Raw genomic sequence first — 72,089 nt, 5'->3', positions numbered from 1 at the left:
TCTATCTCTTTGAGTCGGTACGGCCGGGGGTGCGAAATAAGGCCCGATGGAATGCGACGGTGGTGGCTCGGCCACCCGACGCAGATGTTGCTTGTTGCTCCGTCGCTCTGCTGCTTTCTTTTTTGCTCCACAAGTTTGGTGGCCCTCATCTCGACCAGAGCGTCGAGTTCTGAAAGCGCCACCATGTGTTGTCGTCCGCCTCGTCCATCGTTTCGTTCGGCTACGGTGAGTTCCCAGGCGCAATTTGATCTGTCCGAATCGAGTCAACGGACCTTGGGCACGTGGCGCTCCTGCTGGATCTCGAGTGCTCGTGAACACCTGCAACAGCTGGGCGGGAGGGTGTCCGTGCGGCCCTCGGCGCTCAAGTCGGCAAGCAAATAATGCAAGGTGGCTCGGAAATGATCTTTTTGGCGTACTGCAGTAAGAGGCTCTATATATAGGCGAGGAGAGAACTAATGCACGTTCATCGAGGTGCAGGCGTGTCAAGACCACACCTCGATGCGCACTTGTCGGAGAGCTTACGACACCATCGCTACAATCCGAACATGCCTTGATGGGACAACAGGACACCCGTTGCGGACTAGGAGTATGGCGTAGCCATCGACTTGACAGATGAAGTGTTCCTTCCTTACCACCGCTTGGCCGGGACGTCCGTCCGTGGCCAGAAAGGCGACGTCGTCCGGACGGCCTTAATTTCCTGCGTCGGCCGGGCGGCCAGTCCCTCCGCTTGGTCATTATGTACTGTTTCATTGAGCGTCGGAACCCTGGTCCCTACCAGGGTGCCTTTTACTACCAGCTGTCCCTTTCTTCTAAATCCGATCGGCTCGTCCTTCTCTGGTGGGCCGCTGGGCCCTTTGACCTCCCCGTGGTGTTGACCCGTCGTTATGGGGTCCCGGATTCTTACCACCGGATCAACAACTATTATAGATGATGCACACTCTACATGACTTTTGTTGGTGCAATATTCCCTAAGTCAAGGTTGACCTGGTTGACTGAGCTTAAATTGGGTCAAGCTCGAGTCTTGATGTTTGGGTTTCAATGTTTGACAATACATGAAGACAAGACATGGAGATTGCAGGTGCAATTGTTCATGTGGTGAGATTGTGAAGGAGAGTCAAGTAGGTCAAGGTTGATTGGATACTTGACTGGAAAATCCTGGTGAGTGAAGCCAGGTGAAAGTCCTAACTGGGAGGTTAGGCAAAAGGAAAATCCTAGTGAGGGAAACTAGGTGAAAGTCCCGGTGAGTGAAGTCAGGCAGAAGGAAAGACCTAGTGAGTGAAGCTATGTAGAAGGAAAATCCTAGTGAGTGAAGCTAGGTGAAAGTCCTGGTGAGTGAAGCCAGACACAGGAAATCCAGATGGATCAAGTTTGATCAAACATCTGGTGTTGGGAAGCCCAAGTAGGTTAAAGGGATTGACAGGATACTTGGAACGAGAAATCCAGGTGGATCAAGGTTGATCGGACACCTGGTGGAGATAAGTCCAAGTGGGTCAAGGATGATCGGACACTTGGCACGAGGAGAAAAGTCCAAGTGGGTCAAAGGGATTGACCGGACACTTGGTGAGGGAGTTCTAGCAGGTCAAGGGTGACCAGATGCTAGGAATGATGTACCAACAGGTCATGGTTGACCGGATGTTATTTTAGGGGACTTTGGACTTATTTTTGGGCAAAAACAAGGGCTGGATCGATCAGCCGATCGATTGGCTCATGCCAAATCGATCGGCCGAGGCTCATGCCAAATCGATCGGCCGATCGATTAGGAGAGTCCCCACGACAAGCCTTCTCCCAATCGATCGGTGGATTGATTGGGGAGAAGTGTCGCACGAACAGAAAGCCGCCCAATCAATCAACCGATCGATTGGGAGCCTCCGATCGATCGGGCGATCAATTGGGAGGTGCGATTTCACACGATAAGCCCTGGATCGATCAGCCGATCAATCCAGGCGATTCCCAAGAGCATAGAGGCGCTCTGGATCGATCGGTTGATCGATCCAAAGCCTCTCCGATCGATTGGAAGTAATCCGATCGATGAGATTTGACCATTAGCGCAGGATATAGCTGTTGGCGTGCATTCGTCTTCAGCAGAACTTCCATTTGCTCGCACTGTTCAGCTCCGATCTACACAGCAGCTTCTCCACAGTGTTTTCCACTCTCACAGCCAATTCTTGAAGGATCTTGGAGAGACATCCAAGTCAAGAGGCGTGACTACAACAAGAGGAAGAAGCTAGGGTTAGGGTTTTCACTACATATCTTGTAAGATATTTCTTGTGTTCGTCTTCTCTTGCTTTCTTGTTGTATTGAGAGTATTGTAGGGCTTCTCCGCCTTCGGTAGTTACCGTAAAGGAGTGTTTTATTAGTGGAGGATGCGTGAGTGTGTGGATCCTTGGACTAGTTACCTCTTCTTGAGGTGGATACTAAGTAAATCTATGAGTTAACGTTGTGTGGTTGTTTCTTTGTGTTTTCCGCTGCATTTCATCACAAGAAGCAAGCAATGACGAGCACGAGATTGTGCCGAGCTATTCACCCCCCCCCCCTCTAGCTACATATTTGGTCCCAACAAGTGGTATTAGAGCGAGGCCGTTCTTCACCGGAATTATCGCCGGAAGGGGCAAAGAGCTAGAGGGTGAAGAAGTTGGAGCAAAATTTTTTAATTTAAAGATTTCTTCAAGCTCAACTTCAACATGGAATTCCAAGACGGACTTGGATTCGACACAAGGGTGCTTCCACCATATGTATCTACAAGCTTCGATTCTTGGAGATCAAGAATCGAAAATTTCTTGATGATGGAGATAGGGCAATGGTTTGCTCTAATGGAAGGCTTCGAGGCTCCAAGAAATTCAAAGGGCAAAATCCTCAAGAAGAGCAAATGGAGCCAAGAACAAATTCAAAGGTGTGAGGCGAATAACAAGGTAACCAAATTATTGGTTAATTTATTGCCAAGCACCATTCTTTGCAAAATTGGAGAATTTGAAGATGCAAAGGAATTGTGGAGCAAGTTGGCCAAACTTCATGAAGAACCCTCCATTGTACCAAATCAAGATAAATCCAAAGAGGGCGACTCATTGGAGCAAGACCAAAAGAAGGAGGACTCCGAAGTTGAGAGATGCTCAACTTCCAAAGAAGAAAAAGTCCAAGAAGCCTTATCTTCAAAGGAATGCAACGAAAAGGGCAAAGAGGGTGCATACTCTTTGTTTCCTGTAGAAGATGAAGATGAAGAAGCCTCCACTTCTAGGATTGAGGGGGAGCAATTTTCGATAACACCGAATCAAGAAGAAAGAGAAGTCTCCACATCCGGGTCAAGAGAAGAAGAGGATGAAGAAGCTTCCACCTCCACAAGTCGAGTTGAATCTATTGGAGGAGCATCATTATCGGATCAAGAGGAAGCTTCTACTTTCGGATTAAAAGGAGAAGATGCCATCCCTACACATGAAGGTATAAATGTTTCAAATAAAAATAAAAATCATATCATATGTTTTGAGTGTAGGGAGCATGGGCATTATAAGAGCAAATGCCCTAAATTGGCCAAGAAAAAGAGCCAAGTGGTACAAAAGGGTAAGGAGAAGCCCAAAGAGACCGCTCCCTCAACAAAGAAGAGCAAGGAGCACATTGTGTGCTTTTTGTGCAACCAAAAGGGACATTATAGAAGTCAATGTCCCAAGGGGAAGAAAGCGGTCAAGGCTCAAGAAGGAAACACAAGTCAAGAGGGAGCCTCCAAGGTAAAACGAAAGGTATCATTTATTGAGCCTACCCCTTTAAATAATGGTAAAAAGCATGCTAGTTCTAATTTATATCATTTTAATGCTATTTACCATAAACATAGGAAGCATGATAGCATTAAAGGAAATCATATGGCTCTTCATGATAAAACTACCACACATAGGGTTAGGAAGGTAGATAAGAACTTAGGCAATAACTCTAAGGATTTTAGTTATAAGCCTAGAAATAGAAATGCTCATGGACTTAATGATAAATCAAAAACTAAGGATTTATGGAAAGAAAATCAAGTCTTGAGGTCAAGACTTGATAAAATGGAAAAAACCCTAAAAAGGATGGAAAATATCCTAAAAGGGCAAAATGAGCAAAACCTTGGTTTAGGACAACAAAAGTCATCCAATGGCCATAGAGGTTTGGGATACAAACTTAAGGCTAAGAAGGATGTAATTTCTTACCATAGGGTTCCATATAGCTATGAAACCGAGTCTAGGTCTAAGGGTCAAGTCAAAAGTACAAGGGAAGTTATCCCTAGGAGTATTTTTGCAACTAAGGTGACTAAGACTTCTAAGAAGTCTAACAAAGTCACTAAAAAGGTCACAAGGGAAGAAATCCCTAGGGTTGACTTAGAAAAGGTGACCAAGGCTTCTAAGAAGCCAAACAAAGTCACTCGGAAGGTATCTAGGGAGGTTATCCCTAGCGAGTACCTAGAGCATCCAAGGAGCGTCAATAGATTTTGGGTTCCTAGGAGCATTTTCTCTACCCCATAGATGGGTTAGAGAGTGTCAACTCAAATTGAAAGGGTAGTTAACCTAATCATGATGAAGTTGACACTCAAGGAGCATTTTCAAGGTTATTATTAACCTTTGAAAATGAAAAGGATTATCATTTACTCTTAATTGGAGTAATATGTGCTATGAGTTGAGAAGTTTTGATGTATTTTCAATGGCACAACAAAATATGAGTAAAAGAAATGTCAATTTAGGATTTTGGCATTTTCTTAGAAAAGTTAAGGGCAATTTAGGCCTTATTTTTAAATGGTTACTCTTGGAAGAGTAGATTGTGTCAAAATTTGAGGAATATAGTTAATTTCAATTGGCACAACAAATTAAGAGTAAAAGAAATGTCAAGTTGGAAGTTTGGCATTTTATTAGGGACTTAAGGGCAATCTAGGACTTAAATTTTAAGTTAGCCAAGGTTTTAGGATACTTAGATATGTAATCTAGGTATTTTATTTATGCTAAAACTTGTCATGATTGTCTGCCTTTTATATGTCATGACATCATATTTATTTGCTTTGACATTCATACCTTATTATGAAAAATATAAAAATATCATGTCATGTCATACATACATCATATAGTCATAGAAAATTTTCTTTTGAAAATTATTTTTCTTTGATGTATGTCATAACATTATCATGCATTAGTTTATTCCTTGCAATTAAGGACTAATGACATTTATTAACAAATAACATCCTTGGTGGATGTTCATAACCTCAAAAATGCTTTGGTAGATATGCATGATCCCTAGATTAGAGCAAAACCAAAAGTTTACATCTCACTAAGAACTATAAAGTGACTTGTATGTGGTTTTGTATACATTAAATACAAGTGAGATGTTAGGATGATGAACAAAACTCAAGATGTTGAGTTAGTGCATTCTTGTGAGTTTTAAGTTCATCAAAATACATAGTTGTGTGTTTTCAAATCATTGGGAAAGCTAATGGACAGGTCATGTGCATTGAGCCCAAGGAACATGGTTGGATATTGGTTTTAAAAATCATTTTAAAATGCTTTTGGAAAACCTTGGTGAAGGCTATCTTTTGATAGTAATCATCATTGAAGAGTTGAGCACAAACTTGAAGAAAACACTAAAGTGTTTACAAGTTTTCAAGTTTGTGTCAATCTTTGAAAATATGAAGTATTTTCTTAGAAAACTATTTTTCCATGATACTATATGCCATAAATAATGTCTACACGATTTTTATGATTTTTGGAATTTTGTAGATTTTCTAGGAGTTTCTGAAATTGACTGAAATGGAATTTCAGCTTTTTCAGAGCTTCAATCAATCACCCGATCGATTGAAGGGTCTCAATTGATCGGGCGATCGATTGAGAGCAAGCTTCTCGCGAACAGAAGCTTTCTAGATTGATCCACCAATCGATCCAGCCCTCCTGAATCGATCAGTGGATCGATTCAAGCAGGTTCAATCGATTGGGACCCAACTCCAATCGATTGGGAATGCTGATTTTGGCTAGTAAAGCCTGATTTCAGTATTTTGGACCATCTTTAGTCTAGGTAATCATTCCTAACCTCTCAAAACATATTTATACACATTTAAGGGAAGTTTTCATGATGAGAACAAGGATGGATTGGTTAATGAAGACTAAGTCAAAGTTTAGGTTGAGGTTTGGTTTCATTATTGAATTTATGAACCTCAAAACTTCTAATTTTGGGTTTCTTAAAGGTTTAGGGATTCCAAGTCATTGTTGGTGCAATGACAGAAGTTACGTGCATGTCTTTAGGGGGAGTTCCTCTTTAAGGACATGAAAATTTATTTTTCATACACCTTGGAAGGTGGTTAACCTTCTTTAGCGAAAATGCTCAAGGTTGGGCATTTGAATGTAATGAAGAGTGGATATCTTCGTTATTGATGTGGTGATTGCTCACGGATGAGCATTTGATGAAAATGAAGGATATGGGACCTTCATTTGAATCGTGTGTGAATATACCAAGTGGTATATGTTCAAGGATGAGCGTTTAGAATAATGAAGGGTATGAGACCTTCGTTATTGTATTGTAAACAATGAGTGAAGTTGTCAACAACGTTGGGTAACTCTTCAGGAGAAGTGTTTTTGATGTGTGCCAATAGGGGGAGAATGTGTGGTTAAGTTAGATCTTCATTACCTAAAGAGGGAGTTTGCCCTCTAGGTGTCCTCTAGGAAAGGAGAAGAACGAAGGAAACCATCATTCTCATATTGGCATGAAGGAAGTTGAGATTATGAGATTAGCCTAACTTACAAGTGGTATGGTTAAGTTAGGCCTTCATTACCTAAAGAGGGAGTTGCCCTCTAGGTGTCCTCCAGGAAAGGAGAAGAACGAAGGAAACCATCATTCTCATATTGACATGAAGGAAGTTGAGATTATGGGATTAGCCTAACTTACAAGTGGTATTGTCAAACATCAAAAAGAGGGAGATTGTTGGTGCAATATTCCCTAGGTCAAGGTTGACCTAGTTGACTGAGCTTGAATTGGGTCAAGCTCGAGTCTTGATGTTTGGGTTTCAATATTTGACAATACATGAAGACAAGACATGCAGATTGCAGGTGCAATTGTTCATGTGTTGAGATTGTGAAGGAGAGTCAAGTAGGTCAATGTTGACTGGATGCTTGACTGGAAAATCCTGGTGAGTAAAGCTAGGTGAAAGTCCTAACTGGGAGGTTAGGCAGAAGAAAAATCCTAGTGAGGGAAACTAGGTGAAAGTCCCGGTGAGTGAAGCCAGGCAGAAGGAAAGACCTAGTGAGTGAAGCTAGGCAGAAGGAAAATCCTAGTGAGTGAAGCTAGGTGAAAGTCCTGGTGAGTGAAGCTAGGCACAGGAAATCCATATGGATCAAGTTTGATCAGACATCTGGTGTTGGGAAGCCCAAGTAGGTTAAAGGGATTGACCAGATACTTGGAACGACAAATCCAGGTGGATCAAGGTTGATCGGACACCTGGTGGAGATAAGTCCAAGTGGGTCAAGGATGACCGGACACTTGGCACGAGGAGAAAAGTCCAAGTGGGTCAAAGAGATTGACCAAACACTTGGTGAGGGAGTTCTAGTAGGTCAAGGGTGACCAGATGCTAGGAATGATGTACCAACAGGTCATGGTTGACCGGATGTTGGTTTAGGGGACTTTGAACTTGTTTTTGGGCAAAAACAAGAGCTGGATCGATCAGCCGATCGATTGGCTCATGCCAAATCGATCGGCCGATCGATTGGGAGAGTCCCCGTGACAAGCCTTCTCCCAATCGATCGGTGGATCGATTGGGGAGAAGTGTCGTGCCAACAGAAAGCCTCCCAATCAATCAGTCGATCGATTTGGAGCCTACGATCGATCGGACGATCGATTGGGAGGTGCGATTTCGCACGATAAGCCCTGGATCGATCAGCCGATCGATCCAGGCGATTCCCAAGAGTACAGAGGCGCTCTGGATTGATCGGTCGATCGATCCAAAGCCTCCTCGATCAATTGAGATTTGACCGTTGGCGCAGGATATAGCTGTTGGCGTGCATTCGTCTTCAGCAGAACTTCCATTTGCTCGCACTGTTCAGCTCTGATCTACACAGCAGCTTCTCCACAGCATTTTCCACTCTCACCGCCAATTCTTGAAGGATCTTGGAGAGACATCCAAGTCAAGAGGCGTGACTACAACAAGAGGAAGAAGCTAGGGTTAGGGTTTTCACTACATATCTTGTAAGATATTTCTTGTATTTATCTTCTCTTATTTTCTTGTTGTATTGAGAGTATTGTAGGGCTTCTCTGCCTTCGGTAGTTACCGTAAAGGAGTGTTTTATTAGTGGAGGATGCGTGAGTGTGTGGATCCTTGGACTAGTCACCTCTTCTTGAGGTGGATATCAAGTAAATCTACGAGTTAGCGTTGTGTGGTTGTTTCTTTGTGTTTTCCGCTGCATTTCATCACAAGAAGCAAACAACGACGAGCACGAGATCGCGCCGAGCTATTCACCCCCCCCCCCCCTCTAGCTACATATTTGGTCCCAACAAGAACTTAGAATTTAAAAATGTAAAAAAATCTTTATTGATAATGTAAATTTAATTAACCTAACTAAAAATCCCGTGGATCATTCAAGAACCAAACATATTAAAATCAAATATTACTTCATTAGAGATCACGTTGCTAAAGGAGATATTTAACTTAACTATGTTGAGTCTAAGTCAAATCTGGCTGACATCTTCACTAAACCACTGCTAGAATCTAAATTTAGTAACTTAAGAAGAAAACAGGGAATGTGCACGATTGACTAGGACTCTTATTATCAAATAAATTTTTAAATAATTTGTAAATACTAGGCTACTCTTAACTGTATTTCCTTAAAAAAATTTCCATTTCTCTAGTGTTTCAAAATTTATTTTAGCCTTAGTCTAGGACAAACCCCTAGAAAACATGATCCTATATATCTAAATAATGAGCATCTCATAAGCACATTAGATCTACTTTAATTGTGTATTAAAAAACTTAGAATGACGTGAGATGCGTAGGCCTCTTGCTTGAATTTTAGATGCTTATATCAGTGTATCAACATAAGTTTAGGCAAAAAATATAAAAGTACATTGATCAAGTTAAGTAGTCCTTTTATAGTAAAACCTAACTGGATAATACACTTAACTTGACTAACCAAATAAACGCTGCTATCTTTTAGTAGTTAGTTAGTAACTAAAGGTTAGACATTTAAGGACAATATATAGATGAATATTATTTTTAAAGTAATATTAGATTAAGGGGAGGATATTTAAAAATTACTTTTAAAAGGATTTTTTTGCAAGTTATTTCAAACTGTTGATTTGTAAAATCTTTTGAAACTTTATTGAAACGTATTTTGCAAATATTTCTATAATTATTCTATAATTTTTTTTGAAGATATTTTGAAACATGTTTTGAAAATTACTTTATACTTTAAAAGTAATTATAGAGTTTCTTCAAAAACTTGCTTTAAATTTGCATTGAAGATCTCTTGAAAAATATTTTTTTCACAACCTTCCCTTGCCTAATTGCTTTGAAAATATTTTAGAAAAATAATTTGAAAAACTTTTTTCAAAAATTGCTTTGAAAAATTAAACTTTAAAAATTACTTTAAAAAACCACATTGAAAATTATTTTGAAAAGTTCTTTTGAAAAATGTTTTAAAATTTGTCTTGAAAAATAATTTACAAAAATTCTTGCAAGGTTTATCTTTGCAAAATGTTTTGTTTTTAAAAAAATTAATTTTCAAAATTTTGAAAATCTTTTGTAAAATTTTGAAAATTCCTTTCAAAATTTTCTTAAATATTTTGAAAAATTTTCTTATCATTAACTCTTCCTTGTAATAGACCTGCAAGTTTTTATGAAAAACTTTACCTTTGAAAAATTTATTGCTTGATATACCTACTTGTTTTAATTTTTCGACATCCTCCCTTCTATTTTCTTACACTTATGTGCATAATTTTTTATGAATGCCAAAGGAGGAGGGTTAGGGTTTAAGTAAGAAAAAGTAAGAAAACTAGAAAAATCTAAAAAACTTAACCATAAAAATTCTTAAGAGAATAAATTCAAAAATCAATTAATTTCTCATGAATCATTTTCATATTGCTATTTCTTGTTGCATTATTTTTTCTAACTCTAACCTACATTGTCATTACATCAAAAAGAGAGAGATTATTGGTTCAGTTGACACCAATAATTAAACTTAAGTTTTGATAAATGATAAATAAATTAAAGTTAGATGTGTTGTGATCTAACATTTCTACTAAGTCTGTAGGACTTAACTGGTGTAACACCAGGCTAAAATCTAGCTAGATTTGGAGGACCTGATAGCTAGTGGAGAAGTCAGATAGGTGAAGAAGTGATATGATATCTACTGAAAGTTTGGCTAGGTCTGCGGGACCTGAGAGCTGACCAAAGTCCAGTTGGGTTTACGGACCTGACAACTAGTAGGAAGACCTGGTGGACTAAGATAGAGTCAAGCGATTATGCAAGGTAAGTAAGGCAAGTCACTAGAGGAGAGTGTTCCAGTAAGGACGAGTCCCAATTTGAGACTTTAGGTACAGGTTCACTTTGGAAATCTAAATTGAGACCATAACTAGTTTCTGGTCTTAGAAGGACATGAACTAATTAATACTGCTATTTTATTACTATGCTAACTCTATTTTGCATATTACTCTTTGCTTTTGAACTAACATATTTTTGTAGGAGTTAGAAAGAAAAAATAGCCTTGATGAACAGTGCGCAAGGTGCCTTCCATGCGAAGGAAGGCGCCTTCAAGCTTGGCGTTGAAGGCGCCTTCAAGAGCTTGGAAGGCACCTTCGATCAGATAACATTGAAGATTTTGTTGACAATAAAAGGTGTTATTTGAGATAAAAGTTAGAGGGTTGAAGGTGCCTCTAGTGCCATGGAAGGTGCCTTCAATGCTCAATAAAAAAGAGCTTCGACCAATGCATTCAACACAACTCTTTTACATGTTTTTGTGCATCCGTTCGACAGGCTTCTCACTCCAACTTCATGCTGCTGCTCTGCTATGACACTACTATACTCGATTACTACTAAGGATCCATTCAACACTGAGCTAGATCTGACTACTTCAAAAGTATTGGGTAATGAAAGTTTAATTTTGTACTTAACTACTATTTAAAGGAAAGTGTAGCTTGTTACACTTATTCTCATTTTTATTGTACTCGATTCCCTCTTCCAGCGGTTCTGAAAGAGGTCATTAGTCGATTACCCATTGATAGGTCCGCGAGACTTGGGTCTTGGAGTAGGAGTCACCGAAGACTCCGAACCAAGTAACTGCTCGCATATTGTGCTTTTTCGATTTTAGTTTTACCTTATCTCCGTTGCATACTCATTTTTATAAAACCAAAAAAATAGAATATTTTAAAAACCACATGATTCACCCCCTCTCACGTGCATAACGATCCAATAAGTATAACTGTTTTATTACTTTTACTGATGATTATTCATAATTTGGGAATATGTATTTAATGAAATATAAGTCTGAGGCCTTTGAAAAGTTCAAAGATTTAGAAATGAAGTAGAGAAATAACTTGACAAAAGTATTAAGATACTTTAATCCAATTGAGGTGGTGAATACTTAAATCAAGAATTTCAAAATTATCTGAGGAATAATGAAATATTATCTTAGTGGACTCCGCTGTATACACCACAACTCAATGGTGTATCTGAGAGGCGAAACCGAACCTTGTTGGATATGGTTAGGTCAATGATGAATCATGCAAGTCTTCCCAAATCCTTTTGGGGTTAAGTACTTGAGATAGATGTTTACTTTTTAAACAAAGTCCTGACCAAAATAGTCTCTACTACTCCATATAAAATATGGGTTGGTAAGAAACCTCAACTATTTTATTTGAAGATATGGGGTTGTTCTACTTATGTGAAGAGGATAGTATTAGATAAGATGGATGCTAAGTTTGATAAGTGTTTATTTATTGGTTACCCTAAGGAAATAAAGGGTTACCGATTCTATCATCGCTTAGAATAAAAGATGTTTGTTTCAAGATATGTTGTATTCCTAGAGAAAGAGTTTCTCTTACAGGAAAATAGTGAGAGTATGGTTGAACTTAAGAAAGTTCAAGAGACTCCAATAAACACAAAAAAGACACCTAGTCAAGAACCACAATTGATTGTCATAATGATGAGCGATCAGATGAACCAATAGAGACACAACCTCTTCATAGATCAAGTAGGACACAATATTTTTGAGAGATACAGATTTCTCGTAAGTGAATTGAATGACATATTGCTCATTGAAGATGAAGAACTTACTCATTATGAAGAAGTTCTGAAAAGTTCAGAAAGGAATAAGTGGCTAATAGCTATGAATTCAGAAATAAATTTCATATATGAAAACCAAGTTTGAAACTTGGTGGACCCGCCTAAAGGCATCATGCCTATTGGGTGCAAATGAGGTTTCAAGAAAAAAACTAACATGGATGATAATGTAATTATCTATAAAGCTAGATTAGTAGAGAAAGGCTATCGTCAAAGACAAAACATTGACTATGATGAAACTTTCTCATTGGTAGTTATGCTTAAATTCATTAGGATACTCTTGGCCATAACAACTTATTTTGATTATGAGATATGGTAGATGGATGTGGAAATGACATTCCTTAATGGATAACTGTTTGAGGATGTGCATATGACACAACCCGAGGGTTTCATATCTGCTGAAAAAAATAAATTATACAAGCTTCAACGGTCGATTTATAGACTGAAGCAAGCATCCAAGAGTTGGAATATCCATTTTGATGAATTAATTAAAGAGTTTGATTTATCACAAAATTTTGATGAACCTTGTGTTTGTTGATGCAATCGACCTAGGTTTGATTGGTACGATCATTGTTTTGATGTGTGTGTCAAAGAGTTTAAGTTAGACTTTCATATGTGTTTGATATGCGTGTTTGAGTCTTGTAGGACTTGGTAAAACACACATGAGGAGCTTGGTGTAGTTAAGCTTGGGAAGCTCATCCTAGGGCTCGGATCCTTGAGTCGATGAAGGATGGTGTGGAAGACATCCGAGGGACCGTCGGACGAGGAGCAACGGAGTGGAGCCGAGGGAAGTGGACTTCAAGGCAACGTGAAGGATGACACAGAGAGGAGCCGTAGGCTCGGGTGCATCTGAGGGACGAAGGCCGAGATAGAGGACTTCAAGGGTGACTCCGGAGAGGAAGAGTGTGAGTGTGTAACAAGGTGCAGTCCAGTCGGTTGCAACTTTTAGCAGTTGACTGCACCAGTCGACTGCATGTTTTAGCAATCGACTGCACCAGTCGACTGGCAGCGAACAGAAGCATTCTTTTCGCTCAGTCGGCAGTGACCAGTCGACTGATAAAACATGCAGTCGACTGGTAAATGACCGTTGGCCAACCGTTGGTGCTGCAAAGTAGCCGTTGGATACCTCTAACAGTAACACCAGTCAACTGATGGTTTTATCAGTCGACTGGTGCTGAGATGAGTTGATATGATGATCAACTCTCTCCTCTTATTTAAGGGAAGCTTTGGGGCTTGAAGGAGGTTACTCATGTTTGTTGAATAACTCCTTTGCAATTGTCCAAAGCTTCTAAGCCATTCTCTTCCTCCTAAACCTAAGTTCATCTTGTAAGAGGAAGAGAGCCTTGTGAGAGGTTTGCTCCACCGAGAAGGAGTAAGAGCTAGTCGGAGATTGCCGGGGATTGATCCACCAAAGGATCAAGGGTTCGTCCACCTCAAGGACACGCCGTGGAGTAGGAGCAAGCAATCTCCGAACCACGTAAAGGATTTGTGTTAGGGTTTGCTCTTACTTGTTTATTTTCATTGCTTTAGTTTTCGTATTATGCTTGCGTAACTAACCTTGTAGAGAAGAATCAAAATTGGGGGTGACCTAGCTATCCAACCCCCCTTCTAGCCGGCCACCGATCCCTTACAGTGTTGACAAAAAGGTTAGTGGTAGTGCGGTCATGTTTCTAGTATTGTATGTCGATAACATATTGCTCATAGGAAACAATGTGTCAGTTCTATAGTTAATCAAAGTTTAGTTATCCAAAACATTCTCCATGAAAGATATGTGAGAAGCAACCTATATCCTCGAGATTAAGATCTATATGGATAAATCGAAATAACTGTTTGGTCTTTCATAGTCTACATATATAGATAGAGTGTTAAAGTGGTTTAGCATGTTTGAATCCAAGAAAGATTTTATACTCATCAGGCATGAGATTCACCTTTCAAAGTCTATGTGTCCACCCATAGAAGACAAGAGAATTTGTATGAGTAAGATTCCTTATGTGTCAGTAATAGGATCTATCATGTATGTTATATTATGTACGAGACTTGATGTATTGTTGGATCGAGAAATTCGCTAAAGAGGGGGGTGAATACCGATTTAAAAAAAATTATTGTATCGAGAGTAAGTAGCGGAAGAGAAAAAAAGCAACGCTAACACAATCCGATTTACTTGGTTTAGAGCCTTTGTCGACTCCTACTCCAAGGCCCGTACTTGTCGAGTGTTTTCATTGGGCAATCACTAGCAATTCATAAAAATGTTACAAGTGTAAGTACAGGAATTTTTTAAAAGGAATACCGACAATAGAATAAAGGAAAAAAAAGAAATTCTTAGCAGCACGCTGTCAGAGAAGCGTCGCAAGAGCACAGTGCAGTAGAGCAAGCGTTGAAAGATGGTGTTGTTGTTTTGAAGCTCTGGAGAATACCTCCTTATATAGGAGGCTCCAGCCGCCTGGATCCCTTCCGGACGCCTAGACTATGATGTAGCCCAGCCAACCAGAGCGCTCCATGTTGCGACATCGCTTCGGGATAAAACTTGCATTCTGGGTGCTCAGATCCCTTCCGGGCTCCCGGACCGTCCGGGCACTCGGATCCCTTTCGGGAGCCCGGACCTCTATTTTTCAGCTACCTGCAAGAAAATATTAGTCTGAGGTGAAATGCAAATTATACTACCCTGCAAAATAAAGTGTTAGCACAGTTATATAAAGAATGAGTAGTAATTAGATTCCGTCTCACCGAGACCGGAATCTAGTCAAGATCTTAACTTAGAGTTCCGAAATGGTTATAAGTTGGATCGGCGCCTAAGTTCCCTTCCCAGGAATGCGTCCTCACAGTCACTCCCCTCCAGTGACTTACTTTAACTTACCTGCCAGACATCTGGTCAGCCCTTCGACCCATCTGGACTTCGTGTCAACTATCAGGTCAGCCTGTCGACCTAACTGGACTTCGTGCTAGACATCCAGTCAGCCCGTCGACCTGTCTAGACTTCGTGCCAGCTATCCGGTCAGCTCGTCGACCTAGCTAGGCTTCGTGTCAGACATCCGATCAGCCCATCGACCTGTCTTGGCTTCGTGCTAGCTATTCGATCGGCCCGTCGACCTAGCTGGGCTTCTCTTGCATGCTTTATCACAGCGTTAGATCACAATGAAACTAACTTAACCTACTTTGTTATTCATCAAAACCTGAGTTAGATCGTTAGTGCTAACAGCACCAACAATCTCCCCCTTTTTGATGCAATGACAACCTGGTTAAGTTAGTGAAAAAAATATGCAATAAATAAGCACTTACAAGCAATGATATTAAGTTAGTCTTGTTTTATTTTTCAAAACTGAGTTTGTAAAATCCAATTTTCAAAGACAAGTCAATTTTCAAAACTAAGTTTTTTAAAGTCATTTTCAAGAATAAGTTTTAAAATCAATTTTCAAAAATAAGTTTGTAAAATTAAACCAATTTTTAGAAATAAGTTTATAAAAGTCCTTTTCAAAAATAAGTTTTTGAAATATGTTTTCAAAAAAATAAGTTTTTGAAAGTTATTTTCAGAAATTAAGTTTGCAAAACTAAAGCAAGTTTCAAAACAATTTTCAAAAATGAATATGCAAAAGTAAAGTAATTTTGCAAAAATATTTTCAAATAATAAGTATGAAAACAATTAATCCTCCCCCTGAACCTGACATTAATATTTAACATAAGATTTCAAAGTATTTTTTTAAAATTGAGGTAGGATTTTCAAAAGAGATTTTAAAGAGAAATTTGATAAGGGAAAAAAATTTAAGGAATTTTTAATAAAAATCTTAAGGAAATAATTTTTTAAGTAAGAAAAACTTTGATCTCTCCCTGAATTCGATACTCCTCCTAAATTTATCACTTTCCCTTAATTTATCTCTCCCCCTTAAGTTAACACTAAGGTTTGAGTATGTTAAATTTTAAAGCCTTAACACATTTTGTTAAGTGTTTTGGGGGATTTCGTAACACTTATGTTTATAAAGTTTATTATTCACATAATTATCTCAATATACTTGGTATAATTGTTCATTTAAGTTTCAAGTTCAATGTAATAATTTGTTACTAACTCAATTTAATTCTGACTAAAACAACTTAAATTTTTTATTAATTAATTGAGTTAATAGTTTGATCGTAATATGAGTTAACCAATAAGTTGTAATTATTTTCTGATTATTAGGAAATATTTATTGAAAGTACTCAAATTTAGTTGATAATCAGTATTAGATTGATTAATGGATCAAAATGATTAAATTCATGTTTCGGATTAAACACTTAAGGTTTGAGTTAATTTTAATTGATTTTTTTAAATGATTGATAAAAGAATTTTATTTAATGATTTTTCAAATACTTCAAATAATTTAACTTTATATTTGATTAAGTTTAAGTTTTAAGTTTTAGTTTTAAGTTTTGATTAATTTTAATTTAAATTAAATTTGGTTTAATTTAATTTTTAGGTTAAGTTTAATTTAAGTATTTTTTTAATTTTAGTTTTAATTTTAATTAAATTAGTTTAAACTAATTTTTAAGATAGTTTTTAAGTTAAATTAAAAATAATTAAAATGTATTTTTAAGTTAATTTTTGAAATAATATTTTAAACTAATTTTTATGTTAAAATTTTTAAGTCAAATTAATTTTTAAAATAATTTTTTTTAAGTTAAATTAATTTCTAAAATAATATTTAAGCTAAATTAATTTTTAAAATAAAATAATTTTTAAAATTAATTTTAAGTTAAAATAATTTTTAAGAAAATTTTAAGTTAAAATAATTTTTAAGAAAATTTTTCAGTTAAAATAATTTTAAGTTAAAATAAGTTATAATAAAATTTTTAAGTTAAAATAATTATTTTTTTATAATAATTTTTAAAATAAAAGTTTAAGTTAAAATAATTTTTAAGAAAAATTTTCAGTTAAAATAATTTTTAAAAATAATTTTGAGTTAAAATAATTTTTAAGAAATTTTTTAAGTTAAATAATTTTTAATAAAATAATTTTTTTAAAATAATTTTTTTAAAATAATTTTTAAAATAAAATTTTAAGTTAAAATAAATTTTAAGAAAATTTTTCAGTTAAAATAGTTTTTAAAAATAATTTTAATTTAAAATAAATTTTAAGAAAATTTTAAAATAATTTTTAAAATAATTTTTATGTTAAAATAAAATTTTAATATAATTTTTATGTTAAAATAATTTTTAAAATAGTTTTTTGAGTTAAAATAATTTTTTAAAGCTAAAATATTTTTTTTGGTTAAAATAATTTTTAAAGTAATTTTTTTAATAGTTTTAATAAAAACTTAAGATAATTGCTAAATTATATTTTAAGTTAAATTAATTTTAAGCGAAATCTGAAATTTAATTTCATTTAATTTAATTTAATTCATTTTATGACTATGGTCCTTAGTCATCTCACCCGATTTAAATTTTCAATCAGGAAATCCTATATTTTTGTGAGATGAGTTAAATTCGATTTTTAGGGTTTGATTTAACCTTGTGTTAGATTCAGATTTAGCTTTGGGCTCAACAAATATGCATTCTTTGGATAAACTTCTGGGCTATGGTGAGTCACTTGGACATCATTAGAGTAACCATATCTTTGAAGTTTTCCAAATAGTTCTATCCACTGAACTTAATACAAAACCTTGGTCTAACTGGTTAGGATCCGTAAAGGGTAGCTTCGATTAGTTCCACTAAGCTAAATGCAACAGGTCAAAGTCATATCTTCCTAGACATGTATAAACAGAGTTTCCCTAACGTACTATCATCCAAAACTTCATCAGTACCGTTGGTCAAGTTAAACTGTTATCCCTTTAAACTAGTCCTAATTACCCTGCCGGGTAGGTTAGTTTTTGGTTACCGGGTAGGTTAATTTTGAAGGTGTCAGCTATTCTGGAGCTTCCCCCTGAATTATTGGCCTGTACTTTCAAATTTTAGTTCTAGGTTTATATCTGTTACTTTTATAATTATATTTAACTCGATGATAGTATAATTTTTGGTGGGTTTTAAAATATTTTGATTTTGATTTAGTTAGTCTAGGTTTGTGTTTTAAGTTTTGATTTGGTTTATCAGATTTTATATAGTATATTTTATCTTTGGGTCTATAATATTGGTTAATTCCTACTTGCGTGGTTAAGCATGCTTTTGGAACCCAAGCTTTAGTTTGTTGTTTGTGTTGGGTTATTAGTGATTTAAACGTTTTATTTAAATTTGACTTGTAGCCAAGTTCGGTTTTATTGTAGACAACTTTTTGACTATTTAAAATAAGATCTAAATTTTTAGATTTTATTGTAAATTTTTCTAAAAGTCCTTTTAATTTATTAATTTCTGTTTTTAATGTTGAATTTTCCTACTCAAGTGTTAGGTCTTGAGTTGGATTAGAATTTGTGATTTGTTCCTTGAGGTTCTAGTTTTCCTCAAGGAGCAATTTATTTTCATTTTCAGTTGTAATTAATTTCTTATCTAAACAAGCAATAATTTAAAAAAAAAATCTTATTTAAATTAAGATATACCTCTTCGGGACCTTCGGAAACGAGTACGGGCTCGTGGCTCGATTCGGGTTCGGATGCGTCTTTCGATTCATCCTCCGATTCTGTTTCGCAGGCCATCAACGCGAGGTGACTTTGGTGCTTCTGATCTTCAGCCTCTGATTCTTCTGAAGATGAGTCGTCCCATGTTGCTTTGAGAGCCTTCTTCTTGGATGTCTTCGACTTGTCGCTCTTCAATCTCGGGCACTCGTTCTTGTAGTGACCTTTCTTATTGCACCTGAAGCAAGTCACGTTCCTTGGTTCAGTCGGGGAGTTGATCTTCTGCAGGTCCTTTTTGCTGAAGTTCTTCTTCCTCCTGGTGAACATCTTCCTTACCAGGTTCACCAGGTACTCTTCATCTTTAGAATCTTGGTCGGACTCATCTTCAGGTTCAGGCTTGGTTTTTATCCTTTCCTTGGAGGAACCTAAAAACAAAACGATACCTTTCTCGGTTCTAGCGTTAGTCTGCTCATGTAATTCAAGTTTACAAAATAACTCAACTAATTTTAATTTAGAAAGGTTCTTTGAAATCTTGCAAGCATCCACGATGGATGGCCACAATGTATTTCGCGGAAATGCGTTTAAGGCATACCTGATTAAGTCTCGATTCTTCATCAGGTGGCTTATCGCATGAAGTTCGTTGAGGATGTCATTGATCCTCGCATGAAGTTGATTTGTTGTTTCTCGTTCCTGCATTTTAATATTAAATAGTTTATTTAAAAGAAGATCACGCTTGGTTACCTTGGCGCCGCTCGTTCCTTTGTGTAGTTCGACCAGCTTGTCCCATAATTCCTTCATATTTTGATGCGGTCTGACTCGGTTTATCTCTTCCCTTGTCAGCCCGTATTGTAGTGTGTTAAGAGCTTTGAAGTCTATCGAGGATTCCTTTTTCATATCCAGAGTCCAACGTTCCAGGTCCAGTGGATTTCTAGAGTTGTCGACCGGCACTTTGTAGCCTCTGGTGACGCTGAACTACTTATCGAAGTTAGTCTTCAAGTAGACCTCCATTTGCTTCTTCCAGTAGGGGAAGTCGTCCATGTTGAATAGAGGGGGGCGGACTATGCTGAAGCCTTCGATTTGAGACTATTGGGACCGATTATGTAGCTAGAGGGGGGTGAATAGCTCGGTGCGCTTGTCGTGTTCTTCGTTGCTTGTTTCTTCAAAGATGTGCAGCGGAAATACAAGAAACAAAAACATACAACGCTAACAAAAAGGATTTACTTGGTATCCATCTCAAGATGAGGTGACTAATCCAAGGATCCACACACTCACGCACCCTCCACTAATAAAGACACTCCTTTACGGTAACTACCGAAGGCGGAGAAGCCCTACAATACTCTCAATACAACAAGAAAGCAAGGGAAGACAAATATAAGAAATATCTTACAAAATATGTAGTGAAAACCCTAACCCTAGCTTCTTCCTCTTGTTGTAGTCACGCCTCTTGACTTGGATGTCTCTTCAAGATCCTTCAAGAACTGGCGGTGAGAGTGGAGAACGCTGTGGAGAAGCTGCTGTGAAGATCGGGAGTGAACACTACGAGCTCTTGAAGTTCTGACGAGAGAACAGCTCGCCCACAGCTAAAAACGACGCCAACGGTCGGATCCCAATTGATCGGATTGCTCCCAATCGATCGGGGAGGCTTTGGATCGATCGGCTGATCGATCCAGAGCGCCTCTGTGCTCTCAGGAATTGCCTGGATCGATCGGCTGATCGATCCAAGGCTTATCTCGCAGAATCGCGACTCCCGATCGATCGCCCTATCGATCGAAGGCTCCCAATCGATCGGCTGATCGATTGGGAGGCTTTCTATTCGCGCGACACTTCTCCCCAATCGATCCACTGATCGATTGGGAGAAGGCTTGTCGCGGGGACTCTCCCAATCGATCGGCCGATCGATTGGGCATGAGCCAATCGATCGGCTGATCGATCCAGCCCTTGTTTTTGCCCAAAAACAAGTCCAAAGTCCCCTAAACCAACATCCGGTCAACCATGACCTGTTGGTACATCATGCCTAGCATCCCTTGACCTGCTAGAACTCGCTCACCAAGTGTCCGGTCAATCCCTTAGACCCACTTGAACTTTTCCTCCTCGTGCCAAGTATCCAGTCAATCCCTTTGACCTACCTGGTCTTTCCAACTCGTGCCAAGTATCCGGTCAATCCCTTTGACCCACTTGGACTTTCCAACACCAGATGTCTGATCAACCTTGATCCATCTGGATTTCCTCGTGCCTGGCTTTACTCACCAGGACTTTCCGAATTGCCTGGCTTCACTCACCAGGTCTTTCACCTGGCTTCACTCACCAGGATTTCCTTCTGCCTAGCTTCACTCACTAGGTCTTTCACCTGGCTTCACTCACCAGGATTTCTTTCTATCTAGCTTCACTCACTAGGTCTTTCACCTGACTTCACTCACTAGGTCTTTCCATCTGCCTGGATTCACTCACCAGGACTTTCACCTAGCTTCACTCACTAGGATTTCCCATTGCCTAACTTCCCAGTTAGGACTTTCACCTGGCTTCACTCACGAGGATTTTTCCCTCAAGTATCCAGTCAACCTTGACCTACTTGACTCTCCTTCACACGTGAACAATTGCACCTGCAATCTTCATGTATTGACTACATGTATTGTCAAACATCGAAACCACAACATCAAGACTCGAGCTTGACTCAATTCAAGTTTAGTCAACACGGTCAACCTTGACCTGGGGAATATTGCACCAATAGAGACAAATTTTACCTTGCACAAAAAAAAAAAAAGAAATCCCAAGACTTGGTCTTGGATTAGTCATGCAGTATTTAAATAAAAAAGTATCTAAAACTGAATTGATGTTACACAAATTTAGCTTAATTGCGATGAGAGAATTTCCAAAAAGGTAACGATACCAGTTTGGATTATGACGTAAAACTGAAAATTAAAAAAAATAAAAAAAAATTTCACCCCCTTGTCTGATTGGTGGTTGCACCAAATTAGAGCGTACCTGCTCTGATACCACTTGTTGGATCGAGAAATTCGCTGGGGGGGGTGAATAGCGCTTTAAAAAAAAATATCGTATCGAGAGTAAGCAGCGGAAGAGAAAAAGAACAACGCTAACACAATCCGATTTACTTGGTTCAGAGCCTTTGTCGACTCCTACTTCAAGGCCCACACTCGTCGAGTGCTTTCATTGGGCAATCACTAGCAGTTCATAAAAATGTTACAAGTGTAAGTATAAGAACTTTTTAAAAGGAATACCGACAACAGAATAAAGGAAAAAGAAATTCTTAGCAGCACGTTGCCGGAGAAGCTTCGCAACGTCATAGGAGCACAGCGCAGTAGAGCAAGCGTTGAAAGACGTTGTTGTTGTTTTGAAGCTCTAGAGAAGACCTCCTTATATAGGAGGCTCCGGGCGTCCGGATCCCTTCTGAGCGCATGGACTGTGATGTAGCCCTGTCAACTAGATCGCTCCACGTTGCGACATCGCTTCGGGATAAAACTTGCATTCTGGACGCTCGGACCTCTATTTTCCAGCTACCTGCAAGAAAACGTTTGTCCGAGGTAAAATATAATTTATACTACCCTGCAAAATAAAGGGTTAGCACAGTTATATAAGGAACGAGTAGTAATTAGATTCCGTCTCATCGAGACTGGAATCTAGTCAAGATCTCAACTTAGAGTTCTGAAATGGTTCTAAGTTGGATCGGAGCCTAAGTTCCCTTCCCGGGAACGCGTCCTCACAGTCACTCCCCTCGAGTAACTTACCTTAACTTATCTGTCAGACATCTGATTAGCCCTTCGACTCGTTTGGACTTCATGCCAGCTATCAGGTCAGCCTGTCGACCTAGCTGGACTTCATGCCAGACATCGGATCAGCCCGTCGACCTTTCTGGACTTTGTGCCAGCTCTCCGGTCGGTCTGTCGACCTAGCTGGGATTCGTGCCAGACATCTAGTCAGCCTGTCGACCTGTCTGGGCTTCCTGCCAGCTATTCGGTCGACCTGTCGACCTAGCTGGGCTTCTCCTGCACGCTTGGTCACAGCTTTAGATCACAATGAAACTAACTTAAGCTACTTTATCATTCATTAAAACCTAAGTTAGATCGTTAGTACTAATCGCACCAACATGTATCATACGCCCTGAGTATCACAATACTGGTAGATCTAGGAATAGATCATTGGGAGGCTGTCAAAATAATCCTAAAGTATTTAAGAAGAACTAAGAATATGTTCTTGGTATATGAAGAAGGTGATACGATAACATGCGGGTGTACAGATGTCAGCTTCCAGACGGACAAGGAAGATTCCAAGTCTCAATCTAGATACATATTCACATTAAATGGAGGCACAATTATTGTTCTCAAAGGATGTTCACATATCTCCATAATGACATGATATTGTTCACTTTGGGCCTATGCCCTCATGACTTTGTTCTTGAGTTTTCCCCAAAAGGCCTCATACCAATGGAGATATCCTACATCCTTTTAAACCCATGATCTTTACCAAATCTTTCCAATATGGGATTTTGATTAAACCCCAACAATCCTCCCTTCAAACGAAGGACTATAATTACTCTCATAGTTCGGGCCTCCCCGCGAGCATCCGGTCCCTCTGATTTGCTCCGGGCCTCCCCATGAGCATTCAGTCACCTTGACCTCCTTCGGGACTCCCTATGAGCATCTGATCACCCTGACTTATTGGATCGAAAAGAATGCTAAAGGAGGGGTAAATAGCGATCGTTGAAAAATTGTTATCGAGTCAAAGTACGCAGCCGAAAATAATAACGAAAACAACGCCAACACACCAAGTTTTACTTGGTTCAGAGCCTTCGTTGACTCCTACTCCAAGATCCACATGTGAGAATGCTTTCGTTGGGTAATCCACTAATAGTTCACAGAAGAGTTACACAATAAATATAAGAAGTATAAAATAAATTTACCGACAACAAGGAAAATAAAAACCGAGCCACAGATTGTCAGAGAAGCTTCACAGGGTCGCAGGAGCGTCTTTGGAGCAATGTACAAGAAAGCAGTTGTAGAGAGAAGTTGTGTTTTGTGCTTCTGGTGGAAGGCTGCTTATATAGGCAGTTCCGGGTGCCTGGATTTCTTTTGGGTGCCTGGACCGTGACGTCAGCCATCTAATCAACGCGCTCCAAGCTGGCGATAAGATTGATTTTGGGCATTCCGGGCGCCTAGATCCCTTCTGGGTGCCCAGACAAACTTTTCCATCACCTTTATTTCTTGTAAAATGAAGTTAGTCTGAGACAATAAAACTTATATTATCTTGCAAAACAAGTATTAGTACAATTATAGTCAAGAGTAGTAATTAAATTCTATCTTCTCGAGACTAGAATCTAGTCAAGATCTCAACTTAGATTTTTCAAATGGATCTAAGTTATATCGACGCCTACTATTCCCTCAAATGGGGAACACGTACTCACCAAGTCACTCTCCTCCAATGATTTACTTCAACTTACCACTTTGCCAGACATCTGGTCAGCTCGTCGACCTGTCTGAACTTCATGTCAGCTATCCGATCGGCCCGTTGACCAAGATGGACTTCGTTCCAGATATCCGGTCAGCCTAGCGACCTATTTGGACTTTATACTAGCTATCCAGTCAATCCGTCGACCTAGCTGGATTTCTTGCTAGATATTCGGTCAGCCTGTCGACCTATCTAGACTTCTCCTGCACACTTAGTTAAATCGTTAGATCATATTAAACCTAACTTAACTTACTTTATCATTTATCAAAACCTAAGTTAGACAGTTAATGCAACCTGCACCAACATGACCTACTCGGCTCTCCGCAAGTTCCGGTCACCTTGACCTGTTCCATGCTTCCCCGCAACTATCTAGTCATTCTGACCTGCTATGAGTTTTCCCGCAAGCATCTAGTCATCCTGACCTGCTCCGGGCCTCTCCGTGAGTATCCGGTCACTCTGACCTGCTTTAGGGCCTTCTTGTAAGTATATGGTCAACCTGACCTACCTCGGGCCCACCCTCAAATTCGTTTAAGGCCATCCCACATGGTATCGGGTCTGGACCATGACTCTGATACCATTTATTGTGCCCAAAAGATGTTCATATATTTCCACAATGACATAATATTATCTACTTTGGGCCTAGGCCCTCATGACTTTGCTCTTGAGCTCTTCCCAAACGGCCACATACCAATGGAGATTGTTGGGACCGAAATGTAGCTAGAGGGGGGGTGAATAGCTCGTCACGTGCTCATGATCGGCGTTGCTTGTTTCTTCAAAGATGTGCAGCGGAAATATACAAGAAACAACACACACAATGCTAACAAGTAGATTTACTTGGTATCCACCTCCAAAGGAGGTGACTAGTCCAAGGATCCACACACTCACACACACCTCCACTAATAAACACTCCTTTATGGTAACTACCAAAGGTGGAGAAGCCTTACAATCTCTCAATACAAGAAGAAAACAAAGGGAAAACAAATACACGAAATCTTACAGGTTTTACAACTGCAAACCCTAACCCTAGCTTCTCCTTCTTGCTTTTGATCCGCCTCTTGACTTGGAAAACTTCTAAGAACCTTCAAGAACTGGTGATCTGAACTTCAGAGAGATGCTATGGAGTCGCTGGTGAAGATCGGAGATGAACCGTGTAAGAGCTCGGAAGATCTACCGAAGGAATCGAACGCCTGCAGCTAAATACGACGCCAACGGTCGGATCCCGATCGATTGGATGGCTCCCAATCGATCGGGGAGACTTTGGATCGATCAACTGATCGATCAAGAGTGCCTCTGTGCTCTCGGGAATTGCCTGGATCGATCGGCTGATTGATCCAAGGCTTATCGTGCGAAATCGCACTTCCCAATCGATCCACTGATCGATTGGGGGCTCTGGATCGATCGGTTGACCGATCCTGCGTTATTCTGTGCGATCGCGCACTCGTCCCAATCGATCCACTGATCGATTGGGAGGAAGCTTGTCGTGAAGACTAGCCCAATCGATCGGCTGATCGATTGGGCATGACCCAATCGATCGGCTGATCGATCCAGCTCATGATTTTCTCCCAAAATCAAGTCTAAAGCCTCCTAAACTAACATCCGGTCAACCATGACTTGTTGGCACATAAAATCTAGCATACGATCACCCTTGACCAGCTAGGACTCTCTCACCAAGTGTCTGGTCAATTCCTTTGACCCACTTGGACTTTTCTCCTCTTGCCAAGTATCCGGTCAATTCCTTTGACCTACTTGGACTTTTCTTCTCTTGCCAAGTATCCGGTCAATCCCTTTGACCTACTTGGACTTTTCTTCCTCGTGCCAAGTATCCGGTCAATTCCTTTGACCTACTTGGACTTTCACCAGATGTCTGGTCAACCTTGACCCATCTGGATTTCCCCGTGCCTGACTTCACTCACCAGGACTTCCCTTCTGTCTAGCTTCACTCACTAGGTCTTTCACCTGGCTTCACTCACCAGGATTTCCTTCTACCTAGCTTTACTCACTAGGTCTTTCTATCTGCCTGGCTTCACTCACCAGGACTTTCACCTAGCTTCACTCACTAGGATTTCCCATTGCCTAACGTCCTAGTTAGGACTTTCACCTGGCTTCACTCACCAGGATTTACTTCTACCTAGCTTCACTCACTAGATCTTTCACCTAGCTTCACTTACTAGCTCTTTCCATCTGCCTGGCTTCACTCACCAGGACTTTCCCGTCAAGCATCCAGTCAACCTTGACCTACTTGACTCTCCTTCACACATGAACAGTTGCACCTACAATCTTCATGTATTGTTAACATGTATTGTCAAACCATCAAAACATAAACATTAAGACTCGAGCTTGACCCAATTCAAGCTCAGTCAAACTAGGTCAACCTTGACCTGGGGAATATTACACCAACAATTTCTCCCTTTTTGATGTTTGACAATATCTTCTTTAAGTTAGGCTAATCTCATAACCTAGACCTCCTTCATGCCACTAGGTAATGAAAGCATAAGTTAAACCCTTCATTCTCCTCCTAAGAGGGCAAACTCCCTCTTAGATAATGAAGTCCTAACTTAAACCCTACATTTCTCCCCCTATTGGCACATATCACAAACATTTCCCATCTTTGGGCACACATCAAAACAAATTCTCCCCCTGAAGAGTTACTCCATGTTGTTCATAACTTCACTCGTTGTGATCAACCCGATAATGAAAGTCTCATACCTTTCATTTTCCTTTAACCCTACATTCTTCCCCAATGTAGACAAATGCCCATCATTGAGCATTTTTAACTTAAACAATGAAGATATCCACTCTTCATTGTAAACAAATGCTCAACCTTGAGCATTTTCACGACAGAAGGTTAACCACCTTCCAAGGTGTATGAAAAATAATTTTCATGTCCTTAAAGAGTAACTCCTCCTAAAGACATGGTCGTGAACTTCTATCATTGTACCAACAATGACTTGGAATCTCTAAACCTTTAGGAAACCCAATTTAGAAGTTTTGAGGTTCAAAAGTTCAATATTAAAATCAAACCTCAACCTAAACTTCAATTTAGCCTTCCTTAACCAATCCATCCTTGTTTTCAACCTGAAAACACCCTTTTCATGTAGACAAATGTATTTTGAGGGGTTAGGAATATTTTTCTAGACTAAACAAGGGTCAAACCACTGAAAATCAGCTTTCCCAGCTAAAATCAGGTTCCCCAATCGATTGGAGTTGGGTCCCAATCGATTGAACCAGCTTGAATCGATCCACTGATCGATTCAGGAGGGCTGGATCGATCGATGGATCGATCTAGGAAGCTTCTGTTTGCGAGAATCTTGCTCTCAATCGATCGCCCGATCGATTGCGACCCTTCAATCGATCGGGTGATCGATTGAATGCCTGATAGTTCTGAAATTCACTTGCGGTGAATTTCAGAAACACCCCAAAAATTCCCTAAAATCATGAAAATTTGTGTAGACACTATTTAGGGCATATATTATCATGTAAAAATAGTTTTATAAGAAAATACTTCATATTTTTCAAGATTGAGACAAACTTGAAAACTTGCAAAACCTTAGTGTTTTCTTCCAAGTTTGTCCTTAACTTTTCAATGGTGATTACTATCAAAAGATAGCCTTCACCAAGGTTTTCCAAAAATATTTTAAAATGATTTTCAAAACCAATATCTCACCATGTTCCTTGGGCTTAATGCACATGACTTGTACATTAGCTTTCCCAATGATGGGAAAACACATAACTATGTGTTTTGATGAACTTAAACTCAAAAGAATGCACTAAATCAACATCTTGAGTTTTGTTCATCATCCTAACATCTCACTTGTATCTAATGTGCACTAACACACATACAAGTCATCTTATGGGTCTTTGTGAGATGTAAAGTTTGGTTTTGCTCTAATCTAAGGATCATGCATCTCTACCTAGGCATTTTAGAGGTTATGAACATCCACCTAGGATGTTACTTGTTAATAAATGTCATTTGTCCTTAATCTCAAGGAATTTAAAATTAATGCATGATATGTTATGGCATACATCAAAATGAAATAGCTTTCAAAAGAAAGACTTCTATAACTACATGATGTATGTATAACATGACATGGTATTTTTGTATTTTTCATAGTAAGTCATGAATGCTAAACACAAAACTAAATATGATGTCATGGCATATAGTGAGCAAACAATCATGGCAAGGTTTAGTATAAATAAAATACCTAGATTGTCTATCTAAGTGTCCTTAAACCTTAGCTAAGTTAAAAATTAAACCTAGATTGCCCTCTAAACGCTCCAAGAAAATGCCAAAACATGAATTGACATTTCTAGTTCTCCTGATTAACTTATGCCAATTTAAATTAAGCTTATTCCTCAAATGTTGGCATATTTCGTTCTTCCACAAGAGTAATCAATTGAGTTAAGGCTTAAATTTGCCTTTAACTTCCTAAGAACATACCAAAATTCCAACTTGGTAGTTCTTATGATTTTCTCAAATTGTGTCATTTAGAATTTCATCCAATTTCTCAAAATATGACACATTTTACTCTTTCCAAAAGTAAACCTTTTATCCTTTTCATTTTCAAAGGTTAATAATAACCTTGAAAATGCTCATTGAGTGTCAACTTCATCATGATTGGGTTAACTACCCTTCCACTTAGAGTTGACACTCTCTAACCCATCTATGGGGTAGAGAAGATGCTCCTAGGAACTCAAAACCTATTGGTGCTCCTTAGATGCTCTAGGTACTCACTAGGGATAACTTCCCTAGATACCTTCCTAGTGACCTTGTTTGACTTCTTAGAAGCCTTGGTCACATTTTCTAGGTCAATCCTAGGGATTGCTTCCCATGTGACCTTTTTAGTGACTTTGTTGGACTTCTTAGAAGTCTTAGTCACATTTGTTGTTGTAAAAATACTCTTAGGAATGACCTTCCTAGTATTCTTGACTTGACCACTAGACCTAGGGTTGATTCCATAATTGTATGGAACCATATGGTAAGAAGGTACATCCTTTTTGGTTTTAGGTTTGTATCCCAAATCTCTATGGCCCTTGGATGACCCTTGTTGTCCTAAACCTAGATTTTGCTCATTTTGCCTTTTAAGGATATTTCCCATCCTTTTTAGGGTCTTTTCTAGTTCGTCAAGTCTTGACCTCAAGACTTGATTTTCCATCACTAAGTCCTTAGTTTTTGATTTATCATTAAGCCCATGAGCATTTCTATTTCTAGGCTTATAACTAAAATTCTTAGAGTTATTGTCTAGACTTTTACCTACCTTCCTAACCCTAGGTGTGGTAGTCTTAGCATGGAGAGCCATATGTTTTTCTTTAATACTACCATGCTCCCTATTTTTATGGTAAATAGCATTAAAATGATAAAAATTAGAACTATCATGCTTTTTACCATTATTTAAGGGGATAGGCTCAATGAATGATACCTTCCTTTTTACCTTGGAGGCTCCCCCTTGAGTTGAGCTTCCTCCATGAGCCTTGACCGTCTTCTTCCCCTTGGGACATTGACTCCGGTAATGTCCCTTTTGATTGCACAAAAAGCACATAATGTGCTCCTTGCTCCTTTTTGTTCCAGGAGCGGTCTCCTTGGGCTTCTCCTTACCCTTTTGTGCCACTTGGCCCTCCTTCTTGGCCAATTTAGGGCATTTACTTTTGTAATGCCCTTTTTCCCTACACTCAAAGCAAATGATATGAATTTTATTTTTAACTGAACTATTTATACCTTCTTGTGTAGGGGTGGCACTTGCTCCTCCATTTGACTTGGAAGTAGAGGCTTCCTTGATCCGAAGATGATACTCCTCCATTTGATTTTTCTTGACTTGTGGAGGTGGAAGCTTCTTCTCCATTTGACCCGAATGTAGAAGCTTCTCCTTCTTATTGATCTGGTACCACCGAAGGTTGCTCCCCATTAATCCTAGAGGTGGAGACTTCTTCATCTTCATCTTGTATATTGAACAAAGAGTATGTTCCCTCTTTGTCCTTTTCATTGTACTCCTTTGAAGATGAAGCTTCTTGGACTTCTTCTTCGGAAGTTGAGCATCTCTCAACCTCGGAGTCCTCTTCCTCTTGATCTTGCTCCAATGAGTCTCCCTCTTTGAATTCTTCATGAATTGGTACAGTGGAAGGGATCTCATGAATTGTTGTCAATTTGCTCCAAAGCTCCTTGGCATCTTTGAATTCTCTGATTTGCTCCAAAATGTGGCTAGGCAATAGATTGACCAAAAGCTTGGTTACTTTGTCATTGGCCTCACATTTTTGAATTTGATCTTGGCTCCACTTGCTCCTCTTGAGAACTTTGCCTTTAGAATTTGTTGGAGCTTCAAATCCTTCCATTAGAGCAAACCATTGCTCTATCTCCATCATCAAGAAATTCTCGATCCTTAACTTCCAAAGATCGAAGCTTGTTGAACTAAATGATGGAGGCACCCTTGTGTCAAATCCGAGTCCATCTCGGAATTCCATCTTGAAGTTGGGCTTCTTGAATTCTTTGACTTTGAAATATTTTTCCAACTTCTTCACCCTCTAGCTTTTTCCCTTTCCGGCGATGATTCCGGTGAAGAGAAACCTTGCTCTGATACCACTTATTGGGACCAAAATGTAGCTAGAGGGGGGTGAATAGCTCGTCGCGTGCTCGTGGTTGGCGTTGCTTGTTTCTTCAAAGATGTGCAGCGGAAATATACAAGAAACAACACACACAACGCTAACAAGTAGATTTACTTGGTTTTGGAGGTGACTAGTCCAAGGATCCACACACTCACACACACCTCCACTAATAAACACTCCTTTATGGTAACTACCAAAGGCGGAGAAGCCTTACAATCTCTCAATACAAGAAGAAAACAAAGGGAAAACAAATACACGAAATCTTACAGGTTTTACAACTGCAAACCCTAACCCTAGCTTCTCCTTCTTGCTTTTGATCCGCCTCTTGACTTGGAAAACTTCCAAGAACCTTCAAGAACTGGCGATCTAAACTTCAGAGAGATGCTATGGAGTCACTGGTGAAGATCGGAGATGAACCGTGTAAGGGCTCGGAAGATCTACCGAAGGAATCGAACGCCTGCAGCTAAATACGACGCCAACGGTCGGATCCCGATCGATTGGATGGCTCCCAATCGATCGGGGAGACTTTGGATCGATCGACTGATCGATCAAGAGTGCCTCTGTGCTCTCGGGAATTGCCTGGATCGATCGGCTGATCGATCCAAGGCTTATCGTGTGAAATCGCACTTCCCAATCGATCCACTGATCGATTGGGGGCTCTGGATCGATCGGCTGACCGATCCTGCGTTGTTCTATGCGATCGTGCACTCGTCCCAATCGATCCACTGATTGATTTGGAGGAAGCTTGTCGCGAAGACTAGCCCGATCGATCGGCTGATCAATTGGGCATGACCCAATCGATCGACTGATCGATCCGGCTCATGATTTTCTCCTAAAATCAAGTCTAAAGCCTCCTAAACCAATATCCGGTCAACCATGACTTGTTGGCACATAAAACCTAGCATCCGGTCACCCTTGACCAGCTAGGACTCTCTCACCAAGTGTCTGGTCAATTCCTTTGACCCACTTGGACTTTTCTCCTCTTGCCAAGTGTCCGGTCAATCCCTTTGACCTACTTGGACTTTTCTTCTCTTGCCAAGTATCCGGTCAATCCCTTTGACCTACTTGGACTTTTCTTCCTCGTGCCAAGTATCCAGTCAATCCCTTTGACTTACTTGGACTTTCACCAGATGTCTGGTCAACCTTGACCCATCTGGATTTCCCCGTGCCTGACTTCACTCACCAGGACTTCCCTTCTGCCTAGCTTCACTCACTAGGTCTTTCACCTGGCTTCACTCACCAGGATTTCCTTCTGCCTAGCTTTACTCACTAGGTCTTTCCATCTGCCTGGCTTCACTCACCAGGACTTTCACCTAGCTTCACTCACTAGGATTTCCCATTGTCTAACGTCCCAGTTAGGACTTTCACCTGGCTTCACTCACCAGGATTTTCTTCTGCCTAGCTTCACTCACTAGGTCTTTCACCTAGCTTCACTCACTAGGTCTTTCACCTAGCTTCACTCACCAGGACTTTCCCGTCAAGTATCCAGTCAACCTTGACCTACTTGACTCTCCTTCACACATGAACAATTGTACCTGCAATCTTCATGTATTGTTAACATGTATTGTCAAACCATCAAAACATAAACATTAAGACTCGAGCTTGACCCAATTCAAGCTCAGTCAAACTAGGTCAACCTTGACCAGGGGAATATTGCACCAACAATCTCCCAATAGAGATATCTTATATCCTTTTAAACCCATGATCTTTACCAAATCTTTCCAATGTGGGACTTTGATTGAACCCCAACAGTAATAAGTTGGAAGAGTTCCAAGCAAGACACTGTCGCTAATTCGACCACTGAGGTAGAATACATTATGGCTTCGGAAGCAGCAAAGAAAGCAATTTAGATCAAGAAATTCTTCACTGAACTTGGAGTTGTTCAGAGCATTGATGATGTATTACCAGTTTACTACGATAATAATGGAGCCATAGCATAGGATAAGGAACCCGGATCTCACCAGTGATCTAAACATGTACTTCGCCACTATCATTTGATTAGAGAGATTATTAGTAGGAAATAAATACAAATCAAGAAGATTCCCACCAAAAGGAACCTAGCAGATCCTTTAACAAAGGTTCTATCACAATGTTTTAGAGTCATATCCAGACATATGGTATTGGATACCATAACGATTGACATTAGATGAAGTGAGAGTATGTTGTATTTGAGAAGTGTTATACATTTTATGATTTGTACTTATTTATTCGATAAATAAAGTTTCACTAATTGAGTGAACGTTCTCTATGTGTATGATTTGATCTTAAACTCATTTACTGAATGTTTGTAATACAATTCATAGTTTAAGAAAACTTGTGATTGGATCACAACTTGTGAGCACCTCTACATGTATAATTATGAATGTATTGAAGTAATCCCTAATTGATGAATTGATGAGTTTAGATATCATCGATTCTGTAAAACTAGTACGGGTTATACTCCTTGGTCTAATCAAGCAGTTGTTCATCACTAGCTAAAGATATTGGGATGTTGAGAGTTAAACATGGATACTAATTATGGTAACTAGTTTATTGGAATAACATGCTATGAGACTTCATATAGTTCTCTATATATATAGATATGTCAATGAAGATCTCATTGCAGGTCGAGTATAAGTTTCTTTCGACTTAAGGTATTCAACTCAGTTTAATCATGGATATTTATACTTTAACATCTGAAGCAAACATCTCCATAGAGGTGTAGACCCAGGATGATTGGGTATAAGTCAAAATGTCTAAAGGTGTTTGGATAACTCACAGAGAATTCATCGCTCCTTGCGAGGAGATGTATATCCTATGGACACTTGTCAGGATTATTACTCAAAATCTTTGGCCAAAGTGTCACATGTTAAGAGTATTGTATTTTTGGACACATGTATGAGTAATTTGAATCCGTAAGACGAGGAAGTATTTCTTAGGCTAGGTGTGACATAGTTAGCTTAGTGGGGACTGACACATAGACCATATCTTGAACTAAGTGGATATAAGATAAGTGAAAGGAATGAGACACGACTCACTATAGCTGCTGAAAGGTTTAGAAGTAGTTCTGGAATCAACCATTTGATTTTTCAATCAATTGGGGATCATGATGTACTATTAGGTGCCACTCATAATCAATCCATAATTAGTGGTTAATTATGGATGACCAACATAATTGAAAACATATAAGGTCACACACACTATGAGTTTATTTTAGAGACTTAAAACGAGTTTAAGAATTAGATTCTCAAGTTGAGAGAGAGATATAGTTTGGTTGGATAAATGGAAAGGACAAATATGGAGAGATATTTGTCGGAATAGAAACACGGATGAGCCATGACTATTGTAGGAGATATAGATTCATTATGGTTTGATAATAAATTAAAAAAGGTTTGGTTTAGTTATGAAACAACTTGGTTTAATAATAAACCAAAAGGGTTTGGTTTAATTATGAACTAAGGTGGTTTGATTTTAAACTAAACTTAATCTTAATTGTAATGGATCGGATTGACTTTACTTATTGGGTTTGGGAGATGACTTGCTCTCCAAGTCATATAGAGGTGTATAAATACCCTTCTATGAGGAGAGGTGTATAAATACCCTTCTATGAGGAGATGAGAGTAATGACTTTATTCTTTGAGAGAAAACTCTAATTTGATTAGGGGTTCTTCTCATCCTCTTCTCCCTCTCTCTAGCCACTGCCCAAGCTAGATCTTGCTGCCCAAGAATTATCGTAAACCATCTCCAGCCATTGAATTCTATGCCAACGAATTCGGTGTTGACGAATTTGGTGCTGATAAATTTAGTGTCGATAAATTCGGTACCGACCATTTCAGTGCCGATGAATTTGGTACCGACAAATTCAGTATCGATGATTTCGGTGCTGCACCACCCACCAAATCGTGTTGTGGGAGTTTTCTCGGATTACTTCATCTTCATGCGTAGCTAGTACTGATTGAAGATGAACGACTCATGGCTTCATGAAGTTGTATCAACGACAACTCGGCGTGGATACGAGTAGAGGCAAACTCCATTGGGTTTGTTAATTGATGCCCTTTTCATTTCGCATCATCCGTCAGGTATACCTAGTGTAAATTTATTTTTCGTAAAATTTTATTTTATGATCATGTCTACATGATATGTATCCTTCTATGTGTGTGGTGTGTGTGCTATAATAATTAGGAATTATTATTTTGTCTGTCGCTGTGTATATTTACAAAGCATGTTTTAGCATGCAACCACATCGAGCATTACCCGACACCCTCGGGAAAAAACTTTTGAATAGTTGATGAGCAATTAGTTTCTTAAACTTCTTTATTTTTGTTAGTAAATTTTGCATTTTCCTTTCACTTGTGAATAATTTTGTAATTCAATTTTCTTTCTCGTAAAATTCTACATTTACTTATTTGCAATAACTCTGATTTAGAATTTTGTTTTGAAGGAGGTTTGAATTTACTTTCTTACATGAAAATGGCTCATATTGTAGGAAATTTTTTACTTGTTGATCCTGAGATTGGCAAAACATTAAAAAAAAAAAAAGAAATTTGTAAAGACAAATTAGAAGAAGAGCAAATACAATCTACCATGATAAACAAACTTTTGAAGGATTATGCAGTACCATATGCAATGAGCCTAAGGTCTAGCATCATCATACCTACTATTGAGGCCAACAATTTTGAACTCAAACCTATTGGATCGAGTGGACCGGTTAGAGGGGTGAATAGTTTGCAAATCAAAGTTAAACCTTCTCTTGCTACTTACTTAGTAAGGACGCACCTATTAATTAATAAAAATAAATGATATGAAAGAAAGTAGGGGACTTAGAATTTTTTACTTATTTGCAACTAAAAAGGTTGTAATCTAAGGTAATGATAGTTTAATAGCAAAAACTCCTTCTTCGACAAGTTTGAAGGCGGAAAACCCCCTTCAACAATTAAAAGCACAAAATAGGATTATAGAAATAGATGTTTTGCAAAATAAATACTTAAAAATAGATTTTGGCTTCAAAAAATATTGATATTTTTTTGAACATTCAAAATCTAACCATCATTTTTAGAAAAATCAAAATTTTAAAAATTAATCTTAAAAAAAAATTTCAATTTTAAAATTTAATTTTTATAAAAAATTCATAAAAATTATATAATAGTTGAAAAAATTTAAAACTTTTTTACTAACAAATAACATATTTTTCTATTAGAAAAAAATTAAATAAAAAAACCAATAGAAGATTTCAAAAAAAAAATCACTAATGTTAATAATTAAATCAAATTTAATTTTAACATGCAAATAAAAATAATTTAATAGGTTAGAATAAATTTTGAAATCTAAAATAAATTTTTATCTACTGGATTTATCAAATATTTTCTCGTAATATCATTTTCTGTAACTATTACAATTTGACTCCTATGATTCTAATATACCAATTAAGTCATCTATTATATTTAAAGTCACTTTTTGGGGCATATAAACCTGAATATAATAAAAAATTTATTTTAATCTTTTCAATTTGTTCTTTTAATTTTATATTTTTTAATTTGAAGTTTATAAAATTCTTCTCACATGAATTGCCAAGTTAATTTTTAAGACAATGTTATCCCCTTTTTTTTATTTTTACATACTCGATTTTGAATTTGTATAAAGATCTAGATAATAGTTTAATGTCTTCATATAATTGGTCAGGAGGTAGAAGATGTATCTCACTTATCATATCAAACTCGTAGTTTCATGCTCCTCCTACATCGCTGCTTTTCTCTAAAATAGCTCCCCCTTTATCGATGCTCTCCTCTTGGTAGTCAACTGTTAGTGCTAGTCCAACATATTTTTCGTTCTCGGACTCTTCAGATGGTAATTCACTCCAATATTGCTTTGAGGTTCTTGTTCTTAGGCCTTCTTGTCCTCTTGTCTTTTTCTTTTCCCTTATTTTTCAGTTTAGGACATTTGTTCTTGATATATCCTTCTCCATCACAGTTGTAGCACCTCACATTCCTTTTTCCCTTGAAAAAGCTACTTTGTCTGCATCTTATTAGACTTATTAGTTTTTAAAAAAACCCATTGAACTTTCTTACCATGTATGTTTCTTCATCTTCGTCAGGTGATAACTCTAAATCTAGTTTACTCTTCTTAGCTTTTAATGCGATATTGTTGTTTAACTTTTCTATATTTTTAAATCTTATACATCAAGATTCATGTAATTCTAAAGTAAAAAATAACTCTTCTAAACTACTTACTTCCAAATTATTCGAGATGTAGTAGAAATCTACTATTGATGTCTAGTCAAGGGTTCTTGGAAATGCATTGAGTGCATATTTGAGTGAGTCTTGATTCGTTACCGTTTTTCTGAGGTTGTTGAGCCCAGTGATTACATGTTTCAGCTTTGAGTAGAGTTGTGCGACCGTTTCTCCTTCTTTTAGCCGTAAGTTGCTGAGTTAATTTTAAAGCAAGTCCCTTCTTGCTAGTTTGGCTTCCATGATTTCTTCAGGTTTAGGAACTTCTCCCATAGTTCTTTTATGGAGTTGTAGGAACTGGTTCGGTTGACTTCTTGAGGTGATAGTACACTCAAAAGATGGAATTCTATTTTACCATTGCTATAAAGTTAGTCTGTTATTTTTTATTCCAAAGGTGCTCCTCCTTTTCTTTACCATTTTTATTCCGGGGTACTTCGAAACTAAGTTTTATACATGGTCCATAGGTTTCAAAACACAGAATTCAAGTTTGTAATTGAATAAATAAGTTAGTTTTCTTGCTTAAATCCCATATAATACATTTTAAACATGAAAATTTAATTAATATAGCTTATGTTAAGGGGTTATTTTAAAAAATAGTCTAATGTATTAGATATTAAACAAAATAGCATTTCATAATTTTAAAATCATAAAATACTCATGTTTTTACCTTTTTCTTTCGGTCTTTCACTAAATTACATTGAAGAAATTATCAATTATTTACTTAGTTTAAATCATGATTGATTCTTTCATTACTATTAGTTTGATTTGCACCAAATTTCATCTAATTACCATGAAATCACCTTACATTTTCTAGTTCATCATTGACTCTTAGTATTATCAGAACATAATCAATCATCTAATTCATCTTCTCATCTTAATCTCTCTATTCAAATAAAACTATATCCATTACAGTATCACATTCTTGCTAAGTATCCCTCTGCTTACCTCCTAAAGTTGTTATCCTTATCAAATTTCTGTTGGAGCAATCTAGTGATCCTAGATTTTGATATTTAGGCAAAGGTTTAAGTTAGGTTTATTATTGTATTCGATATGCATTGTGAGTGTGCATGATACATGTACAACAAGGAAAGTCCAAGGATTAGTCTTGGCGGTGTAAGTCCAAGCATGTAGTCTTGGCAACGTAAGTCCAAGTGTGACTTGGCAATGGATGAAGTCCTGGAGGCATAACCTCTTGGCAAAGGAAGACTCGGCAACAATGACAAGGTCGATGGAAACTCCAGAAGGCAAGATGTGAAGGATGGGGAGGCATCCGAGGGACGTAAGGCTGATGGAGAAGGCTAGGTCTAGGTTGGTCAGGCGAGGACGAGCGCTAAGTGAATGTACTCAGGGGTTAAATCATAGGATTATGGTTATACTGTAGCGTTACTGTAGCGTTATTGTAGCGTTACTGTAGCAGTACTGTAGTAGCCGACTGGTGTTTTCATCAGTCGACTAGTAGCCGACCGTTGGCTTGTAACGGTCGAATTTCACTTAGGACCAGTCGACTGGTGGTTGTACCAATCTACTGGTGGCGGGGAAAACAGTAGGTGTTTTCCTCCCGAGCTCTATTTAATAGAGCTCGAGGTGCTTGGCCAAGGTTGATGAAATAGACTTGGATAAAGTCTATTAGAGTCTCCCAAGCCCTCATGTGATCGGTGTACTTGTATTTAAGTGTTTGTGGTGAGGTTGCTCCACCGACAAGGAGCTCGAGCTAGCCGGAGGTTTTCCAGGGAGTCATCCACCGACGGATATGGATCGTCCACCTTGCGGGCAGCCATGGAGTAGGAGCTTTATCTCCGAACCACATTAAATCTACATGTTAGGTTTGCTTTCACTTGTCAGTATTTATTTTTGTATTCCGTTGTATGTACTAACCATTGTAGGAAGCGACATTTTTTGTGAGACACTATTCACCCCTCCCCCTTCTCTAGCGGACGTCAAGGTCCCAACAATTTCTTCCAACTAGAAAGCACTGGACAATAATTAAAAAATACAACAAATCAAAGTGGTTTGTGGAGATTCTTAATCCAAAACACATCATCAATTTAGTGGGCTCCAAAATATAAGAAACCATCACCAAATAGCATAAAACTTTGCACAAATTGCACAATGACTCGTTGAAAATCGAGAAGTCAAAAAATTCGAACAATAACCAATAGCAAATAAATAATGAACTATGGAAATCAAACAAAATGTGACTAATAGATCAAAAAATTATAAAAATCCAAAAAACTTAAGGTGTGTTTGGTTTATGCATGTTTTATTTTCATTTTGTAGAAAACACGCTCTTTCTAGAAAATAGGTATGGAAAATGTAAACCAAACACTATTTTTCAGAAACGCATATTTTTCAAAAAATGAAAATAAAAAACGTGTAAACCAAACGCACCCTTACTATTTTTTGAAGTGACTAGTTAGGTTCAACTCTGTCTCTTTCGTCGCTTGCTTCAATCTCCTCGTCGATGGATTTGGTCGGCCGATGGATCTCGGTAGTTATGACTTTATATTTTCATCGGTAGGGATTGATGGACTAATGAATTTATTTTATTAGAGTTTTTCTTTAGTAGGATAGAGATTATATCCAGATAAGAAATGGGGAGAGGGAAAGAGATTAATGAGGTTAAATTTATAAATGGGTGGGTGAGGGAGTAAAAAATATATTTTTAATTAAAATATTTTGTATTTCATTTCGAAACTATTTTCTGTGTTTTTTTCATTTCTTTTTTCTTCTAAATAATTAGCATATTAAAAATAAAAAAATAATGTCAAACTGCTACATGAAAAGCTCACAAGTAAGCTAAACAGATATAAATGTAGCGTTATTTTAATATTTTAAAAATAAAGCATTGCTTTTAATGATTTAGATAAAAGGGTACATTTTATTGAATTTTCTGCCAAACAAATATCTAGCATATATTAAATGATAGTTTATTTATTTAAAAAAATCCTCGAAAAATAAAGTAGAAGTTTTTCTCCTCGTTCGAGAGAAAGCGAAAATCTACCTTCCGTGGATAAGAAGGAACGAGTTCGGCAGAGGGGTTGAAGCGGAGAAACTTATCGATGGCATCGATCTCGCATCGCCAAGTGCTTTCGCTTCTCTTGCTCGTCAGTTCGGCTGCTTTTTCCGTCTCCATCGACGTCGAATACTGCAGTGACTCTTCTAATCTCTCTCCCTAGTTTCAGATTTGTTGCTGGGCAGGTTTTATGTGTTAGAAATGGGGTTTTGTTGGTGATCCTTTGTCAGATTAGCGATTTTTTCAGTTCAATTGTGCTTAGATTAAGTCGGCAGTGGCCACATGTCGGTTGACCTGACCAGATGCCTACGTGTTGGTAGAACACTAACTAGCAAGGGTTCTTCTCAATCTCAAGAGAAGAAACTAAGCGAGGGCGTCGATCGTGCACCGGCGAGTGCTTTCCCTTCTACTGTTCTGCTGCGTGGCTGCTTGCTTCGTATCCATCGGATTCTGCAAGCATCCCCTCGCCTCTCTTTTACTCTGTTGGTCGATTCTGTGTTTCTTATAGTTTATTTACTTCTGAGGTTCTGGTGTGTTGCTGGGCTGGGTTTTTTGTGTTAAAAAAATTTTTTTTTGGTACTCCCTTGTTAGGTTAGCTAGTTTTGAGTTCAGTTGTATGCAGATCAAGTTAGTGATGGTCACCAGTCTTTGATCAGATGCCTACTTTTTGGTGAGCACCGTATTGAACTTGCGCATAGGAGATCTAGTTTTCAGTGCATATGCTATTAATTTCAGCCCGTCACTCATTTTGGTGTTCGTATTTTCTATGCTTGGTCAGTAAGTGTAAAATCATATAATAGTCATTCTTTTATGCTAAAATGGTGAATGCAATGAGATCATCATTATCCTCGGTGATGATTACTTGATCACTTTTATTCAACCTTTTTCTTTGAGGTTTTGTTTAACATGGTCTTCAGAGTGTGTTGCTGACTTTGTATTTATACTGTGTGATTTTTTTTTTTGCAGAAAAGAATGCTAATTATTCTGTTAAGGTTAGTGGAGTTGACATTTCTCCATATCCCATTTCAAGGGGGGAGCAAACTACATTCAATATCTCAGCATCTACTGGTAGGAAAGCATGCTTGCAGTGTCACTTATTTTCATTGCTTTTATCCTTTTGTGTATATGACCCGACACTGTCAATAATTGTAAGGTTAGTTTGCTATTGTTTGTCATGGAATTGACACACTCAAGCTGCATCTTGATTCTCGATCAAACCTTCATTAAAACTATATGCTGATAGTGCAATCCATTTATTCATAATGGGCATCGAACACATTCAACATGCATCTTGAGAGAATTTTCATTTTAGAATTTGCCCCTATAATGTAAATCCATAGTTGCTCTTTAGAATTGTCTTCTTTTTAAAAAATGAGACACAAAGCTGTTTTAAAAATGAGCCACACTGATAGCTATCTTTTTCCAATCTCATTTAACTTACAATTGGATATTTAGTTTTTTTCTGTTTTCTATGCAGGGGATGAGATATCCGCAGGGAAGTTGATAATTGATGTCAATTATTTCTTTTTCCATGTTGACCATGAAGAGATAGATCTTTGCAAGGAGACATCATGCCCAGTCACCACTGGTGATTTTGTGCTATCTCATCATCAGACTCTACCATCAATAACTCCTCCGGTGAGATATTCTTGAGTGTTCCTATTCTCATAATAGTTATGGTTAATTATGTGTTGTTTTTTGTCTGACTATTAAAGTTGTTTTGGTTGATTCTGTTACTTTTTCATGATTACTCAAAACTTATGGAGTTATTTTTTGATTGGTACAAATGTTTCTTTTACTCAATCATATCCATTTCTTTTTGTTATAACTGATCATTTTTATATATTTTTTTTCAAAATAAAAGCAAGAGAGAATCAACTTTGACGATGCCGGCACTAGTGATATTTAAAATAAACCTTCTCGACATATGTTTTTTGCAGATGATGTTTGTCTTAATTGATGAAAGTGTGAATATCATAATCTTTAAGCGTGATTTATATCAGAGAAACTTTATAAACCAAATGGTTGAGTAGCCTTTGTAAACCAAATTTCTGAAAGTGTGATTTATGGACTTCCATGATCATCATGTGCCTCTTGAACTAAAAGGTGATTTTAGAATGTCTGACCAAACCATGCTCTATGAAATAGCATTGGGCAACTTGGAAACGTGTATTTAAAATTAGTGAAAGATGAGAATGATAAGATAAATGGTGGAGATTATTCTTCAATAGATAATAAAATAAGGGAAAATATACATTTGAAGCTGGATTAGTAATTAATTTTTATCCTAAAGATTTATGTACTTTCCAAATCCATCTAAAGTGTTAGTTGTTTCAAAAAATACATCACCTAATATGATTTATTGCCTGGAGTGATCTCATGTTTTAGGAAGTATGTAGTGAAAAAATGTGATTTTGTGCAAGGCAAATCAATGAAATTTTGTCATGTGAAAGTGAAATCCCATCTGTGCTAAAGAAGTTGTCAATGTCTCAATAACAGTGGGATAGTTTTGAAACATTTTAGAAAGTTAATGTACCAAATTGGAACTATGTTAAAGATTTGGATAGTTTTGTTCAAAACATTAGATTTGTGATATGAATTAACCCTTCAAAGCTTATTAATAATTTTATAACTACATAATGTTACAATTGATCAGAGTTGAATATGAGAGACATAGGTAGACAGAAAGACAAAAAGAGCAAAATTAGAAGTTTGCTATCGGAGATTTGAATATTATCAATGATATATTCTTATATAGAGTTGAGTAGTTAAATGATTGGTTAGTTCCATGTGGCATAAAAAAATATAGAAAATCTCTTTTATTTAAACATGTAGCTGGGCTTGGCTATCAGACTGCACAGATTAATTGCTTGAGGCAAGTTCATTTGTCAATTAACTAGCTTGACTTGGTAGCTGTAAATATTGAACAGAAGACATTGTTTTTAGAGCACTAATATTGTCAAGAATCAGTAAGTGCGGATTGAATATAGTTAAAATAAATTATTCTGCTGGTTGTATTTGATGCACCCATTCATAGAACATTCATTTTGTGTTTGACGTTGGCAGACAAGCTAATGTAACTCTCAATCTTTTTTCATCTGGGCTTGGGACTGACATTGGCAGTTTTTTATACGAAATCAAGTTCATGAAATGCTTGTCAATATTGCATACTTTATATGAAATCAAGTTCATAGAACCTATTCTTTGCCTCAATCTTTTGGAGGAACACATCTTGCATAATTTAGTTAAACCTCACATCCCCCTTCGCTGAACTAATGCTAGGCTAATAGATGTAACTATTCTACCAATAGAATATATCAGGTGTCTTTTAATATCTGCATGTTGTCTTAATCTATTTTCTCTCTAGGATCAACTTGATTACGCGCAATCCGTAAGTTGTATAAGCGTTGTTTATGTGTTGCAGGGATCATACACACTGACGATGCACTTAAAGGGTGATGATGGGAAGCAACTTACATGCATTACATTCGGCTTCAGCATTGGATTCATAGGGGATGCCGGTGAATTAGTTAGTCAAAAATGAGAGCCCTAAGTGATTTGTTCTGTATCCCGTAACCTAAAACTCCACCTTAATGACGCACACAATAAAGAATTTAAGACTTGTTTGAGTTTTAATGTATGAAGACGTAGCAAAGCCTTGATTTAATCAATGTATGTTAGTTTCTAAAAGTGTACTGTCGTGGATTATTACTCTCTATTCAAAAGAACCCCATGGAGATGCCTAGATTCACCCACACGATCTCTTTCCCTCGTCTTCATTGAGGTAGGATGGTGCTTCAAGAGGCAGCAGATCTTCTGGACCGCGTTTTCCTGGTCCGCCCCTGGACCACACAACTGATATAAAATCTCTCCCACGTGTAAAACACGTGCACGCACCAACGCGGAAAAGCCCTAACCTCTCTCTCGACCTCCAGCGACGCTCCACGCCCTTGCCACTCTCGACCTCCAGCGTCGCTGCCCTACTCCCTCCCGCTGCCTCCCTACCGTGGCCTCCAGCGACATCTTGCAGCCTCCTCCTCCTCCAACGTCGTCGCCCTCCAGCGACCTCCCTGCTGCGTCGCCGACCTCCAGGGGCCTCCAACGACTTCCCTGCTGCGTCGCCGACGTCCTCAGAGACCTCCCTCCCGCGAGCTCTGTGACCTCCGGCAGCCTCCCTCCCTTTCAAAATTTGCCAATCGCAAAAGAACGATCTCATATGACTGGGCATTTTGTGGGCAAGTTTTCCTGCATTTCTTCAACTTTGTTTTTCTTACAAGTTTATTGTTTGCATATAACATTTGACTTTTTGAATTTAGTGTGTTAAATGTTGTCAGAAATAGTTTGTAATGAACCTTTTTTATTCTGTGCCTTTAAGTACTTTGGTTTTAAAAGTTACTTAGACTATATGCTAGTGTATGATCCTCTTTGCAGAGATCTTATTGAACTTAGTGAACTACTGAAGTGACTTTGGTCTTATGTTATTATTATTATTTGTTGTTGTTGTTGTTAGTATTATTATTTTGCTTGTCACATGAAGCATATTAACAACTGACATTATCTTTTTGGCTTATTTGCAGTGGATTTCACCCTTGCTGAACTTAAATCACTTGGGGTGAAGTAGAGGTTTTCATTCGGAGATCAACAATACAATGGTATACTAACTAGTATACTAACTAGATTATTATGGGTTATAGATCTAGTTATTATGGGTTATAGATGTTTTCTTTTGTCACATCTGTTATACTTGAAATGATTTTGATTATGTTTACTAAGAAAGTTCTCAATTATCACATTTGAAGAATTTATTGCCATTGCACTTGATGCCAATAGAATTGTTGGGATCTACCCTGAGATAAAGGATCCAGTTTTCATCAACCTATGGGTCAGTATATATTAACTGTGTTAAGAATTCAATTACTGTCACAAAGTATAGTTTCCCATGGTGCCTTATTTGATGCACATTTGATTTTCAGCTGAATTGATTACATTTTATTGGAGCATTACTTATATGTACTTCTGAAATCAACTGTTACAAATATTTTGATTATCAAATTAAATATCTTAATTTGATTATCTAATTTGTCTTTTTTTTTTTTTTGCATATTAGTGCTTTTCAGGTACAAGGAAAGTAATTCAAGGCAGGAAATCCTAAGCATGAAATCCTTTAATTTGACATTGTGATGTAACTCTAAATGGTGTAATTTGTTTCCTGATGTAACTTGTTTTCTTTTGTCGATCCTAAGCATGAAATCTTTGACTTTGACATTTACCTTCAACTTCTTCAATTAGACAATGTTAAAGAACTATTCTCTTTTGTTTTGGTTTGATTAATTTTAGGCTGTTGGTACTGAATTTTACACTTAATATAATCCATGTGCTCCTTTAATCTAACATTATTTTTGTTGTGACTAGCTCATTGTTGATCATATGAAGTTTGTTGTCCTTTGTGGATGCATGGTGTTCCATTGCATGCTTTTTTTTTGCGAGTTTTGTACAAGAAAGAAGTCGTTTTTTATGGTTTTGGTGATGTAAACAATATTAGAGAATTGAAGGAGCATTTGGGGACACGTATGATATGGTTGCATTTGGTATATGTGGATTTTTGCTAGGTGATGAATGTTATCAGAGCCTAAAATGTGTTTTTTCTAGATCTTTTGCCGTTTTTTGTTTCAGTGGCATCTGAGGAAGCCTTATATAAAATGTTTGTCCATACGCTACATAAAATTCTTTCTTTGAACTATAATCAAACTCTGGAGGAGAAGATAATCCTCAAGTCTATAAACTCTTCGATCCCAAATAGTCTTTGAGATAGTTTGTTGACTCTAACATAATATTAGTTTTAAAACTCCCTGTTCTCAACTCATCGATCCAGTTAGAGTCTTATATTAAACATTTGTCCATACGCTACATAAAATTCTTTCTTTGAACTATAATGAAACTTTGGAGGAGAAGATAATCTTCAAGTCTATAAACTCTTCGATCCCAAATAGTCTTTGAGATAACTTGTTGACTCTAACGTAATATTAGTTTTAAAACTTCCTGATGAGTAGTCTTTGAGATAACTTGTTGACTCTAACGTAATATTAGTTTTAAAACTTCCTGTTGTCAACTCATCGATCCAATTAGAAACAAAAAACATATCAAGCAGTTTTCTAATATACTTAATAACAAAATGCATATATACATCATTGTTCAGTTGCTTATTACCGACTAGATGTACAGTGATTTGAGATCTGGAATAACAGTGCCATTGAGGCTTCCAGGAGCAAAATCTGCGAGATAGCAAAACCATCCTATTTTTATGGGTTTGGGGTTTGTGCCTGTCTCCTATGAGTTTCAAGATTTATTGAGTAATATATACAAGTAGTAGGGATGAAATGTCTGGAATTAGAGTGCCATTGAGGCTTCCAGTAGTAAAATCTGCTCGAGAGCAAAAACATCTGATTTTTGAGAAGCAAAGTTTAGGGCTATGAGCCCATCGTAGCTGTCTCGCACCATCCTGTGGTGAGTCCTGATGCTTTGAGGCACACCTTGCCATTTCGTCTTGCGCCCATGGCCTCCAATTTCAAGGCAATAATTGAACTTCCTTGCCTCAAACTCTTCGCCCATGAAACAGATGAAGGCCATATAAACTGGCTCACAACCGATCACAAACGCTTCGTAATGAAGGCAGAAGTAGCAGTCGAAGCAGTTGAATAGCTGGGAAAAGAGATAACAATCAAAATGTGTCAAAAGGACAAGAAATAATCCATGTGTATTAACAAGTAACTTTCTAAGTAACTGCAGAAAAAATGCAGTATGTCCCAGGAAAGGCTTTGCTTACAGTAGAGTCCATGAGCAATTGTCAACAGAATGAGGATCCTGTTTCACATAACGGTGATTGAAAGTGCTTCCTGCTTGAAGGTCCAATTTGTGGCATTGTTTCAGATGTGACATAAGTTCATGAATGTCTCCGGTGAAGGGACAATCTGAACCAGGATGAGGGCATGCGTAAGGCTGGTAAACACAATGTGTTTTGTGCTGCAACTTGCTGTAATCGGGCATCATTTCTATGCAACCAAGATGATGGTATGAACTAGGTAAATGGAATGAAGCAGCAAGTTTTTCCAGTGCTAAACAACGGATTTGGCCAATTTCCTTTCGGCAGATTGGGCACTTGTTTACTTTGTTTTTGCAGGAAAAGCACAAAGTGTGCCCACTTGGACACTGAAAGAACATCAACCAAAGGTAAGCATATCAGCATGAGTTCTAAATAACATATGATCAAAAATAAAAACACACTCATTGTGTACAGCACATGTAGATTAATGATACAAGTGAGGCAACTTCTCCATTATGAGTCTGCCCGTGCACAATATGAAAGAAATAAAACTTGTCATAAAAATTAAATTTAAAATTACACTAAAAAAAATAGTACAAGCCTATACTGCAACAAACTGTTTGATCCAACTATTTGATATCAGTCCTATAGAGATCTTCTTACCCTATAACTGAGTTCTATGAGTGATCATATCTTAGCAATACTAATCTCTTATATTTTGTAGTGGCTAACAATTACAGTAATCAGAGATTAAAAACTAAACTGGATCTGGTTGCTCAAAAAATAGGATATGAAATTGGCCAATGAAAATCATTGTGAAACCATCAAAAGTAAATAGGTATTTGTTTGACTTATAAAATATTAGCACCCTAATTCACTACATCATCATCCATGTACCTGATGTAGTGAATTCTTAACACAGTTAATATATACTGACCCGTAGGTTGATGAAAACTGGATCCTTTATCTCAGGGTAGATCCCAACAATTCTATTGGCATCAAGTGCAATGGCAATAAATTCTTCAAATGTGATAATTGAGAACTTTCTTAGTAAACATAATCAAAATCATTTCAAGTATAACAGATGTGACAAAAGAAAACATCTATAACCCATAATAACTAGATCTATAACCCATAATAATCTAGTTAGTATACTAGTTAGTATACCATTGTATTGTTGATCTCCGAATGAAAACCTCTGCTTCACCCCAAGTGATTTAAGTTCAGCAAGGGTGAAATCCACTGCAAATAAGCCAAAAAGATAATGTCAGTTGTTAATATGCTTCATGTGACAAGCAAAATAATAATACTAACAACAACAACAACAAATAATAATAATAACATAAGACCAAAGTCACTTCAGTAGTTCACTAAGTTCAATAAGATCTCTGCAAAGAGGATCATACACTAGCATATAGTCTAAGTAACTTTTAAAACCAAAGTACTTAAAGGCACAGAATAAAAAAGGTTCATTACAAACTATTTCTGACAACATTTAACACACTAAATTCAAAAAGTCAAATGTTATATGCAAACAATAAACTTGTAAGAAAAACAAAGTTGAAGAAATGCAGGAAAACTTGCCCACAAAATGCCCAGTCATATGAGATCGTTCTTTTGCGATTGGCAAATTTTGAAAGGGAGGGAGGCTGCCGGAGGTCACAGAGCTCGCGGGAGGGAGGTCGCTGAGGACGTCGGCGACGCAGCAGGGAAGTCGTTGGAGGCCCCTGGAGGTCGGCGACGCAGCAGGGAGGTCGCTGGAGGGCGACGACGTTGGAGGGAGGGCGCAGGATGTCGCTGGAGGGAGACGACGTTGGAGGAGGAGGAGGCTGCAAGATGTCGCTGGAGGCCACGGGAGGGAGGCAGCGGGAGGGAGTAGGGCAGCGACGCTGGAGGTCGAGAGTGGCAAGGGCGTGGAGCGTCGCTGGAGGTCGAGAGAGAGGTTAGGGCTTTTCCGCGTTGGTGCGTGCACGTGTTTTACACGTGGGAGAGATTTTATATCAGTTGTGTGGTCCAGGGGCGGACCAGGAAAACGCGGTCTAGAAGATCTGCCCCTCTTCTAGTTCGCAAAACGTGTTTACACATGGGGCCATTATTCTCCACCAATGGTGGAGGGTGGCTCATCCTCTGGTCCGCGTTTCGCGGACCAGAGGATCCGTGCTCGACGAAGGGAGACTGGAGAGCGGAAATGGATCCTTATTGGGGTGAAATGCGGACCAGAGGATTTGCGCTCGACGAAGGGAGACTGGAGAGCGGAAATGGATCCTTATTGGGGTGAAATGCGGACCAGAGGATTTGCGCTCGACGAAGGGAGACTGGAGAGCGGAAATGGATCCTTACTGGGGTTTGGTTTGAGGACTATGTTTTTGCTTCCATTCCATCGTTTTACCACTCACGTCGTGGTCCGAAGGCTACGACATAAGGCAAACCGCACCCAAGACATCTCGAATTGCCTGCCTATGGCAACACAGATCGTGACCCACGGCTCAACATTCGACCGTTGCGCTACTCACTTTTGGAAAATTTAGCCGTTGCCATCGTTGCAAACCCGAGCACAGAAGAAGCCCTCTCTCTCTCTCTCTCTCTCTCTCTCTCTCTCTCTCTCGTCGATCTCAGCCAGAACTGATGAGAATTTAATCTCAATCTTCCAGTCGAGTTCTCCTCCTTCCCAGTCCGTCGCAGCGCCATGAAAGGCTTCAAAGGCAGGATCTTAAAGCAGCTCATGTCCATCTCTCAGGTGCCTTATCTCACGCACCATGACCACGCTCCCTCTCTTCCTCCTCCTCCTCCTCCTGATTCACGCCGCATCCTTGGCGAACTTCACGTAATAGACTCCGTCGAGCTCATCAGCGACCTCGGAGAGGACGACGACGAAGGAACCAAGCTCGTCGGGAGCTCCCCCAGCAGCAGCGATAAAGAGAACTCTAGGCCGCCGCCGAGGTCGACGCCACCCAAAGGCGACGCCTTTTCGAGATTCGAAGAGAAGAGGGATGCCGCGGAGAGATACCGACGGCCGGATCCTGATTCGGCGACGCTCTTCGACCCGGAGCTGCTTGCGGCGTTCCGAGAAGCGGTGTTGGAGCACATGAGAGGCTTTGAGGAGGCCCAGCGCAGGACGAGGGCGAGGGCTGCTGCCCTAATCGAACGCGATGGAGAAGGGGATCCGCCTCAATTGGGCGAGGAAGAGCCGCCTACCAAAGTCCCCCGCACCGATGATTCCGCCACCGCGGCCGCCGCCCTAAATCCCTTGCTGGAATTCGAGTACAGGTGCCCTCCCGGAGGTGAAGTTTCCGCTATCCTATACACAACAACGCTGCGGGGGATCCGGAAGACCTTCGAGGACTGCAACGGGGTCCGATTCCTGCTCCAGAGCCTCAAAATTCGGTTCTTTGAGCGAGACGTGTCGATGCACTTGGCGTTCAGGAAGGAGCTGTGGGGTGTGTTGGAAGGTCGCGCCATCCCTCCGCGTCTGTTCATCCGTGGGCGGTACATCGGCGGCGCCGACGAAGTTTTGGGCCTCCACGAGCAGGGGAGGCTTCTGCCGCTGCTTCAGGGAGTCCCCGCCGATGGCGGCGAGACCTGCGAAGGCTGCACGGGAGTGAATTTTGTGTTGTGCTGGGTGTGCAGTGGCAGCAGAAAAATTCATAGCGAAGAAGAGGAATTCAGACCAATGCAGTGCCAACATTGCAACGAGAATGGTTTGGTTTTATGCCCCATTTGCTGCTAAATGATGAATTATGATTCTTTTTTCTCCTCTCCTTCAGAATTTTTTCAGACATGTCAACATTTTCTGTTTTGGATGTTCTTGTTCTATGTACTCTTTGTACAATCAATGCTCTTCTCCCTTTGAATTCCTGAAATTTCTCAGGATTTTGAAAAAATTGTTCCTTGTTTCCCTTTTTGTTCTGAATTCTTACAGAATTGTTAAATTATATGTTGTTCTGTTTGTTCTACTTCTAATGTATTCTTCTTCTTATGAATTTCTGAGTTTTGTTCTAGGTGTTGCTCTCTGTACAATAAATGTCTTCTTTCTTTTAATGACTGAATTTTGGATGCTATCCGGATTTCTCTCCAAGTTAATCTTATTTGATTTAATACTTTTAATTAAGGATGTCAAAAATAAATCCAATCGTACCAGTTGACCTGAGTCGATTTGAAAAATATCAGGTTCAAATTAGAGATTTTCGGATTCGGGTTGGAGGATTTTCGAGATTTTTGGATCGGATTCGGGTTGACCTGAATTTAGGGTTATATATATCAATATCAACGTTAGTATGATAATGATGGGGTATTGAAATAAAAGAGAAGAATTGTAAGAAAAATAATCAAAAAATCATTTTTAATCGGGTTATTCGGGTTGGTCGTGTTCGAATTTAGGGGTTTTGGATTTATTCGGGTTTGGATCGAGTTCGAATTGAGTTTTTTATAACTTTTTTTCAATCTGATCCGAACCCAACCCGATCCACTTGAATTGACACTTCTATTTTTAATCGGACTTCATTTAACTTAGCTCTTTAGTTCAACTTGAATGAGTGACATATGATAATATTCGGATTTATTCTGGAGCACCTCGAGTCACCAAAGTCCTATCCTGAATCCTCATAGTTCTCGGATGCTATATAGTCCTTCGTTGCTACAGTGCCAGTACAACCTGACTCGAGTCGACTAAAAAAATATCGAGTTCAGATTGGAGATTTTCAGGTTCGGGTTAGATTCAGGTTGATCCGAATTTAGGGTTTATTAGATTTTTTGGATTAAATCAAATTTTATTTTAAAAATTAAGATACTTTTATATATATCAATATCAACGTTAGTATAATAATGATGGAGTATTAAAATAAAAGTGACGAATTATAGAAAAAATAATTACAAAAATTATTTTTAATTAGGTTCTTCAGGTTGGTTGAATTTGAGTTTAGGGGTTTTGAGTTTATTCAGGTTTGGGTCAGGCTCGAATTGAGATTTTTTATAAATTTTTTTTAACCCGTTCCGAACCTAGCCCGATCCACTTGAATTGACACCCCTACTTTTAATCGGACTTCATTTAACTTGGCTCTTCAGTCCAACTTGAAGGAGTGACATATGATAGTATTCAAATTTATTCTAAAGCACCTTGAGTCGCCAAAGTCCTATCCCGAGTCCTCACAGTTCTCGGTATTGGTTGATACTCGGAATATCGTACTGGTTCCTCTGTACAAAAATTTTGTACAAGTCCTGAACCATTCCTAACAACCTATTGTGTTCTTTAGAAATTAAATTAGGAATCGCAAGTGGAACTTAACATTATTGATTCCAAATTTAACTTATCTGTTCTTAGAGGTTTAGACTTGGATCGCAAACGATACTTAACATTATTGATCCAAATCCACCCATGTTACAAATTCAATTAAATATTAATTTCAGAGATTGGCTTCTAGGTTAAACATGGCGAGGCACTAGGCCTTCTTGGGTATGGTCCACCACTTCCTAGACAAAGCCTTTCAACAAAATTTAATATTTAATTTCCTTATAGTAACTCTAGGTTTAACCAAAAGGAACAATCGAATCACAAGATCGAAAAAAAAATAAAAGAACACAAAATCGAATCACAAATTCAAAACCTAGAATCATATGTCTCTTGTGTTTGGTATTTCAAAATTTATACGAAGAAAATTAGTATGATGCGGAATAGAATTACTAGTTATACCTTTTTTTGTAAGCAACAACCTCTTGATCTTCTATCGTATTTCTCTTCTTATCTCAGACGTCATGTGTGTTGGCGATCGGTAGTCGGCTTGAAGGGGGGTTGGATAGACGGCACCCCCAAATCGATTGCTTCCTACACTATGTTAGCTTGCGCAGCGGAATAATACAAATAAAACAAACAAGCTAAAGACTAAAGGAAAGAACAAGAAAGAACGCAAACCGCTAACAAGCTCGTTTACGTGGTTCGGAGATAACTTGCTCCTACTCCACGGCTGTCCGTAAGGTGGACGATCCCTCAATCCATCGGTGGATTAATCCCCGGAAACTTCGGCTAGCACAATCCTCCTTGTCGGTGGAGAAACCTCACCACCACTCGATCAAGAGCACTTGGATTGCTAGGGCACTAGTTGACTACTAATTAGAGGTTACCCACCACTAATTTCGTCAACTATAACCAAGTTCCCAAGCTTTGGTTATATAGGTCGCGGGTTGAAAACTCCGCCTACCAGTCGACTGCCAAAACATGCAGTCAACTGCCCTCTGTGGAAATTCGACTGTTACATCCCAACGGCTCGATACCAGTCGACTGCTAAAACTACCAGTCGACTGCTAAAACATGCAGTCAACTGATCCACACTGACCGAAAGAACAGAACCATTCTGTTCGCGCCCAGTCGACTGCATAGTCGACTGCACCAGTCAACTGCTAAAACATGCAGTCGACTGCTACAGTACTGCTACAGTACTGCTACAGTAAAACCCTAGAATTAGGATTTTACTCCGAGTACAATCTCTCGTGCACTCGTACCCTCACCCTTATGACTCACTTGACGCTTCTTGCAGCCTTGACCTCTTGCCTTCAAGCCTACTTCCTTTGGCTCTCGTCCCTCGGATGCATTCAAGCCCGCGGCTCGTCCCCAATGCCATCCTTCGCGTATGCCTCGAAGTCGCTTCCCTCGGCCCTTGTCCTCGCTGCCTTGTCCACGGTCCCTCGGATGCTCCATCCTTCACCGGACCCGAAGCCATCAACCTGAGTCATATGTGTATCCTGCAAACCTGCACAACTCAAATACACATATCAAATACAAGGGTGAACCTAACTTAAACCCTTTGCCCAAACACCAAAACACATGGTCCCGCGGACCATTGGGATTGCTCCAACAATCTCCCCCTTTTTGGTGTTTGGCAATACGTTTAAGTTAGGGAAAATATATAGCAAGTAAACATGCTAAAACAAATGGACTTACGTTGCCAAGGCTATACACTTGGACTTATACCGCCGAATGGACTTACGATGCCAAGGCTACACACTTGGACTTACAACGCCAAATGGACTTACGATGCCAAGGCTACACACTTGGACTTACAATGCCAAAACAATGCATCATGCATTGGAACCTATCCCAAGGCTCCACCTACACCTATGCTCCTCATTGAGCTAGGAATTTTCCCACAGGGATTTTTAAGAACCTATCCCAAGTCTCCCCCTACGCAAAGGCACTTTCAGGTTTTCCGAACTAAACCTTACTTCTCCCCCTTTGCCTAACATCCAAAAATTTCTCCAACAATATCCCAATTGTTGAAAACTTGTCATCCAAATTGACCCTAAACTCATGTATTAATCCCCCATGGATCCCATACATCTATACGAGCTAACCCGGTCAAAATCCAGTGCTGAAAACACTTTCAGACTGGTATCAGTCGACTGCAAGAAGTACCAGTTGACTGCCCCCATGAAAACGAGCTTACAGAGACATTCTATGCTCATGAACAGTGTTATCAGTCGATTGGTAACTGTACCAGTCGACTGGTAGTATTCATGAAAAAATCAACCATTTCTGGCCAACTTCAGAAATACGTCAGAAATTCCACAGACCTCCAAAAAATTCCAAATTTTGTGGAGAGGTCTATTATATCAATGTCTACTTGAAAAAAATATATATAAAAATATATCTATCACCAATCCCAAGATTGACACAAAACACAAAACTAGCTAAAAAGTTCAATTGAATCTTGACCTAAAGTCCTAGTTTTGGCTTCCTCTTGATGTATTTACCCATAATAACCCACAATGCATCCCTAGCATTCGTTTATATGGCATCTATACATCCAAAACCAATTATCATGCTATATGACCCCAATGTCATATTTCCAAGCATAAAACACAACTCATGTGTGTCAATTCCCTAGGTTTGAGACTCAAGTCCGTCTCCAAACCACTTGGTACATTTCATGACCTAACCTAGACTCCCAAGTAAAACCCACTTGAGATCCATTGGCCATGGGCCCCGACTTGACTCTTAGAGCTCCCCCTAGAGCTCTTAGCCATAGCCACCTCCCTAGGTGACTCATCCACAATCGCTAGGCCACATCGGTACACCTCCGGTGACACTTGGCCTACAAATCTAACCTTCTTAACCTTGGACACCTTGTCCTTGGTTAATTTATCCTTACCTTTAAATGGCTTTCCCTTGCCATTTATTGACTTCTCCTTGCTATAGCCATATGCAACCCTAGCATATGACTTTCCCTTAGCCTTGGAGACATTAGATCGGTATCCCAAACCCGATCTATCATTGTTGGGTCTTTGGCTACCCAACACCATACCTAAACCCTTAGATCCAACATTGAATCTTTCTAGGGTTCTCTCCAACTTATCAAGCTTTGCCTTCAAAGCTTGATTTTCCCTTTCTAGGTTCCTAAACCTAGAATCAACATGTCCACAATGGACATTCCTAGACCTACCCTTCCTAGGCATATGTCTCTCCTTCTTGGGATTAATGTCTTGGGTCTCCTTAGGTCTTTCATTTCTAGATTTATCATGCATTAGTCTCCTAGGGTTATGGTCTACCTTAACCCTACTTCTATCATGATATCTAAAACCGAAGTTATGCATGGGCAAATAATAACACTTATTTCTAGCATGCATGGGAGTATAAGAATTTAAATTTGAATTAACCTTCAAGTTAGGGTATACCTTCCTTACCCTTGAAGCTCCTCATTGACTTAAGCTTTTCTTCTTCTTCTCTTTCTCTCATTTCTTTAATTGCGCAAGCTTCTTGATCTCCCTCTTCTTGGGGCATTTTGTGTGGTAATGTCCCTTCTCCCCACACGTGAAGTATATGATGTGCATCTTTTTTCCTTGGGTTTCTTTATTCCTATAACCCTTGTTAATGTTTAAATTAACTTGAACGGGTTTAGGATTTACCTTCTTCTTACCCAATGGACATCTACTCTTGTAGTGTCCCTTCTCATTGCACTTGAAGCATATTATGTGGTCCCTTGACTTTACTTCGGTGGAGGTGCTCACTAGGTTGACTTCTTCCAAGATTTCTTCTTCATTTGTCTTGGACTCTTCTTCAACCCTTGAGGATGTAGATGCTACATCTTCCTCATCCACACTTGTGGATGACCTTTCTTCATCCTTCTCCTCCTCAGAAGTTGAGCATGAATCAACTTTCGGTTGCTCCTCCTCTACTTGAGTCACATCTTCCTTTTCTTCAGATTTTTCCTTCTCTTGTGTAGACAAAGGTTCTTCCCATTGAACCTTCTTTATCTTGCTCCACAAATCGTGAGCGTTCTCATATTTTCCTACAAGGCTCATCACGTCATTAGGAACAATATCAATCAATATAGATATTACCTTGTCGTTTGTCATTGACCGAGAGGTTTTCTCCTCCGTCCAATGTCGTGGTCGGAGCTTCTTCCCTTTCTTGTCCTTCGAGACTTCAAACGGCCCTTTGACCACCATCATGGTGTCTCAATCCATGTTGAAGAAGACCTCCATCTTCATCATCCAATATGTGATGTCCCATAAGCCTCTACCTTCAAGCTTTGGCGGTTCAATTAAGCCGGTCATCTTTGCTTCATTGGCGGTTAGTCCAATGGAGAGCGGTCTCGCTCTGATACCACTTGTTGGCGATCGGTGGCCGACTTGAAGGGGGGTTGGATAGACGGCACCCCCAAATCGATTGCTTCCTACACTATGTTAACTTGCGCAGCGGAATAATATATACAAATAAAACAAACAAGCTAAAGACTAAAGGAAAGAACAAGAAAGAACGCAAACCGCTAACAAGCTTGTTTACGTGGTTCGGAGATAACTTGCTCCTACTCCACGGCTGTCCGTAAGGTGGACGATCCCTCAATCCTGTTGGAGTGTATACTAAAAGTCTAGCTTTTGTAAACATTTATTTATTAAAATAAAAGAATCACATTGGTCAATATCTGTATTTATTTATTAAATGTAATTGTTCAATTAATTTATATAGTAGACAACATGGAGTGTGGTGTCACACTCAGAAGATCATGTTGTCGGTTCTCTATAAATTATAAACAGATGCTCGCGACTAAGATAGAAAGGAACAAACTATCAATATAGTCGTAGTGTAATTAAGTATTAGTTTATCTTGATTAATAAATTACACTGATACACTTTAAGTGTATTGAGTAGGATCATTTAGGTATATTCTTTTTGTACTGACTTAGTAAAAGAACTAGACCTTAGTTATTATGGAAGTGTGTGCTCTTAATCCTAATATAATAACAAGTACATATATTTAATATTTATTTCTTTGACTTATCAAAGGGTGAGGTTTAGCTTGATAAATCAATATGCCCGATAAGTTGGGAAATGATATTACTAATAGTGTGTGTTGTTAATTATAGAAGGAATCTGTATCCTAGTTATCTAGGTTGAGAATGTCCCCAAGAGGAGCTCATAAGGATTGTCATGTTAAACCCTGCAGGTGGACCTAGTCCGACATGACAATAAAGTTGAGTGGTACTACTCTTGGAACTAGATATTAATTAAGTGAGTTGTTAGTAACCTACTTAATTAGTGGGCATTCGTAATCTTAAACACAGAGAGACTAACACACTCATGATAAGAAGGAGCCCATAATATAATTTGGGATTGGTGCGGTAGTGCGGTAATAACTCTCTAGTGGAATGAGTTATTATCGATGAACTTGAGTTGTGTGTTCGGGGCGAACACGGGATACTCAAGCTCATCGGAAGGCCAAGACCAATTTCTCCTCTAGGTCCCTGTCGTAGCCTCATTATAGCCTCAAGTCCATCTAAATGTAAGACTCTTCTTGGTATCCAAGAAGGGGGCCGGACCATTGCTTGGTGACCAAGCAACGGCCGGCCACATCCTCTTATAGGGGTCGACCCTATTGCTTGGTGACCAAGCGTGTAGGGGCCGACCAATATTAATTCAAATAGGAGGGTTGTTTTGAATTTTTAAAATCTTCTCTTTGTAGAAAACTATAAGTTTTAAAAGAGAGATTTTAATTTTAAAAACTTTCCTTATTTGAATTTGGCCACATGTTTTAATAGAGAATTTTAAAACTTTCCTTTTTTAACCATCCTCATATATTAAGAAAAAAAGGGAGATAAGTTTTAAAATTAAAATTTTCTATCATCATGTTAAAAAAGAAAATTTTATAAGAGAGTTTTTAAATTTTAAAACATGGTTTTAATTTTTAGAAACTTTCCTTTTTTAACTTCTACTTTAGGAAAGAGAGCTTGTAAAATTTTATAAGAGTTTTTCTTGTAAAATTTTATAAAAATAAAATTCTTTTTTCCCCTTGATGAGGTGGTCGACCACCTTGCTTGGTGCCCAAGTGTGAGATCTCGAAAAATTTAAATAAATAGGGTTATTTCAGAAATAGCCTTATAAAATTTTTCCGGAATTTTAGGAATTTTCTGGAAATTTTTCGGAGCTCGTATGACGGGTTTTGAGGGGATCAATTTCAGGTTCGGATTAAGCCTGTTTGGGATACTCGTTTAATTAAGGAAATGTTTTATTATAAAATCTTTTCCCTTTTATTTTCTTTCTCCCTTACAACACCGATCCCAAACCCGAGCTTTCTCCTCTCTTCCCCGATCTCCCCTCTTCCTTCTCTGTTCTCTCTCTCGCGGACGAATCGGAGGCGACGGGAGCGGAGCTTCTCCGTTGGCGATCATCCTCGTTCGTCGGAGCTTGCTGGAGCACGGCGGAGCCTAGATCTTCTTCGAACGAGGGGTTTTGTCCCGTGAGTTCTGCGGCTAAGCGTCAACGGCGAGGTGGCTAGGGCACGGTGAGGAGCAAGATTCGTCGCCTCCCAACCGATCGACCTCCGTTCTTCTCTCCTCGCACTACTCATAGTGCGATCCACCTCTTCACTGGCCGGATCTGGATCGAGCCGTGCCACCCGATCGCTGGCGTGGAAGGGGCGATTAGGGCTTCAAAGGTAAGCAATCGAACCTTCTTTCTCGCTGTGGTTGTGTTCTTGTTGCAATCCCTACCTAGATCCATCATCAGTGCTCTGCTCTGCGGATAATTGGTGCTGGATTGTTGTTACCGATACTCTATCCTTGATCCTCATCTTCTCGTGGTTGATTTAGGTTTCGGTTGATGACGATGGGATCCATTGAGTTGTTGGGCAGAGGCTTGAAGGGTTGAATGATGTCTTGGATTGCTTGATTTGAGATCAGTGATCTGCTTGTTGATTCTTCCTTCTTGATCCGAGTGATCCAGCAGTAAGGCCCTGTTCTGTGGAAGACTTCCTGGTTCCAGCAATCAACAGCAGCTCAGTTAAGGACTTTCGGCTTGATGCATTGTTGATCCAGTGAGGTTCTGTTGCTGTGAGGCTGGGATTGTGATCTTTGAGGTGTATCCAGCAGCTTTCCCTAACCGGCAGCAACACCTTTGATTGTGATCTATTGGTGATCACTTTGGATTTGAGGTAAGGAATAGGATAATTGATCTTGTTGTAGATCATGTTTCGAATTTGAATACTGTCCTAGATGGATTAGGTTAAGTGTAATTGGTTAGTTGATTGTGATTAGATATAATTGTTTGAATTAATCTAATGGGTTAATTAGGGTTAGGGTAATTAACCCTAATTAACTATTAGATTTAAATTAGGACGGTTGAGATGATATTGATTAGGGTTTTGCCCTAATTTGTTATTAGGGATTTTATTTAGCTATTCTTTTGGATTTAGCTAAATAAAATATATATATTGTTTGAGGCAGGATTCTGATTCGAGACAAGCGTCTCGACGTTGACTTCGGATTTGGGATTGTACCTTCTATTTGAGGCGGGTACCCTTTGACTTATCTTTTGATAATGTCTTATGATATGTGTAGCTTATATATATTTACTAGTGGTAGATAGTAGATCATTTCTTCCCTGGTTTTAGCTAGTTGATACCTATCACATGCTTCATCTGCTAGTTGCTTTACTTCAGGATTGGATATTATATCTCTTGCCATGTGTATATATGATCATAGAGATGCATACCTATAGTGCTCTACTCTACTGGATTAGTTGCTTTACATGTGTGATACATGCTCTTGGATTCATGATACTTACATCATTGTTATATGTGATGTCTTTAGATTTATGCTGTTTATTATCCTTGTTATATATGTGTTTATCTGCTTGGCATCTACACATATGGAGGAGGATTGGTTCAGGTATGTCTTATAGCCGCATGCACCATATCGCATGATTGCATGTGGGCATTGACGACTCCATTATTGTTGAGCTCGTCGGTCGACTACATTGACCTGCACACCACGTGACCATTGCATGGGTAGTGGCACAGTACTAGGTTGCCCGGTGGTGCTCCGCCGGAGGCTCCACTCATGGGTAGTGTGATAGGCGTGGTAGCACACCGGGTCCCTCCCCATCATTGCGACCGGGAGATGAGCGCTCCCTCCTATAGTTGAGGTTGGAGGATAGGTGTACTCCGGTGCATCCTGTCCACTCACTCTTCATGGGTAGTGACGGCAGAGTGCAGTGTCACAGCCCTACCCACGCGGGTCTCACCATTGTGTGAGATTCTGAGTCGGGGTGACCATGTCATTTGCATCATATGCACAGATTGCATTAATTATGATTGATGCATTTTGGTGATTGCATATGATTGACATGCATACAGGTTATATGTTTTTGCTCTGACTATCTTTATCTGTGTATGTTTACAGTCAGTTGCACAAGCCTCGCAGGTGAGTACAGTTTATTTCAGTTATGCATTTTCTTATTATTCTTGCTATAGACTGTACTTTATGCCTATTGCTGGTTACTACAGTTTATTTCGGCTATGCATATCTGTTATTCTGTTAGGAGACTATACCGTAGGTTGTATGGTTAGAGAACTGTACTCTTGATCCCATGGTTTAGGAGACTGTACCTTAGGCTATTACTGGTGGATATATATATTGCTGTACATGTCTATTGGTTTACCTGCGGAGTTCTTTGAACTCACCCCGTTGTTACTATTTTTCAGGTTGAGGCCGTCGGGAGATATTCCAGTCGCTAGCCCCATTAGCGCGAGGATTTTCTTTGTCGGATTTATTCTGCTTTTGCGTCTTATATACTTGTATTGTGGGTTTGTATTGTGGACTTTATGTCGAACCTTTGGGTTTGCTGCTTTTGTTTTCCGCTGCAGATTTTCACACTACTTCGTGGATTTGTTTCCTTCGTTGTAGTGGAGTATGATGTGTACGTATATCTTTGTTGGTTTTATATCGTTCTTCCTTATTAAACTGCGTGGATTGAGTATATGTTGAGCTGTGTGGAATATTGATATAAACTGCGTGGTTTGTTTCTTATTTGTACTGTGTTGTTCCGGCCGAGTGTGGCCGAGGTATAGATATATGTATACTGAGATTCATATTGTCCGCCGTACAGGGGAGATGCTGCCGAAATTTCTTCGGACAGGGACTACTTGGGGCGTGACACCAAGCAAGTGGCCGGCCATATTAATTTAATTAAAATCATCACAAAATTAAATTTGGTGATTGATTCAATCAAGAGGAAAGAAAAGGAAAAATTAAAAGGGAAAAGGAAAAACTCTTGGATGATTTTATTTTTTGTAAAAAGTTTTTCCTTATTTGCCTTGGGCAAGTAATATAAAAGAAGGGGTGAGGGGGCTTCATGAGACACAACTCTTATTCTTTTGCTTGGGTGATCTCTTGGTGACCGGCCCTCTCCTTTCTCCCTTTCCCTTTGCTCTTTTCTCCTTGGTGGTGGTGGTGGCCGAATTCTAGAGGAAGAGGAAGGACTCTTTTGGGTGATGTTCATCTTGGAGGATCGTCGTCCACACGACGTCCAAGGCGAGGCGAGGAATACGGCAAAAGATCTCGAGGTCATTAGCTTACAAAGAGAAGGTATAATTAGCAATTGTTTTCCGCATCATGCTAGTTTTTCTCTTTGTAAGAATTCTAAATACAAGAGGCAATTAGATCTAGTTTAATCGAATTTATTTTTCAATTTGTGTTTTCTTCTTTTTCGAATTTGTGATTCGATTGTTCTTTTTGGTTAACCTAGAGTTATTTAAAGAAATAAATATTAGCTTTCCTTAAAAGGCTTTGCCTAGGCGGTGGTGGTTGCTCCCATATCTAATAAGGTCATGTGCCTCGCCATGCAGTCCTGGAAGCCAATTTTGGAAATTAATATTTATGAAATTAATAACCTAGGTAGATTTGAATCAATAGTGTTAAGTTCCGCTTGCGATTCAAATCTAAACCATTAAGAACAAATAAGTTAAATCTGGAATCAATGATGTTAAGTTCCGTCTGCGATTCCTAATTTAACTTCTAAAGAACACAATAGGTTATTTAAGGAAAGGCTCGACACTTATACAAAAAATTTTATACAGTGGAATCGGTACGTTTTCCTAGGATTAACCAACAATTGGTATCAGAGCTAGGGTTTGCCTCTGTGTATTTTTAGAATTCAAATAGGTTATGCACATGTCATACATAATTTAGGCAGGATAGTAGTAGGATGTGCTAACTCTTTGGTTGCAGGCTCCAACTATTATGGCTTATTGTATTGTGTGTGATTGGACCCTTAGACATGTCAAGGGCATTATTTGTGTGCATGATTGTATGTATAAAATACAGCAGGAGCTGTATTATTTTAGAATTTTATTTTTGTTCGATCTAGAATACATGTACATTCCCTCGTGGAATATAGGATCGATATATGTAAAATTCTATTTTTGTTATGGATCGGATTCTTGCGAGGCGAGGTACTTTTGGAGCACCAGAGGCGCAGCGGAATAAGAAGCAAGAAGGATACGACAACTCGACCCGATGGCGGTCGCTAAAGATGGCAGCAGCTAGGGTTGAAACATACTGAAGACAGTGATGGAAAAGGTCATAATAGTTGGAAAATTAATTTCCAAATTTATTGCTTTTGTTTACTGTGATGTTTATATGCATGTGATGTATGCTAGGATAGGTTAAAAATCCTCATTTTTAAATAACTAAGTGGGAGAGGGATTTTAATAAATCTCATGGTCTCCATTACTGGTTTGTAAGTGATGCAACAAGCCTACATGTTGGCTCTGAGTGCCTTCCTCCACAACGGATGGGTTTGTTGCGGATCACTAGATCAAACTTCCTTTTATGGATGGTTATAGGAAATTATTTAGGAGCGTGTGATCTTCTCCAACTGGAGAGGCACAATCCTAGTTAATGGACTTAGTATCAAGTAATTGTATACACTTAGACGCATTCAATAGTATCCTCCCCAACGGAGTCACTGCTATTATCTTGTGTGACCAAAGTGAAACCAACTATTAATTTTATTTATCATAAAGTTAGGATGACAAGATAATAAAATTAATGGGTCACACCCTCCTCTTACAAATGATGAATTTGTATACGTCCACACTAACGTGGCATGCAATATTCACGGTGATTTGAGGTGTTGGTTAATTTAAAATAGTATTGTTTGAGAAATCAATATTATTCTAAATTTAGAGTCTTGACCAAAGTTTATTTTTGTGATTCTTAGGATGACTTTCAACCCACTGGCCATCATACTAAAAGAGAACAGACTTACTGGTCCTAACTACATAGATTGGAAAAGGAATCTGGACATTGTTCTTACTGCTGAAAGCTATAAGTTTGTACTGACTGAGTCTTGCCCTAATGTACCTAATGGTGAATCTACCCAAGAGGAGATTGAGTATCATAAGAAATGGGTAAAAGCAGATGAGATGACGTGGTGTTACATTTTGGCTTCAATGTCAAATGTATTACAACATCAGCATCAAGATTTACCAACAGCTTATGATATTATGAACAATCTCAAGGAACTCTTTGGTCATCAGGATCGGGCATCTAAGCAAGAAGCCATGAGAAAGATAATGACGGCCACCATGCAAGAGGGTATTCCTGTGAGGGATCATATCCTAAAGATGATGACTTATCTAAATGAAATACAAATCCTTGGAGGAGAAATTGATGGGGAAACCCAGATCGATATGATCCTCCAAACGCTACCTAGAAGTTTTGAGCAATTCCGCCTGAATTATAATATGAATAAAAGGGTATATGTTGGATCGAAAAGAATTTAGATATCTCCACAATAGCATGATATTGTCCACTTTGGGTCTAGACCCTCATGGCTTTGCTCTTGGGCTCTCCCCAAAAGGCCTCATGCCAATGGAGATATCTTTTCTCTTATAAACCCATGATCTTTCCCACGTGTTTCCAATATGGGACTATATTTGCAACCTTGCAACCCCAACAATCCCCCCCCTCAAAATCTCCCCCTTTTTGATTATGACAACTCAAATTCAAAGTTAAGTAAACAGATATCAAATAAAGAATAGATGCAAATAAAAACATTTAAAACAAGCATAGCATCAATGAATATGAATTTAAAGTATAGCATCAAGTTTAGGCTCCCCCTTAACTGTTACTCCCCCTTTAATATTTTGTTATTCATTATTTTAAATTTGAATTTGCTACTCTCATTTTTGAATTTGAATTTGATAATTATTTGAGTATTTGAATTTGCTACTCTCCCCCTTTGCCATATATCAAAAATAATCAAAATAGTCATTCGATTTTTAAAGAGGGATAACAAGACTTTGATAACACTAAACATTTTATAATTTTCTTTTCTTACCTTTTAGCTAGGTGAAATAAAGATCTAAAAGTTAATAAGGGTTGATTTTAAAGGATGATGTTTAGCCCTTTGGAAACTTAGTTAAAATTATAAAACCACTAGAGGGTGGAACCTTTTGACAGTCTTTAGCTAAGTTGAAAAGCTAGTATACGTAGAGAAGTACTTGTCTAGATTTTGAAAATTTGTTAGAGAAATATTTGGAGTCAAATGATTTTTGAGAAAACATTTTTGAAGTCGCTTTTTACTTAGTAGAAATTTTTGAAAGCAATGAGTTAAATTTTGTAAAACTATGCTTTACTTAGGAAAGAAAGAATTTACAAAGTTAGATTTCAAAGTGGGCTAAGTTTTAAAATTTTGAAAATAGCTATGTAAATAAAAATTGGAACTTAGCTAAGCTTTTTGCAGGTATTGGATTTTGAAAACTATAGCTTAAGTTAAAAAAACTTAGCATAATTTTAAACAATACTTATTAAATTTTAGGACAAGGAGGGAGAGGAGTAGCTGAAAATTTGGTTTAGGTTATTTATTCAAAGTCAGTTGGTCCTTAAGTCCAAGCATGAGTCAAGTTCAATTTATTTCAAATTATCAAGTTTTACTTTAAGGGGTATCAGAGCCCTAAATATCAAACATGCTTAAACTGAAAACTGAGTATCATTTACCAACTGTCTAACCTTTAGCTACTTGCTGATTGCCTAGAAGGCAACAGCTTTCACTTGGTTAGTCAAGTTAAGTCAATTTGGTCCAGTTAGATTTGACTAGAACTGGAAAACTTGACTTGATTGATGTATATTACGTGTTTAACGCCCAGACTCATATTGATGCACAGATATAAGCATTCTTGAGTCCAGGCTGTACCCTATGCATCTCACGCTATTCTATGTTTTATAAGCACAAACAAGGTAGACCTAGGTTTTTGTGAGATGCTCTGGCTTAAATCTAGGGGAACATGATATCTAAGGTAGAGCCTAAGTTAAGTCCAATTTTTGAAGCTTCTAAGAAAAAAGAGAATTTTAAAATCATTATTTTTCCTATATTTTTAAAACCAATTTAACAGTGATTTTGAAATATACTCACAATTTTGAAAAAGTAACACATAAGTACTTAGTTAAATATAAGGCAGCTAAACATCAGATAACTAACTCCAAGATACAATCCAAAAGATGAGTAAGATAGCCAAATCCAAGAAGTAAGTGAAATATCTAGACAGTCTAAAAGATAGAATCAAGCAGGCGGATCGTCAGCTGGAGGATCGGCTAGAGGCTGCTCGGGTGGCGGCTGAGGCTGTCCCTGACGCCGAATCTCGCCTCGAAGAGATGCGAAACCAGCAGCCATCTCGGATTGCATAGATCGAAGGAAGCGATGGCTATCTAGCACAGCTCGTCGCATTTGAGTGGACTGGATCTCGAGCCGAGTGAGTCTGTCCTCGACAGAGAGTGGTGCCGAAGATGAAGGCCCGGCTGATGTGGAGGGTCCGGCAGAGGTGGAAGGATCTGTGAAAAAGTCCTCTGCCAGGAAATCGGGCCACTCCTCATCCGCATCTGGTACGTCCTCGGCCTCAGGAGCACCAGGGGCAGCAACTGGTGGTGGTCGGCCCTTCCAGGCCAGAATCCCCTCGGCAGTGACCTCTGCCCCCACTAATCTAAGGCTACGCTGACCTAACTCATCATAAATGGTAAGTGGGATGAGTACCCCTCTAGTGATGTCTATCCTAGAGCTGGAGAATATCTGGGTCAGGATATGGCAGTAAGGCATATGAATCACTCCAGATGTAACTGTACTAGATGCAAGAATGATGTTATGAAACATATGGAGGGCTATGTCTATATCTAGGTGCTGGCTGAGGGCGTACAGAAAGAATGAGTGGGACGGTCGCATCTTCGAGACGTCTCGAGATGAGATGGGTAGGATGCATGCTGTCAGGACTCTGTACATAACATAGTCCTGAATGCGAAGAAGAGTGGATCTGAACTCGGTCAGGCCCAAGGGTCTCTCCTCCCCAAAGAAATGCATGTAGATGTCATCTAAGGTAATGTGGGAATAGGGATCACCAAAAGGTAGCTCCCTACTCGGGTAACATAAGAATGTACACTGGGACTCCCTAAGCTCTAAGCTGGTGCGAAGTAAGGAGGGAGTAAACTGAAGGTCAGTACCACCAACTCTGGTGGAATAGGTACTATCATCAACCTTTTCATGGTTGTGATAGAACTGGGCACACAGATCTTGGTTGACTGTAGTGGTACAGTCAACCAGTTTATCTAGATGATAGTAGTTTATCATTTGGATTGCGGGTTGATAGTATTGGGATAAAATTTCCCGACCAATATATCTAGATTTGATAGACTCAAAGGTGAACCTAGCGAAATCTATCCTATGCTGTTCCGAGGGGAATCTAGGGTCCGTGGAAGGGGCCCTAGCCGGTGTGGGATCTGTTGGGATCTTAGATGGCTAGAGGGGGGGTGAATAGCCTCTTAAAAACTTAAACACAACTTTCTATAAAGAAACTTGTTAGCACAGCGGAATTAGGAAACTAAAACAAAGAGGAAACAAGCACACTAACACACGGATTTACGAGGTTCGGGGATAACTTGCCCCTACTCCTCGGCGTGTCCGTAAGGTGGACGAGCCCTTGATCTTCGGTAGATCACACCCCGGATGACTCCGGCTAATGAAGCTCTCCTTCTCGGTGGAGAAACCTCTCCACAAAGTCTTCGAACAGATTTAAAATGAAGCACACAAGACTTACAGATCACAGTGGCTCAAAAGAAATCGAAGTAAGCTCACAGCCACGAAGATGATGAAGACAGAGTCCAGGAACACAGCAAGCTCTCAATCGAAAAACACACAGCTTTTCACTTGCTTCTTGTTTTCTTGTTTTCTTGTGTTCTCTTCTTCTTTCCAGCATACACTGCTTCTTATGTCTCTGCATTCGATCAGCCTGCACCGGATCGCTGCCAACCTGCACCGAATCCCTGCTGCAAGCTACGGCGTCGCCAATCGCTTCTCTTCCTCTTCTGATTCTCTGAGCTCACACCAATAGAACCACGGTCTTCACTGGTGCCTCTGAGCTTGAACCAATCACCAGGAGTTAAGCCAATCGCCGCCTGATCCCTGCCAGAAACACAGCCAATCGCAACCTGTAGCCGTTGCTGCTTCAAATACATTTGACGCAGAGAAAGCAATGGAAAGATCCTTTGTCTCATTCCTTTGATGAGGCTTAATTTGAAACTAAGCACTGGTATGGTATCTGCAACCTGCATCTTTAAAAGACTCACAGCAGAAGGTTAAACAAGGATGGGCAAAAATAAGTGCGAATCAGAAAACATCAGAGAAAGTGCATGCACAATGAACTTAACTGTGGATCGGTCAGATCGATAGCCTCAACCGGATCGATAAACCGACCGATTGGTTGGTCGATCGGCCGTGATACTGGTTGGATGAGGATCGGTCCATAGACCGATCCAACGCTCTTTCTTCTCGCGACCTTTTCTCCCGACGGTTTACGCACCGATCGAACTCACGAAGTTATCGATTTGCCATCGACGGCCACCGCATCGATCACCAACCAACAGACATCGATCGGTCACCAGACCGATCCAGTTTAGAGCTCCCAGCCCTAAACCCTACCGGTCCTTAGAACGAGCTACCGAGCCCTCTCTGACCTAGTCAGAGCTACCGAGCTACCGAGCTACCGAGCTACCGGGCTACCGAGCTACCGAGCTACCGAGCTACCGAGCTACCGAGCTACCGGGCTACCGAGCTACCGAGCTACCGAGCTACCGAGCTACCGAGCTACCGAGCTACCGAGCTACCGAGCTTCATCCGGTCCAGAGAACGAACTACCGAGCTCTTTCCGACTTCACATGCCAAGCTTCCATACTTGGACTTCTCCCGTGCCAAGCTCCCTGCTTGGACTTCTCCGTGCCGAGTCTCCATACCTGGACTTTTCCCGTGCCAAGCTCCCTGCTTGGACTTTTCCGTGCCAAGTCTCCATACTTGGACTTTTCTCGTGCCAAGCTCCTTGCTTGGACTTTTCCGTGCCAAGTCTCCATACCTGGACTTTTCCCGTGCCAAGCTTCCTGCTTGGACTTTTCCGTGCCAAGTCTCCATACTTGGACTTTTCTCGTGCCAAGCTCCTTGCTTGGACTTTTCCGTGCCAAGTCTCCATACCTGGACTTTTCCCGTGCCAAGCTTCCTGCTTGGACTTTTCCGTGCCAAGTCTCTATACTTGGACTTTTCTCGTGCCAAGCTCCTTGCTTGGACTTTTCCGTGTCAAGTCTCCATACTTGGACTTTTCTCGTGCCAAGCTCCTTGCTTGGACTTTTCCGTGTCAGGTCAACTCAAGTCGGGTCAACCAGGTCAATCTTGACCAAAGGTTGCACCCACAATCTCCCAAGTTTGTATTCTGTCAAACATCAGAATAGAACTTTTCTATTCTCGTCAAACATCATAATAGAACTTTTCTATTCTCATCAAACATCAAAATACAATTCGAGTCAGGTCAACTCGAGTCGGGTCAACCAGGTCAACCTTGACCTAAGGTTGCACCAACAGGATCCACAATACGACGCTTCCTATTGTCGACATTATACAAGAAAAATAGCAAAACTAGCAAGAAATTTAGGTAATAGATGATTGAGAAGAGTTTAGATTATACCTCGGAGGCATAGCTAGGATTAAAGGAGGAAGAGATTGGTTGAAGGCGCCTTGGTTGGGAAAAATCGGACTGAGTTGTGTTTCGGCAGAACACGAACAGAAGGAAGAGCTTCTGTTCGTGGCAAAAGCGATGAGTGAAGGCGCCTTAAGGGATCTTTAAGGTGCCTTTGGAGGCGCCTTAAGGGTTCCTTAAGGCGCCTTAAACAGGCGGCGGGAAATTTCCCGCCGCTGGTGAGGGCGCCTCCCTCGTGTGGGAGGCGCCTTCATTCAGGCGCCACGTGTCCCTTTTTTTTTTTTAATTAATTATAATATGAGTTTTAATTAGTTTTAAGTTAACACATATTTTAGGTTAATTAAATTTTGACAAAAATAATTTTAAGTTAATTTGTGAAAAATAATTTTAATTAATTTTGAAAACTAAGTTAATTAATTTTGAAATTGATTTTAAATAAGTTTTAAATGATTTAAAATGATTTTGTAATATTTTGAAAAGATTTTTAAAAGAAGTTTGAAATTAATTTTTAAAATAATTTTGAAATTAAGTTTTAAAGGATTTTAAAATAATTTTCAAATAATTTTAAGTTAATTAAGTTTGAAAATAATTTTAATTTAATTAATTTTGAAAATAATTTTAAATTAATTAAGTCTGAAAATAATTTTAAGTTAATTAATTTTGAAAATAATTTTAAATTAATTAAATAAGTTTTAAATGATTTAAAATGATTTTGTAATATTTTGAAAAGATTTTTAAAAGAAGTTTGAAATTAATTTTTAAAATAATTTTGAAATTAAGTTTTAAAGGATTTTAAAATAATTTTAAGTTAATTAAGTTTGAAAATAATTTTAAGTTAATTAATTTTTAAAATAATTTTAAATTAATTAAGCGTGAAAATAATTTTAAGTTAATTAATTTTGAAAATAATTTTAAATTAATTAAATTTTGAAAATAATTTTAAGTTAATTAATTTTGAAAATAATTTTAAGTTAAGTTATTTTGAAAATGATTTTAAGTTAATTTATTTTGGAAATGATTTTAATTTAATTAATTTTTAAAATAATTTTAAATTAATTAAGTCTGAAAATAATTTTAAGTTAATTAATTTTGAAAATAATTTTAAATTAATTAACTTTTGAAAATAATTTTAAATTAATTAAATTTTGAAAATAATTTTAAGTTAATTAATTTTGAAAATAAATTTTAAGTTAAGTTATTTTGAGAATGATTTTAAGTTAATTTATTTTGAGAATGATTTTAAGTTAATTCATTTTGAAAATAATTTAAGTTAATTAATTTTGAAAATAATTTAAGTTAATTAATTTTGAAAATAATTTTAATTAATTTTGAAAATAATTTAAGTTAAGTTATTTTGAAAATAATTTTAAGTTAATTTATTTTAGAATGATTTTAAGTTAATTCATTTTGAAAATAATTTAAGTTAATTAATTTTGAAAATAATTTAAGTTATTTAATTTTGAAAATAATTTAAGTTAAGTTATTTTGAAAATTATTTTAAGTTAATTTATTTTGAAAATGATTTTAAGTTAATTAATTTTGAAAATAATTTAAGTTAATTAATTTTGAAAATAATTTTAATTAATTTTGAAAATAATTTAAGTTAAGTTATTTTGAAAATGATTTTAAGTTAATTTATTTTGAAAATGATTTTAATTAATTTAATTTTGAAAATAATTTTAATTAATTTAGAAAATAATTTAAGTTAAGATATTTTGAAAATGATTTTAAATTTATTTTGAAAATGATTTTAATTAATTTAATTTAATATTAAAGTTTAAATTAATTTTGAAAAAGAATTTTAAGTTAAAATAACTTTGAAAAAGAATTTTAAGTTATAATAGTTTTAAGTTTAAATTAAGTTTGATTAATTTGAAAAAGTTTAATCAATTTGAAAAGTTTAATTAATTTAATTAATTAAGTTTGTTTAATTAATTTCAATTGAATTAATTTAATTTTAATTTAGTTGAATTAACTTGATTTATGTTCAAGTTAATTTTAATTTAAATTTTTTAGTATCTCACCCGATCTAAATTTTCAATCAGAGAACCCTATAATTTTTGTGAGATGAATTATGGTTGAATTTTAGGGTCTGGTTTAACTTTGGGTTATATTCAGGTTTAGCTTTGGGTTCAACAAGTAAGCATTCTTTGGATAAACTTCTGGGCTATGGTGAGTCACAAGGAACTCATTAAAGTAATAATGCCTTCGAGGTTTCCCAAATAGTGCTACCCATTGAACTTAATACTAAACCTTGGTCTAACTGGTTAGGATCCATTTAAGGGTAGCTTCGGTCAGTTCCACTTGGCCAAATGCACCAAGTCGAAGTCATATCTTCCTAGACATGCGATGCCCAAGCTTCCCTAACGTACTATCATCTAAAAATTTCACCAGTACCGTGGGTCAAGTTTAAACCTAACCCATTTTTTCTAACCTTAATTACCCTGCCGGGTAGTCTACTCTTATTTACCCATTTCGGGTAGATTAAGTTCGGTTACCTGGTCGGGTAGTTTAGTTAGGGGTGTCAGTTATTCTGGATCCTCCTTCTAAATTTTTATTTGATTGAGTTTTTGAATTTTGATTTAATTTCGAATTTTGAATTTTGAATTTTTGAATTCGAAATTTTTTGAATTTTAATTTAATTTCGAATTTAGTATTTATAATATGAATTTTGAATTTTTCAATTTTAATTTAATTTCGAATTTAGTATTTATAATTTGAATTTTGAATTTTTGAATTTTAATTTAATTTCGAATTTAGCATTTATAATATGAATTTTAAATTTTTGAATTTTAATTTAATTTCGAATTTAGAATTTATAATATGAATTTTGAATTTTTAATTTCGAATTTAGAATTTATAATATGAATTTTCAATTTTTGAATTTTAATTTAATTTTGAATTTTAATTTATAATTTGAATTGTTTTCGTGTTTACTCCCCCTGGATCATAGCCTCG

The 72,089-nt window shown here is 38.4% G+C and overlaps 3 protein-coding genes across 3 annotated transcripts; 2 read left to right on the top strand and 1 right to left on the bottom strand.

Annotated features, from left to right (window-relative positions):
- The first annotated feature begins 39,981 nt into the window (after positions 1 to 39,981).
- Positions 39,982 to 43,728, top strand: LOC121974504 (putative phosphatidylglycerol/phosphatidylinositol transfer protein DDB_G0282179). Its single transcript, XM_042525604.1, has 4 exons — positions 39,982 to 40,175; positions 41,005 to 41,106; positions 41,516 to 41,676; positions 43,463 to 43,728. The coding sequence occupies exons 1-4, from the start codon at positions 40,085 to 40,087 to the stop codon at positions 43,580 to 43,582; spliced, it is 474 nt and encodes a 157-aa protein (XP_042381538.1). The 5' UTR covers positions 39,982 to 40,084; the 3' UTR covers positions 43,583 to 43,728.
- A 2,450-nt stretch (positions 43,729 to 46,178) lies between these two features.
- On the bottom strand, positions 46,179 to 48,100 carry LOC121974495 (E3 ubiquitin-protein ligase SINAT2-like). The gene is made up of 2 exons (XM_042525591.1): positions 46,862 to 48,100; positions 46,179 to 46,737 (listed from the first exon to the last, which is right to left on the bottom strand). The coding sequence occupies exons 1-2, from the start codon at positions 47,254 to 47,256 to the stop codon at positions 46,686 to 46,688; spliced, it is 447 nt and encodes a 148-aa protein (XP_042381525.1). The 5' UTR covers positions 47,257 to 48,100; the 3' UTR covers positions 46,179 to 46,685.
- Positions 48,101 to 49,414: 1,314 nt separating this feature from the next.
- LOC121988789 lies at positions 49,415 to 50,718 on the top strand. Its single transcript, XM_042542487.1, has one exon. The coding sequence runs from the start codon at positions 49,545 to 49,547 to the stop codon at positions 50,583 to 50,585; it is 1,041 nt and encodes a 346-aa protein (XP_042398421.1). The 5' UTR covers positions 49,415 to 49,544; the 3' UTR covers positions 50,586 to 50,718.
- Positions 50,719 to 72,089: the final 21,371 nt, after the last annotated feature.

Source organism: Zingiber officinale, chromosome 1B (genome assembly GCF_018446385.1).
Source record: "Zingiber officinale cultivar Zhangliang chromosome 1B, Zo_v1.1, whole genome shotgun sequence".
NCBI lineage: Eukaryota > Viridiplantae > Streptophyta > Magnoliopsida > Zingiberales > Zingiberaceae > Zingiber > Zingiber officinale.
Note: the sequence above shows the minus strand (reverse complement) of the source record. Positions and strands in the feature narration are given on the sequence as shown.

Bases quoted from the DNA above. Each gene is read 5' to 3' on its own strand.
- LOC121974495 (XM_042525591.1), bottom strand. From the start codon at position 47,256: ATGTTCTTTCAGTGTCCAAGTGGGCACACTTTGTGCTTTTCCTGCAAA. The intron at 46,738-46,861 runs GTAAGCAAAGCC...CTCTTTTCCCAG, and splicing joins AATTGCTCATGGACTCTACT to CTATTCAACTGCTTCGACTG.
- LOC121988789 (XM_042542487.1), top strand. From the start codon at position 49,545: ATGAAAGGCTTCAAAGGCAGGATCTTAAAGCAGCTCATGTCCATCTCT.
- LOC121974504 (XM_042525604.1), top strand. From the start codon at position 40,085: ATGGCATCGATCTCGCATCGCCAAGTGCTTTCGCTTCTCTTGCTCGTC. The intron at 40,176-41,004 runs GTGACTCTTCTA...TTTTTTTTGCAG, and splicing joins CATCGACGTCGAATACTGCA to AAAAGAATGCTAATTATTCT. The intron at 41,677-43,462 runs GTGAGATATTCT...TATGTGTTGCAG, and splicing joins TACCATCAATAACTCCTCCG to GGATCATACACACTGACGAT.